The sequence below is a fragment of the Hordeum vulgare genome, chromosome 3H (genome assembly GCF_904849725.1).
Source record: "Hordeum vulgare subsp. vulgare chromosome 3H, MorexV3_pseudomolecules_assembly, whole genome shotgun sequence".
NCBI classification, from domain to species: Eukaryota; Viridiplantae; Streptophyta; class Magnoliopsida; order Poales; family Poaceae; genus Hordeum; species Hordeum vulgare.
This window is the reverse complement of record NC_058520.1, coordinates 193,117,068-193,189,156: the sequence shown is the minus strand read 5'-3', so window position 1 is coordinate 193,189,156 and position 72,089 is coordinate 193,117,068.

Here is a 72,089-nt window from a genome sequence, read left to right as displayed (position 1 = left end):
TGATTTGTTTGGAAAATATTCATCATGCAACAGCTATAACACGGAGAGATAAGTGGCTAGCTCCCGTTCGTCAATGTGATGTAGGCATGCATTCCGTGTGTCGTCATACATGCTTAGGGAAAAGAACTTGCATGACATCTATTGTCCATCCCTCCCGTGGCAGCGGGGTCCAAAAGGAAACTATGGGATATTAAGGTTCTCCTTTTAATAAAGAACCGGACCAACGCATTAGCACTTGGTGAACACATGAACTCCTCAAACTATGATCATCACCGGGAGTGGTTCCGGTTATTGTCACTTCGGAGTTGCCGGATCGTAACACATAGTAGGTAACTACAACTTGCAAGATCGGATCTAAAACACACATATATTGGTGACAACATAATAATTTCAGATCTGAAATCATGGCACTCAGGCCCTAGTGACAAGCATTAAGCATGGCAAAGTAGTAGCAACATCAAATCTCAGAACATAGTGGATACTAGGGTTCAATCCCCATCAAAACTAACTCGATTACATGATATATCTCATCCTACTCATCACCGCCCAGCAAGCCTATGAATAGATTATGCACGAACGACGAAGAGCTTCATGGAATTGGAGAGGGAAGAAGGTTGATGATGACGATGGCGACGATTTCCCCTCTCCGGAGCCCAAGACAGACTCCAGATCTGCCCTCCAGATGAAGAACAGGTGGTGGCGGCGCCTCCGTATCAAAAACCCGACGAAAACTTCTCTTTTTTATTTTTTCTGGGACGAAAGGCAACTTATAGAGCTGGAGTTGGGGGCGGCAGGTGCCTGTGGGCCCCACAAGCCTGCCCACCGCCACCAGGGGGTGGTGGCGGAGCAGGGGCTTGTGGCCCACTGGCCCACCCCCTGAGGTGGAACTTGGCGCAGATATTTTTGATATTTTCCAAAACTGCTCCCCGTAAATTTTTAGGACGTTTGGAGAACTTTGATTTCTGCACAAAAATAACACCAAGGCAATTCTGCTGAAATCAACGCCAGTCCAGGTTAGTTCCATTCAAATCATGCAAATTATAGTCCAAAACAAGGGCAAAAGAGTTTGGAAAAGTAGATACGATGGAGACGTATCACCTGTCCATTAGACTAGGGGTATGCGAGTGCAGAAACGTCAAGCCGGATATGTTCCCTTCCGCAAAACTCTTGCATTGGGCCTTTTGAAAGATTAGTACCATTATCAGTAATGATACTATGAGGATGTCCAAAGCAGAATATCAACTTTTTCAGGAATTTGACAGCCGTGTGTGCATCACAGCTACTAACCGGCTCCGCTTCAACCCACTTGGTAAACTTGTCAACCACCATCAATAGTGAGTCTTTTTGTTGGACGACATTTTGAAAGGACCAACCATGTCCAGCCCCCGACGGCAAACGACCATGTGATTGGAATCATCCGTAATTCCTGAGCGAGCACATGCATCTGACGCCCAAATTTTTGGCAACCATCACATCGGTGAACCATATCTTCAGCATCTGCATGAGCCGTCAGCCAATAAAACCCATGCCTAAAAGCTTTGGAAACCAGGGAGCGTGACCCAACATGATGACCACAGTGGCCTGCATGAATTTCATTGAGAATCGCACATCCTTCCTCGGAAGAGATGCACCTTTGAAATACTCCTCAAGTGCTTCGCTTATGCAACTCGCCGTTATGTTTGACCATGGACTTTCATCGACAAACGATTTGGCGGGCCAACAACTCGTGAGTGGGTAACTCGCTTTGTGCGAGATACGCCATGTAGGGAACTGCCCAATCCGGGGTAGCAGGGAGAGCTGCCACAAGTTGAGACTCAGGGTCTGGCACCGCCAAATCTTCCTCTGAAGGCAGCCTTACCGATGGGTTATGCAACACATCCAAAAAGACATTAGGGGGAACCGGCTTATGTTGTGAACCGAGATGTGAAAAGGCATCCGCCGCTTCATTAAGTCGACGATCAATGTGATCCACCTGATAACCATGAAAATGACCCGCCACGTCCGACACAGCTCGCCTGTAAGCCGCCATCAAGGGATCTCTAGAATCCCAAGTGCGAGAAACCTGCTATTCCACTAGATCTGAGTCGCCCAAACATCTAACTCGGGTGAGATTCATCTCTTTGGTGAGTCGCAACCCATGAAGCAGAGCTTCATATTCTGCCGCATTGTTGGTACATGGAAACATGAGTCGGAGGACATAGAAGAATTTGTCACCTTGAGGCGAAGTCAACACCACGCCAGCTCCCTTGCCTTCCAGCTGCCTAAACACGTCAAAATGGATGGTCCAGTATGTGTGATCAGGCCTGTCTTCTGGAATCTGCAACTCGGTCCAGTTGTTGATGAAATCCACTAGTGCTTGAGAGTTAATGATTGTACGAGGGGTATATCGCACATGTTGAGGTCCTAACTTGATGGCCCACTTAGCAATCCGTCCAGTCGCTTCTCGATTCTGTATAATATCACCGAGGGGGGAAACTGACCACCGTGACGGGATGCTCTTGAAAGTAGTGTTTCAACTGCCGGCTCACCATAAACACCCCAAAGACCAGCTTCTGCCAATGTGGGTAGCATTGTTTGGAGAGGGTTAGGACTTTGCTGACAAAATATACTGGTCATTGAACCACATATTCTTTTCCTTCTTATTTATGCTCAATGACAACTGCCACGCTCACCGCTTTAGAATTGGCCGCGATGTACAAGAGCATAGGCTCCTTTTCAGTCGCAGCAGCCAATACGAGCGGCTTAGCTAGTTGTTGCTTCAGGGCTTCGAAAGCTTCATTGGCTTCATCCATCCAAACAAAACGATCAGTTTTCTTGAGCAACTGATAAAGAGGGATGGCTTTCTCCCTAAGGCGACTTATAAAATGACTTAGAGTCGCGATGTGACCCGCCATGCGCTGAACCTGATTGATATTGGCCGGATCGCCTAGTGAAGTGACCGCTTCAATTTTATCCGGGTTAGCTTCAATGCCTCGCTCTGACACCAGAAAACCCAATAAATTTCCTGCGGGAACACCAAAAACAGACTTGGTAGGGTTAAGTCTCATGTGGTATACGCGTAAATTGTCAAAAGTCTCCCTGAGGTCTTCCAAAAGTGATTCCTTCTTCTGGGATCTGACTACGATATCGTCAATGTAGGCGTGAACATTGCATCCGATCTGGCTATGCAAGCAATTCTAGATGCAACGCTGATAAGTCGCCCCCGCGCTCTTGAGCCTGAACGACATGGACACGTAACAGAAGGCTCCAAAGGGGTTTATGAAGGACGTTTTCTCCTGGTCCGCTGCAGCCATCTTGATCTGGTGGTATCCTGAGTAGGCATCCAAAAAACACAAACGCTCGCAACCCGCCGTAGAGTCAATGATTTGATCAATGCAGGGAAGGGCGAAGGGATCGTTCGGACATGCCCTGTTGAGGTCGGTGTAGTCGATGCACATGCGGAAGGTGCCATTCTTCTTGAGCACTAGGACCGGATTAGCCAACCATTTAGGATGAAAATCCTCAATGATGAACCCGACGGCCAAAAGTCGGGCGACTTCCTCTCCAATTGCCTTACGCCGTTCTTCTTTAAACCGATGAAGATACTGCCGAACCGACTTTATTTTGGGGTCAATATTAAGATGGTACTCAGTGAACTCTCTCGGCACACCTGGCATGTTTGACGGTTTCCATGCGAAGATGTCCCGATTCTCAGGGATGAATTCGATGAGCGCGCTTTCCTATTTGGGATCCAGACCCGTCCCAATGGTGAACTGCTTGGTTGAGTCGCCTGGCGTGACGTCTATCACTTTTGTGTCATCCGTGGGTTTAAACTTGAGAGGCGGCTCTGAGTCGATTGTTGGTCTCTGGAGCATCGTCATATTTGCGGGGTTAACATTGGCTTGGTGAAACTTGAGCTCCTCGGCCGCACAAGCCGTCTCGGCATAAGCCGCGTCTCCTTCCTCGCATTCTTGGGCTATTTTCCTGTCCCCATAGATTGTGATAGTCCCCTAGGACCAGGCATTTTGAGCTAGAGGTAAACATAACATGGGCGGGCCATGAACCGAGCGTAATCCGGCCTTCCAAACAATGCGTGGTAAGGGCTCTTGATCTTGACTACCTCAAACATGAGAGACTCGCTCCTGTAATTAGACTCCGTGCCAAAAGCTACGTTAAGTTTGATCCGCCCAATAGGGTATGCCGACTTACCCGGAACAATACCGTGGAAAACCGTGGAAGATGGCATCACGTCCTTCTTCGAGAAATTCATCCTTCGAAAGGTATTGAAATATAAGATGTTTATGCTGCTTCCACCGTCCATGAGGACCTTGGAAGGGGTGTAACCTCTGACTTGAGGAGCCATGACCAGAGCCAAGTCGCCAGGGTTATCAACTCGGGGCGGGTGATCTTCCCTACTTCAAGTGATGGGCTGCTCAGACCAATTGAGGTACCTAGGGAGCGCCGGCTCAACCACGCTAAAAGTTCTATGTTTCACCTTTTGGTCCCGTTTGCAAGTGATGGTGGTGAACACATGATACTGCCCGTTGTTCAACTGCTTAGGATTATTCTGGAAGCCACCATTGTCATCCTGCCGCTGGGGATCTCCTTGCGGGGGTGGTTGCTGAAACACCCCCTGTGGGTTGTACCGCTGTTGATTGTGAACCTGGTACTGTCTGGCATTAGATTGTGACCCGCCCTGCGGGCCTGGGTTAGGGAACCCACCAAACGGGCTTCGGTGTGACCCGGGCGTGCCGAACTGTTCCTTTCGCCCGCCTTGGTCACCTCCTTGACCTTTCTTGAGCGCCTCAGCTCGCAACTCCTGCATAACGTAGCAATCTTCCCAAGAGTTGGTAGACGGTCCTCCGGCGGTGGTGTGCTGTGGGCAAGGGCCTTTGAGCATCTCGTGATTGTTGCGTGGTTTCTTCCCGCCGAAGCCCCTTTTCTTCTGGCATTGATTCCTGTTGCCGGTATTTGTATTAGCGCTGAAGTCTGTGGCACCTTCTTGCTGTCTCCTTTTACTTTTCCCGGTGTGGTTTTGATTGCCCCGCCCTTGGAACTGGGAGTTACCTTTTGACGACTCGCCTCTCCTGGCGGTGCTAACCTTGTCATCATGTTCCCCGGGATGTTTAGTGTCGTCTGACTCGGCATACCTGGTCAGGGTGTCCATCAACTCGCCCATGTCCTGCACCTTACGCTTGAGTCGCCCAAGCTTCAACACCAAAGGCTCGCAATGACAACTTTTCTCCAGAATTAGCACTGCCTGAGCCGCCGAGATGCCATCTGATGAATGAATGACCTCTACAACCCGCTGCGTACAATGATGGGCCGACTCATCCGATCGTTGGACGCAATGTTGTAGGTCAACGATGGTCATCGGGCGTTTGCAAGTTCCTCGGAAATTCTTGATGAAACGTTCCTTCAACTCCGCCCAAGTTTTGATGGAGTTCAGTGGCAGGTTTTTCAGCCACGTGCCCGCCCTTCCCTCAGGCATCATGGTAATATACATGGCGCAGATCGCCTCATTCACATCGAGAATATCCATTGCAAGCTCGTAAGTCTCGATCCATGACCCTGGCTCGAGATCCGGTGTGTAATTGGGTACCTTTCTCGGTCCCTTGAAATCCTTTGGCATACGCTCGTTGTGGAGAGCGGGCGTGAGACAGGGCACCCCAACGTGTCTGCCGCCTGTGTCTGTCGATGCGGGAGGGGACTGGGCGTAAGCCGGATAGCCTTGACCCGCCGCAGCTGCCGTCTCCATCAGGTGGGTGGCTTGCGCCGCATCCACAAGGTCTTGGGCTTATGTATCATGCATCCCGGGCAGGTTGGTCTATGGCAGATGTTGTTGCTCGCTGGTCACCGCAGGCAGATCATCATGGCGACTCTGGGTGTGACTCTCCTGGGGCATGGAGTGTAGCCGATCACGGCTATGTGAGTATTGCATGTGTTGGACCACTATTGTTTTCAGCATCCCGATGGCGTTTCTTGCCTCCACTTCAGACGGGGAGTTTTCGTAAATTGGGAGAGACTCCAAGTGGCGGGTTGCCGCCATCACGTTATCCATGGGATTCGAGAAGTGACCCCGTCGTGTCTGGAAGCGGGGTGTGCGGGCCTCCGTTGGCTGAGGTGGTGGCGGGTTAGGCGGCGGGCTGTCGAAGAGGCGAGTCGGATTTAGATCGACCGGGAAGCGGCCATGATATCTCCTTTGGTGGATAGCATCGGCATCACGCTGTTGTCGCTCAAGCCACCACCCTTCGGTGTTCAACCGCTCTGTCTCCGCGGTGATCTGGGCCTGCTGTGTCGCCATCCTGGCGGCTTCCGCTTCTACGTCTCGTTTAGTCTTGGCCATCTTCTCCTGCATTTTTGCCAGTTCAATATTGATTGTTTCCTGATTCTCTGCTTTTACAACGATCGCCATGAGTTTGGGTGTCTCTGCCGCCAAGTCCGTGATGACCTAAACCGGAGCTTTCGACGACCCACGAGTCTCATTATTGCCCGCCCGGTTTGGCTGAGGCGGTGCTGCTCCCGCCATGTAGATGGGGACTTGTCGATGGGGTCCTGCAAGGTCCTCGGAGTTTGTCGCCCATGGAAACCCTCCAAGCTGTCCCTCGTAGAGAGGATGAATTGAATCTGTGTCGCCCATGGATGACTTGTCGTCCGAGTTGACGAGGGTGATCTCCTAGACTACCAGCTCATCCGGTAGGTTGGCTCCCTGCATATATCCGACAAAAGCGTGGCGTCCCCTGACTTGACATGTAGTGGGGTGGGCGTACCGGGCCGGCTCGACGATGTCGTTGAAGGTGTCCGGCTCAGGTACGGGTGTCGTGAACAAGCCGATGAAGACATGGATCTTGCCGAAGGGGACCCTGTAACCAGATTCGATTGAATCGGCCTCAGGCCCCCACTACGAGTTGTCGATGTAGTATTTCCCATGGCGGCTCTTCATCACGATGCCGACCGCATAGCTTCCTGACCCTGAAAGGGCTCCCTTTGAGAACTCAACTCCACCGTGCGCTGGCCCTAGGGGGGAGCCAACTGTCGTGGTTTTGTCGCGGTAGATGTCCTCGTGAAAGGACTTAGTGAAGGAGCCATCACACCTTGGTGGCGACTCAAATGGGGTGAGCAGAAGCGAGACTTAGATTTACCCAGGTTCGACCCCTCGTGTGGAGGTAAAGACTACGTCCTGCTTTGTGTATATTGATGATGGATTCGATTACAAGGAGGGCGTAACACGCTTGACCTAGCTCTTGATGATTTCTAACCGGATCTATCTACCAAGAGGCTCGCCTTTATATACAGGTCGAGGCTCTAGGGTTTACAAAAGTCACAGCCACGTTACAGATCGTGGTCTTCCATATCTCTAAGTCACCGTGTTTACCAAGATAGGAAACCTCCTTGGTAGCTTATCTTCTTCATCAATCCTGAACCGCCATCCGGCTCATGGGCCCTGGCGGCCTTCTGAAGAACATCTCTCGATACGCCTCAGGCCTGGGCCAAGGCTCACACTAACCATGTATGAGTCGCCGCCTTTCGGACTCGACCCAATTAGGGCGGGTCACACCGCAGGTAATATTCCCAACACGTGAGGAATTTGATCTGGGGTTCTGATTTTTCACTGGTGGTGTCATGAGGACATTCACCTGCAGATTTTCCAAGCAACTTTTGGGGACCCAGATTTTCCTCACGGGTGGTCCGTTCCTGCAATTAGTTCCAACATATCGAGCAAATACTTCACCAGATTGAGTTTTGAACAGTTTATAGTTGGAGTCAAATGATTCATCTGAGGAATAGGATAATTCACATGCAAGGCCTATTAGATTGCATGGATCAACATGAGGTCCTTTAGCAGCAACCCATGAGGTTTTGGGATACTACTCAGGTTTCCAGTATGATCCATCAACATTCAGTTTCCTTTTAAAGGCAATTCCTTCTTTCCTTGGGTTCCTGTTCAAAATCTGCTTTTTGAGCACATCGCAAAGGGTTTGATGCCCTTTGAGACTTTTGTACATGCCTGTCACATACAATTCCTTTAGACCTACATTTTTGTGAGTAACATTTGTGGTTTCCTCAAGTGAGGAATTTGTTACTACCGGAGTAGTTGAAGATTTTGTAGCAATAGAAGCATTTGACGATTCTAGTGAAGAATTGGTAGTTTCACGCTCGATGCATTCGAGACATGGTGGAGTGAATTCAACCTGAGCGACGCTGATCTGTTGAGAAAGTAATGAATCGTTTTCCATTCGAAGATCATCATGAAACACCTTAAACTTCTCAAGATCAAGTTTCCTTTGAAGAAATTCATAGGAAAGATTCTCATGATCAGCCAACAGTGTGCCATGACGATCTTGAAGACTATCAAATCTGGATTGAAGACTTTTCATGTCTTCAACGAGGATTTGGGTATGATTCATTTCATCATTCAACATGTCATCGCTTCTTTCTAGCAGTTTTAAAGCTTTTCAAGGGCAGTTTGTTGTTTAGTTGCAATGTTGGCAAGTTTACAAGGACTGGGTTTTTTATAATCATCAGGTTCATAGTCACTTGAATCAGAGGAGGAAGTGTCATTCAGTACCTTTGAACCTTTTTCCATGAAGCAATAGGTTGGAGCGAAGTCATCAACATAGTCATCAGTGTAGATAGCGTTGTTGTTTTCTTCCAGATTGAAGATTGACTTGCTGACGAATGTGGTAGCGAGTGCAAGACTTGCCACACCAGACTCAGAGTCTTCTTCAGATCCTTCCTCTTCATCACATACCTCACATTCCTCCTTAGAATCCATTTCCTTGCCAATGAGTGCCCGAGACTTTCTGAAACTAGTCTTCTTGTGCAATGAGGACTTTGAGGATGAGGATTTTGAAGACTTCTTCTTTTTCTTCGAGTCATGAGAACTTTCATCCTTGTATTTCTTCTTCTTTGATTCCTTCACCCAGCGAGGACAATCGACAATGTAGTGACCAGATTTCTTGCATTTGTGGCAGGTTCTTTTCTTCTAATCCTGAGATGAAGATTCTGATTTCCGCATATCTCTTCTTAAAGATTTACCAAACTGGCCATGCCTAGTAAACTTCTGGAATTTCCTCACGAGCATTGCAAGCTCATGTACAAGTTCTTCAGGATCACCAATGCTGCAATCTGAGTCTTCTTCTTCAGATGAGGAAATTGATTTGGCCTTCAGCGCACGAGGTCTAGAGTAGCTTGGTCCATAGAGATCTCTCTTTTCTTCCTGTTGAAACTCATGAGTATTGAGTCTTTTGAGTATGTCAGCAGGATCATGCATCTTGTAGTCTGATCTTTCTTGAATCATCAGAACCAGTGTATCAAATGATGAATCCAAAGATCTTAGCAGTTTCTTCACAACTTCATGGTCAGTAATGTCTCGAGCTCCCAGTGCTTGCAGTTCATTTGAGATATCAGTGAGGCGATCAAAGGTATCTTGGCAGCTTTCATTGTCAAGCCTCTTGAAGCGATTGAAGAGGTTGAGAAGAACATCAACACAAGAGTCACGGTGGGTTGATATTCCTTCATTGATTTTGGACAGCCTATCCCAGATAAACTTCGCCGTGCCCAAAGCACTCACTCTGCCATACTGACATTTGCTCAGATGGCCACAAATGATATTCTTCGCTTGAGAGTCAAGTTGCTTGAATTTCTTCACATTAGCACAGAGACAGTAGCAGCGATGGAGGGAACACCATGGTCCACAATGTACCAGAGGTCATTGTTAATAGCTTGAAGATGCATCTACATCTTGGTCTTCTAGTAGGGAAAGTCCTTTCCTTCGAAGGTAGGACATCGTGCAGTAACTTTGATCATACCTGTAGTTGACATAACTAAATCTCCACGTGGTTAAACCAAAATCACACAGAAGAAGGGAGTACCTTGCTCTGATACCAATTGAAAGTGCGTTATATCGACTAGAGGGGGGTGAATAGGCGATTTTTAGAATTTCATCGCTTAGGAAATTCCTTTTGAGGAAATTCCTCACTGATGAATTATGTGCAGCGGAAACAATGAAGGATCAGAGGTGCAAAGACTACAACAGCAGTTGTCTTGATGAGGATTATGAAAAACAGTTTCCACAGTACACAGGCACAGAATAAGCACGTGAGGATTAATGGGTATGAAGAATTTGAGGTTGAGGAAATTGACAGAAAGTCTTAAGCAAATTCTTCAAACAGAGACAATGAAAGTGTTCAACATACAATATTGAGGAATTGAAAGAGTTGAAGAAATAGAACCTGTATCACAGTGAAGACAATTGTTGATGACCCAGTTCCAACTGCTGTCGAAATCGTACGTCTGGTTTGGAGCAGCTTGGTATTGAAACCAAAGGATAGACAGTTCCGGGACACACAGTCCTTACCGTATTCTCCTTGAGCTAAGGACACATAGTCCTCGCCCAACACTCATGGTAAGTCTTCAGGGAAGACTTCCAAACCCTCACAAACTTGGTCACCCGGCGATCCACAATTGACTGCTGGATTGCTCTAGACCATGACGCCTAACCGTCTGGAGGATGCACAATCCTCAAAGGTAAAAGGCTTCAGTTCCACACAGGAACAAATTCTTCAGTGATGCTCAATCACTTGGTTTTGGTTTGTGGTTTGGTGTTTGGGGTATTTCCTCACTGATGATTTACTCTCGAAGACTGTGAGGAATTTGTTTTCTTCTAAATGACAAGTGTGAGTTTCTCGCGGAGCAGCCAACCAGCTAGTGGTTGTGGGGGGCGACTATTTATAGCCTGGGAGCATCCTGACATGATTTGACATAAATGCCCTTAAATATTATGACCGTTGGTGTGGATAAGATCGGTGAGGTGGCGCGAATCGCGGCAACGGTCGGGACTCTCAACTGTGAGAGTCCTCATGTCTCTCATATTCCGCACTTGAGGCTTTTGTAGGATTAGGCTTGGGTTGAGCATCATGAGGAAATTCATTCCGTAGTATTACCTCGACCCCCTTTAACAGTACGGTGTTCCTATGACTCAAGAGTGAAGAAAATAAAATAGAAAGAATAAATCTTCACGCTTCAAAGTCTTCGGACAAATTTTCTTCAGGACACACCGAATTACTCATCTTCAATATCTTCATGAGGAATATCAATTTCATCGCAATTTCTTCGCGATCAAAATCTTCAGCATAAGACCAATTTCTTCAGCCGAAGATATACATTTTTAGGGGTCAATATTCATGGTATAACTCAAACTCCTCACCGACTTATAGAGCATGTGTACACTTATAAACACATTAGTGACTTAACCTATAAGTCTTCAAGCCACCAAAATCACTAAGGGCACTAGATGCACTTACAATAGTTCATCACCAAGCTCCAGTAGCTTGGTGGCAGTGGCTTTGGAGAACCATCACTATCTCATCTGGAATATTAACTCTCACTCGATTCAAGCATTGTAGTGCCCAGACAATCTGAGTACACACTCAATGCTTGAGCTATTCTCGTTCATCTTGTAGGCAAAGAACTTGTCGAAGGTCTCATACCTCTCAACGTGGGCACAAGCCTAAAATCCCTTTTTCAGCTCTTGGAACATCTCACATGTTCCGTGACGTTTCAAAAAACGTTTTGTGCCTCTATTCTAAGCCGTGAAGTATGACACACTAAACTATCATGTAGTCATCAAAGACGTGCGTGTCAGCTGTTTGCAACATACACAGTCGATGCTTGGGGTAGCACACCGAGCGGTGCATCAAAGACATAAGCCTTCTGTGCAGCAAAGAGGACAATCCTCAGTATACGGACCTAGTCCGCATAATTGCTACCATCATATTTCAACTTAGTTTCTCTAGGAACATATTAAAACAGGGGCTACATCGCGAGCTTGTGATCTATAATATCTGTAAAGACAATTTTAGACTAAGTTCGTGATAATTAAGTTCGTCTAATCAAATTATATAATGAACTCCCACTTAGATAGACATCCCTCCAATCATCCAAGTGCAACATGATTCACGCCGACTAGCCCGTGTCCGATCATTACGTGAGACAGACTAGTCATCGATGGTGAGCATCTCCATGCTGATTGTATCAACCATACGACTCATGTTCGACCTTTCAGTCTCCCGTATTCCGAGGCCATGTCTCTACATTCTAGGCTCGTTGAGTCAACCTAAGTGTTTTGCGTGTGTAAATCTGGCTTACACCCGTTGTATGCGAACATTAGAATCTATCACACTCGATCATCACGTGGTGCTTCGAGACAATGATCCTTCGCAACGGTGCATACTTAGGGGAATACATATCTTGAATTTTAATGAGGGATCATCTTATCTTTGCTACCGTCATTCTAAGAAATAAGAAGAAAACCATGATAAACATCACATGCAATCATAGAGTGACATGATATGGCCATTATCATCTTTGCTGCTTTGATCTCCATCTTCGGGGCATCGCATGATCATCATCGTCACCGGCATGACACCATGATCTCCATCATTGTGTCTCTGTAATGTTGTCACACCAACTATTACTTCTACTACAATAGCTAACCGTTAGCAATAAAGTAAAGTAATAAACACATGGTATTGCATCTCATACAAAAAATTAAGACAAATCCTATGGATCCTGCCGGTTGTCATACTCATTGACATGCAAGTCATGAATCCTTTTACAGGAACATGATCAATCTCATACATCACATATGTAACATCACATCCTTTTGGCTATATCACATCACATAACATACCCTGCAAAAACAAGTTAGACGTCCTCTAATTGTTGTTGCAAGTTTTATGTGGCTGGTTTGGTTTTTTATCAAGAACGCTTCTTACCTACATGACAGCCACAACATTGATATCCTAATGCTATTTACCCTTCATAAGGACCCTTCTCATCGAATCCAATCCGACTAAAGTGGGAGAGACAGACACCCGCTAGCCACCTTATGCAACAAGTGCATGTCTGTCGGTGGAACCTGTCTCACATAAGCGTACGTGTAAGGTCGGTCCGGGCCGCTTCACACCACAATACCGCCGAAAAAAGATAGGACTAGTAACAGCAAGCAATTGATAAAGTCAGCGTCCATAACTTTTGTGTTCTACTTGTGCATAGAATCTACGCATGGAACCTTGGCTTGGATGCCACTGGTGGGGAACGTAGTAGTTTCAAAAAAATTCCTACGCCATACAAGGATCTATCTATGGAGAAACCATCAACGAGTGATGGGGTAGATTATCTTCGTACCTTTGAAGATTGCTAAGCGTAGGCGTTACTATGAAAGCGGCTGATGGAGTCGTACTCGCAGCGATTCAGATCGTGGTGGATTCCGATCTAAGTGCCGAACAACGGCACCTCCGCATTCAACACACGTGCAGCCCAATGACGTCTCCAACGCCTTAAACTAGCAAGGATGGAGGAGAGGTTGAGGGGGAGCTCCAACAGCACGATGGCGTGGTGACGGTGGAGCTACGTGGTACTCCGGCAGAGCTTCGCTAAGCACTACGGAGGACGAGGAGGAGGAGGAGGAGTATGGCTGCATCGTTGATAGATCAATTGTGTGTCTCAAAAGGGCCAAAATCTCAAGTATATATAGGAGGAGGGAGAGGGAGGGCTGCCTTGGCCCCTCCTCCAAGGAGGAGAGGTTCGCCCGAGCTAGGGAGGAGTCCACCTCCCACAAGGGAGGTTGATCCCTTCCTTTTAAATCCTCTTTTGCCTTATCTCTTTATTGCTAGCCGCATGGGCCTTTAGGGAAGGCCTTGGACAGCCTAATAAGGGCTGGTCCACCTCCTCTAACAGCCCATGAAGTCCTTTGGTAGTCACACCCCTCCCGGAGGTCCTCCGACACCCTCCTGGCACTCCCGGTACACTACCGATGAGCCCAAAACTTTTCCGGTGACCAAATCAGGACTTCCTATATATCAATCTTTACCTCCGGACAATTTCGGAGATCGTCGAGACGTTCGTATCTAATCTGGGACTCCGAACAACCTTCGGTAACCACGTACACTATTCCCATATAACCCTAGCGTCATCGAACCTTAAGTGTGTAGACCCTATGGGTTTGGGTAGCATGCAAACATGACCGACACACCTCTCTAGTAAATAACCAACAGCGGGGTCTGGATATCCATGTTGTCTCCCACATGTTCCATGATGATCTCATCGGAAGAACCACGATGTCAAGGATTCACTTAATCCCGTATACGATTCCCTTTGTCTACCGGCATATTACTTGCCCGAGATTCGATCGTCGGTATCCCCATACCTTGTTCAATCTCATTACCGGCAAGTCTCATTACTCGTTCCATAACACATGATCCTATGATTAACTCCTTAGTTACATTGAGCTCAATCAGATGATGTATTACCGAGTGGTCCCAGAGATACCTCTCCATCATACGGAGTGACAAATCCCAGTCTCGATTCGTGGCAACCCAATAGACACTTTCGAAAATACCTGTAGTGCACCTTTATAATCACCCAGTTACGTTGTAACATTTGATACACCAAAAGCACTCCTACGGTATCCGGGAGTTGCAATCTCATTGTCTAAGGAAATGCCCAGTTATGTTGTAACATTTGATACACCAAAAGCACTCCTACGGTATCCGGGAGTTGCAATCTCATTGTCTAAGGAAACGATACTTGACATTAGAAAACTTTAGCAGACGAACAACACGATCTAGTGTTATGCTTAGGATTGGGTCTTGTCCATCACATCATTCTCCTAATGACGTGATCCCATTATCAATGACATCCAATGTCCATGATCAGGAAACCATGATCATCAATTGATCAACGAGCTAGCAAACTAGAGGCTCACTAGGGACTTGGTTTGGTCTATGTATTCACACATGTATTACCGTTTCTAGTTAATACAATTATAGCATGAATAATAAACAATTATCATGAACAAGGCAATATAATAATAACCATTTTATTATTTCCTAATGGGCATATTTCCAACATTTTGTATATATCGTGGTGCTAGTGACCTAGTTTAGCTAGGTGTAGTTGTTTTGTTCAGGTTTTGCCCCGGTTTTCCTCTAATAAACCGACCAGTTCTCGCCATCGGCGTACTTCTTCTTAATGGAATCTTGGCAGCTCTCCTACTATATGGTAAAAAATGCTAGACTCTTCCTAGAACAACTTCAACCGGGGCCGCACTTTGTCTGGGCGCGTCCGTTTGGGTCGCCGCAGACAGAAAGAGGGTCCAACGCACCGACCCAAACAGACACACAATCGTTTTTTGTCCGTCCGTGACCCATTTAGGCCTATATTTGGGCCGCAATTGATCGGCATAGACACGAAGCGGACATGCGTCTCATCGGGGTGCTCCTTCCCCGGACCCGCCCATCGGCGGCATAGTCTCTCTTTTTTATCCCCTTCCCCACCCGTCGTCGGCGAATGCACAAACCCTAGGGGGACACCCATTTTCCTGGCCACCTTGCTCTCCGCCCCTCCCTCCTCCACCCAGCAGCACATCCATCGGTGGGGGGCCTCCTTCATGTCGGTGCGGAGGGCCGAGTGGTGGATCTGCGGCAGCGACAATAAGATTTGGCGCATCCTGCCGGCGGCGGACCTCGCTTGCCATGGATTGTCCGGGTACCGGTCCACCCAGTCTGGGCAATTCCTCGGTGTCCCATGTAGGCGCTCATATATGTATCATCGTCGGTCCACCGGCAAAGCCATGGCTGGCCGTTGCCCTAATTCCGTGCTCGCCCAAAGGCTTGCTGGCTCACCATTGTTGTTCAAAAAATGCGAAGACTGCCCGCTACAGGGTATCTGACGCGTTTGTTGGACGCTGGAACATCCCGGTTGGGTGTTCGTGAAGTCCAAAAATGATGTGGTATGATTTTCGTGCGACCTTTTTCTCTACGGATCAATGCAATTTCGGTAGCTTATACTTGCTCACTTTTGTGTGTAGTCCGAATGCAACTTTTGGTTTTGGGAAGAAGAATATATCAATCTATTGATGTCACGAAATTTGCTAGATGTTTGTCCACTTCTACATAGAATTAATGTGTAGATAAGAGTAAAGAAGAGACCAAGGAGGAAGCATCGCCTACTTCTTTAGAATCAAAGAAGAAAGACGTTCCACAAATCAACAATGAAGACATAGAGAAGATATTAGTCCAATTAGTAGGAGCAGCTAGGGAAGTTGGACATCTTTTAAAATGTCTAGTTGTGGTTCTTGTTTTCTTTGGTCTTGTACCCGTAGCGAAGAATTAGTAAAAAATGTATGTATTGGAACACATTTGATGAAATAAAAATAATGTGAAAATCCCAAACAAAAATAATGTGTGAGAAAAAATGGATGACGGTCGACCACGAGCACAAGATTTGGATCCACGTGTTGAACGCACGACTGACCGATTTACAGAAGGGGGCGAACATGCTGATAACCCACAAGTATAGGGGATCGCAACACTTTTCGAGGTTAGAGTATTCAACCCAAATATGTTGATTCGACACAAGGGGAAGCCAAAGAATATTCTAAAATATTAGCACTTGAGTTGTCAATTCAACCACACCTGAAAGATTTAGTATCTGCAACAAAGTATCACTAGCAAGGTAGTGTGATACCAACAGTAGCAACAGTAACCAGTAGCAGCAAAGTAACAACAGTAGCAACAGAGTAACAGTAGCAACAGTGACAGCAGTAGCAGCAAAGTAACGTAGCAAGGACCAATAGAAAAACTAGTAGGCATTGGATCGGTGATGGATGATTATGCCGGATGCTATTCATCATGTAACAGTTATAACACAGAGAGATATGTAACTAGCTCTAGTTCGTCAATGTAATGTAGGCATGTATTCCGTATGTAGTCATACGTGCTTAGGGAAAAAACTTGCATGACATCTATTGTCCATCCCTCCCGTGGAAGCAGGGTCCTAATGGAAACTACGGGATATTAAGGTTCTTCTTTTAATAAAGAACCAGACCAATGCATTAACACTTGGTGAATACATGAACTCCTCGTACTATGGTCATCTCCGGGAGTGGTTCCGGCTAATGTCACTCCGGGGTTGTCGGGTCATAACAGATAGTAGGTGACTACAACTTGCAAGATAGGATCAAGAACACACATATATTGGGGACAACATAATAGGTTCAAACCTGAAATCATGGCACTCGGGCCCTAGTGACAAGCACTAAGCATGGCAAAGTAGTAGGAACATCAATCTCAGAACATAGTGGATACTAGGGATCAATGCCCTCCAAAACTAACTCGATTACATGATAGATCTCATCCAACTCATCACCGTCCAGGAAGCCTACAATGAGATTAGTCATGAACGGTGAACAACATCATGAAATTAGCGATGAAGGAAGGTTGGTGATGACGATGGCGACGATCTTCCCTCTCCGGAGCCCAGAACCGACTCCAGATCTGCCCTCCAGAGGAAGAACAAGAGGTGGCGCCGCCTCCGTATCATAAAACGCGATGAACTCTTCTCCCTGATTCTTTCCGGACGAAAGGGACTAAATAGAGCTTAGATTGGAGGCGGTGGAGCAACGTGGGCCCCACAAGCCTGCCAGGCGCGGCCAGGGGGGCCCGCGCCTGGTGGGCTTGTGGGCTCCACGCTCCACTTCCTCCGTTGATTCTTGCGCCAATATTTTTTATATATTCCACAAAAAATCCCGGTAAATTTCCAGGTCATTCCGAGAACTTTTATTTCTGCGCAAAAACAACACCATGGCAATTCTGCTGAAAACAACGTTAGTCCGTGTTAGTTCCATTCAAATCATGCAAATGAGAGTCCAAAACAAGGGCAAAAGAGTTTGGAAAAGTAGATACGATGGAGACATATCAACTCCCCAAGCTTAAAACCTTTCTTGTCCTCAAGCAATTTAGTTGACAAACTGAAAGAGACAAAAAAAACTTTTACGAACTCTGTTTGATCTTGTTGTTGCAACTATGTCTAACTCATAACCAGAATTTTAGCAAGATCACAAGCTAACCACATAAGCAAATGACATCTAGGTCTCACGGTAAACTCATATCAATGGCATAATCAACTAGCAAGCAAATAATAGTAAGTTTCAAACGTCAACACTTCAATCAAGACAATCATGAAGCAGTACGAACATATGGTATCTCGCTAGCTCTTTCTAAGACCACAAAACATAAATGCAGAGCACTTTCAAGGACCAAGGGCTGACTAAACATTGTAATTCATGGCAAAGAAGGTTTAGTCACAGTCATACTCAATCACAGTCAAAAGCAAAGCACAAAAATGACATAGGTGCTCTCTAATTGGTGCTTTTATAAGAAGAGGATGATTCAACATGAACATAAATAGATAGGCCCTTCGTAGAGGGAAGCATTGATTTGCAGAGGTGCCAGAGCTCAAGCTTTGAAAACAGAGATAATAATTTTGGGTGGCATGCTTTCATTGTTAATGCAATGACCAAGAGTTCTCACCATCTTCCATGCTACACATGCTATAGGCGGTTCCCAAACAAAAAAGTAAAGTTTTGACTCCCCCACCACCGATCAATCACACTCCACGACTAGCCGAATACTCGGGTGCCGTCCATACCAACATCAATCCAGGGGGAGTTTTGTTCGCAATTACCTTTTCGATTTGAGCATGGAACTGGGCATTCCAATTACCGGCCCCTTTCTCGTGAATGATAGTGAATAAACACATATCGAGGATAACACGCCTAGCATGGAAGATGCTGATAGCCCCCTGTCACCACATAAGCAGTTCGGGCATGCAAAACAGATTATGTCTTGAAGGTTTAGAGAGTGGCACATGCAAATTTACTTGGAACGGCAGGTAGATACCGCATATACGTAGGTATGGTGGACTCATATGGAACAACTTTGGGTTTATGGAAGTGGATGCACAAGCAGTATTCCCGCTTAGTACAAGTGAAGGCTAGCAAAAGACTGTGAAGCGACCAACTAGAGAGCGACAACAGTCATCAAAATGCATTGAGATTAGCCAACATTGAGTGCAAGCATGAGTAGGACATAAATAACCATGAACATGAATATCATAGAGGCTATGTTGATTTTGTTTCAACTACATGCGTGAACATGCGCCAAGTCAAGCCACTTGAATCATTCAAAGGAGGATACCATCCTATCATACTACATCATAATCATGTCAAAATTCATGTTGGCATCCAAGACAAACCATTATAAGCTCCTAGCTAATTAAGCATGGCATCAGAAACTATGATCTCTAAGTTGTCATTGCAAACATGTTTCTCTCACAACAAAGCTGAATCAGGAACGATGAGCTAGTCATATTTACAAAAAACAAAATAGATCGAGTTCATACCATCTTTTCCAGGCTGAGTCACTTCATCATATATCGTCATTATTGCCTTTCACTTGCACAACCGAATGATGTGAACAATAATAAGAGTGCTTGTGCATTGGACTAAGCTGGAATTTGCAGGAAAACACAAAGGAGAAGACAAAGTAATATGGCTCTTTGATAGATAAATAGATATGCATGCGAGAGACACTAAACATTGTAACCATGGTCTTCTACCTTGACCCAACGAAAAAGAAATCTATTTACACGGGAAAGCTCCCAACAAGCAAAAGAAGAACAAGAAAATATTTTTGGATTTTTCTCAAACTAGACAAACACACGAAAAGAAAACGAGAACAAGAAATAAACTAGCATGGATGACAGAGTGGCAAAGGGTGAACACCGACTAACAAAGTGAAAGTCTGAGCAAGAATATAAAGTTGGTGAGAAACACATACTCCCCCAAGCTTAGGCTTTTGGCCTAACTTGGTCTACTCCCAAGAAGGGAAATAACCAGCTCCAGGGTACTCCAGAGTGTACTGAGAATGCCACTGCTGTGTGAGCTCCTCTGGCTCCCACTGATAAACTAGCGTCTGGTACTTGACTGGTAGCTCAGGCATGGGTGCCTGTGGTTGGGCTATGCCCCAATATGCGTAGATGTCCGAGGGCATAATAATGTACCTGCCTAGATGAAGATTGAACAAAGAAGGAGCAAGTAAAGTAATAGTATCACGAGTACCCTGACTGAATACCAGGTTATAAATCATCCTCTTATTTATATCTCTATCAAGAAAGTCATGGAGAACCATGCTGCCATAATCTAGATATCTCTCGGGAAGAAGAATCTCTTCTTCCTCATCCAGTGTAATAGGTATCTCAAAATGTCTAGCAAGACGAGTAGCATAGATACCTCCATAAACAACGCCTTTAGAACGGTTCATGTTCAACCTTTCAGCTACTATAGAACCCAAGCTATAAGTTTTATCATTATAAAGGGCTTCGTGCAAGACCGCAAGATCTGGGGAGCTAAGGGACCCAACTTTCCCATGACCAATCAAACATTTTCCCACAAATAATGAGAAGTACCGAAGCACAGGAAAATGTATGCTAGCAGCTCTAGCGCAAGACACTCCTCTCTCCTCTCATACAACAATAGTATCTATAAAAGCCTCCAAGTCCCGTGGACGAGGTTCATGAATATCCCCAACAAAATGCTATTTGCAAACATTGCAAAAATTCTGAAGTGACATACGCTGGGGGATATCATATAATTTGAACTCAACTATAGGAGGATTCTTCCTTGGATAGAAGTTAAAGCTTTGCACGAAAATATTAGTGAGGAGGAGGTATTGTGGACACTTATCTTCAACGAAGGCAGTAAGGCTTGCGTTCTCCACCAAGTAATAAAAGTCCTCATAAAGTACGACGGCGCATAAGAACACATCGCTTGGCCACTCGCACGCTCGAACTTCTGCAACTCGGGGGACCGGATACTTGGGTTTCTTCTTGTCATTCCCATCATCCTTGGGGTCACGGCTTGAAGAGCCTCTTAAGAACCTCCTCATCTTTTCCGTTTTCTATCTCTAAAAATTTCTGAAATTTTAGTGACTCAAAGGAAAAGTGAACAAGGCCCAACAAAACTCATAGCAACTACTCCCACAAGTGCCTAGAGGTCATATTATGCATCAAAACTACTTGGGACCAGCTAAAATTAGCATGCAAAGTTCAAGAACAGGGTCACCGAGGCAGCAAAAATACGCGGTGTATAAGGCACTAGAGCAAAAAATAATTGGACCAACGGAGGAGTCACTTACCAAGGAGCAATTTCCCCAAAACATCTTGGTGAATGGTGCTTTGCACAAGGAGATCGAAAATCCTAGCAAGAAGAGCAAGAACACGGGTTTGAGCTGCAAAACGATTTTTTCTAGAGGTAGGAGAAGCAGATGGGAGATAGAATAAGTTGAGGGGGTGCACGTGGGCCCCACAAGCCTATTAGGCGCGGCCAGGGGGGTGCCCGCGCCTCTAGGGCTTGTGGCCCACTCGTGCAGCCCCCTGACTAGCTCTTCGTCTAAGTATTTTTCAAAAATTCCAGAAAAAATCATACTTGATTTTCACGGCACTCGGAGAACTTTTATTTTCGGGGTGCTTTTCTACAGGACGCTAAAACAGAAAACAGGGAAAACTAAACTAAATCTATCATTTTTTCTTCTAAGCAAGCGAAGGTGAAAGCTTGGAACAGAGGTTTGTGACTCCTTGATTCATCCATCCCATGGTCATCGGAAGAAATCCATCAATGAGGTTGATCAAGTCTCCTTGACAAACTTTTTCGAATCGCAAAAGAAAACAGAGAATTTTCGAATAGTCACTAGGTTACCTCAATGGGGATGTGCATCTCCCCAACAAGCAAATCATACTTCATCTTAACAGGAGGTATAGGGCATTTAAAGCTCCCAATAAGAATCGATGAAGTTTTTTCTATAGCATTGATGCAATGTACTCGATATTGTTTCTTCGGAAAGTGCACCGTATGCTCATTACCGTTGACATGGAAAGTGACATTGCCTTTGTTGCAATCAATAACAGCTCCTGCAGTGTTTAGAAAGGGTCTTCCAAGGATAACCGCCATGGCATCCTCCTCGGGAATGTCCAGAATAACAAAGCCTGTCAAGATAGTAACGTTCGCAACCACAATAGGCACATCCTGGCAAATGCCGATAGGGAAAGTAGTTGATTTGTCGGCCATTTGCAGAGAGATTTTGGTGGGTGTCAACTTATCCAAATCAAGTCTACGATAAAGAGAAAGAGGCATAACACTAACACCGGCTCCAAGGCCGCATAAAGCAGTTCTAATGTAGTTGCCTTTAATGGAGCAAGGTATAGTGGGCACTCCGGGATCACCTAGTTTCTTAGGAGTTCCACCCTTGAAGGTATAATTAGCGGGCATGGTGGAAATCTCAACCTCAGGTATCCTCCTCTTATTAGTCACAATATCCTTCATGTACTTAGCATACGGAGATATTTTGAGCATATCTGTCAAACGCATTTGCAGAAAGACAGGTCTAATCATTTCAACAAATATCTCAAAATCCTCATCATCCTTTTTCTTGGATGTTTTGAGAGGAAAGGGCATGGGTTTCTGAACCCATGGATCCCTTTATTTACCATGCTTCCTAGCACAAAGTCATTCTTATCGTATCTCCTATTCTTAGGCTCTGGGTTATCAAGATCAACAGGTTCTATCTCCACATCCTTATCGTTGCTAGGTTGAGCATCAACATGAACATCACTATTGATATTATCATTAGGCTCATGTTCATCACCAGATTGTGTTTCAGCATCAGAGGCAGAGACATCGTTTGGACTCTCAGGTGTAACAACATCAGGGTTGCTAGCATGCAAGTTCCTAGCATCTCTCTTCTTCTTCCTAGGATGACTAGGTGCATTAGTGCTAACTCCTTGAGAATCTTGTTCAATTCTCTTAGGATGACCCTCAGGATACAAAGGTTCCTGGGTCATTCTACCGCCTCTTGTGACGACTCTGACAGAATTGTCATTCAACTCATTGAGAAAGTCATTCTGAGCCTTAAGTGCTTGTTCTATTTGAGTAGTAACCATAGAGGCATGTTTACTCAGCAACTTAAGATCATTGGCATTTCTGTCCACACAAGCACTTAAATGACTAATCATACGAGCATTCTGTTCCAATTGTCTGCTAACATAATCATTGAAACTTTGTCGTTTGGCAACAAAGTTATCAAATTCATCTAGGCATAAGCTAGCAGGTTTATCAAAAGGAATATCACTCCCATTGAATCTACGAAGAGAATTTACCTCTACTACCTGTATCGGGTTATCAAGACCATAGATCTCTTCGATAGGTGGTAGATTTTTGACATCTTCAGATTTAATGCCTTTCTGTTTCATAGATTTCTTAGCTTCTTGCATATCTTTAGGACTGAGGAATAGAATACCTCTTTTCTTTGGAGTTGGCTTAGGAGGTGGTTCGGGAATAGTCCAAGCATTCTCATTGCACAAGATGTTATTCAATAGGATCTCAGCTTGTTCTACAGTTCGTTCCCTAAAAACACAACCATCACAACTATCTAGGTGGTCTCCGGAAGCATCGGTAAGTCCATTATAGAAGATATCAAGTATTTCATTCTCCTCAAGAGGGTGATCAGGCAAAGCATTCAGCAGCTGGACGAGCCTCCCCCAAGCTTGTGGGAGACTCTCTTCTTCAACTTGCGCAAAGTTGTATATTTCCTGCAAGGCAGCTTGCTTCTTATGGGCAAGGAAATATTTTTTAGAGAAGTAGTAGATCATATCCTGGGGGCTACACACACAACCAGGAGCAAGAGAAGTGAACCAAGTCTTAGCATCATCCTTTAGCAAGAAAGCAAACAGCTTGAGGATATAATAGTGGCGGATCTTTTCCTCACTAGTGAATAGGGTGGCTATATCATGAAGTTTGGTAAGATGGGCTGCAACCGTTTCAGACTCATAACCATGAAAAGGATCAGATTCGACCAGAGTGATTAACTCAGGGTCGACAAAGAATTCATAATCCTTATCGGTCACAAAGATAGGCGAAGTAGAAAACTTCGGGTCGTATTTCATCCTAGCGTTCAAAGATCTTTCTTTCCACTTGAGCAATAATTTCTCAACATCATAGCTATCCTTACAAGCAAGAAAGTCCTCAGCTATCTCTCCCTCCATAACATAACCCTCAGGCATATCAGGCAATTCATATCTAGGAGAGCTAGTTCTAACAGGCAAAATAGCAGGTTCTACTTCAATAGTATCAGAAGTTTCAGAAGTATCATCACATCTAGCAGCAACTCTAGCAATTTGTGCATCAAGGAATGCACCTAGTGGCAAAGAAGTATCAAGCATAGCATCATCATAAGAATCATGGTCAGCAGAAGTAGCATCATCAAGCACACTCGACATATCAAGATTTCTAACAGGAGGTGAATCAAGTGCCGAGCTAGATGGCAGTTCCTTACGTGTCCTCATAGTTGAGGGCAAGACTTTAGTTCTTGGATCTTTCAGATTGCTCATAGTGACCAGAAGACGTATATCCCAAGTGACTCAGAGAATATAGTTGTGCCTCGCCGGCAACGGCGCCAGAAAATAGTCTTGATAACCCACAAGTATAGGGGATCACAACAGTTTTCGAGGGTAGAGTATTCAACCCAAATTTTTTGTTTCGACACAAGGGGAAGCCAAAGAATATTCTCAAGTATTAGCAGCTAAGTTGTCAATTCAACCACACCTGAAAGAGTTAGTATCTGCAGCAAAGTATCAGTAGCAAGGTAGTGTGATAGCAGCAGTAGCAACAGTAACCAGTAGCAACAGAGTAACAGTAGCAGAAGTGACAGCAGTAGCAGCAAAGTAACGTAGCAAGGACCAGTAAGAAAAACTCGTAGGCATTGGATCGGTGATGGATTATTATGCCGGATGCTATTCATCATGTAACAGTTATAACACGGAGAGATATGTAACTAGCTCGAGTTCATCAATGTAATGCAGGCATGTATTCTGTATGTAGTCACACGTGCTTAGGGAAAAGAACTTGCATGACATCTATTGTCCATCCCTCCCGTGGCAGCGGGGTCCTAATGGAAACTACGGGATATTAAGGTTCTCCTTTAATAAAGAACCGGACCAACGCATTAACACTTGGTGAATACATGAACTCCTCATAGTATGGTCATCTCCGGGAGTGGTTCCGGCTATTGTCACTCCGGGGTTGCCGGGTCATAACACATAGTAGGTGACTACAACTTGCAAGATAGGATCAAGAACACACATATATTGGCGACAACATAATAGATTCAGATCTGAAATCATGGCACTCGGGCCCTAGTGACAAGCATTAAGCATGGCAAAGTAGTAGCAACATCAATCTCAGAACGTAGTGGATACTAGGGATCAATCACCGTCAAAACTAACTCGATTACATGATAGATCTCATCCAACCCATCACCACCAGCAAGCCTACGATGAGATTACTCACGAACGGTGAAGAGCATCATGGAATTGGCGATGAAGGAAGGTTGGTGATGATGATGGCGACGATCTCCCCTCTCCGGAGCCCAAAACGGACTCCAGATCTGCCCTCCAGAGGAAGAACAGGAGGTGGCGGCGGCTCCGTATCGTAAAACGCGATGAACTCTTCTCCCTAATTTTTTTCCGGACGAAAGGGACTAAATAGAGCTGAGATTGGGGGCGGTGGAGCAACGTGGGCCCCACAAGCCTGCCAGGCGAGGCCAGGGGGCCCGCGCATGGTGGGCTTGTGGGCTCCACGCTCCACTTCCTCCGTTGATTCTTGCGCGAGTATTTTTTATATAGTCCTAAAAAAATCCCCGTAAATTTCCAGGTCATTCCAAGAACTGGTATTTGTGCGCAAAACAACACCATGGCAATTCTGCTGAAAACAGCGTTAGTCCGGGTTAGTTCCATTCAAATCATGCAGATTAGAGTCCAAAACAAGGGCAAAAGAGTTTGGAAAAGTAGATACAATGGAGACGTATCACACGCCAACCGAAATGGGCGAAAGGCGGACAAAGCGCGTGTCCCTTTGGTTCACACGGTTGGAGTTGCTCTTAATGGACGTTCGTTTTGTTCGAATTTCTTTCATTTGGGTTGATAACATGGAACTTTGTCTAGTTTGGATCATCAGTTGGGCGAAGCACCCTACACGCAACCTTATTCCAAATTGTTCGTGTTGGACCAAATAAAAAAATATTGCTATTTTGAAAACACAAAAAACAATGCAAAATAACTAAAAACATAAATGTATTAAAATTATTATCTTTATGAGTTAATAGAGTTATATTCCATAAATATAGGGTTACAATTGTGGAGCAGAAGTTCCTTGATACATGATGGACCTTGGTGTAGCCATACTGAAGTTGTACGCTCTACACGACTATACATAGCCAATTGATGTGCTATCCTATTTTGGTCAAGTCTAATGTTCATAGAAATAAACTCTATATCAGCCATAATAAACTTAATCTTGGCTACCAAGTGCCCGTATGCTGAATGATCCATACTTTGGTCGGTCAAAGATGCCAAGGCCTATGAAAATTGTGATTGGACGACAACAATACCCATACTACGTTGCACCGCCAAATCCACACCTTGCGTTAATGCTTGAATTTCTGCTTCAAGCATGTCATTGCAATTGAAGAGGCATCTGTACGCCACGAAGATAACATTGAGAGCATGGTTAATAGTATAGACAACTCTTGGCTATATGATGTTTCCATGTCACATGTAGTCACCACTTATAGCCACGCATACAATAAGGTTAGATATAAGGTTGGCTATAATAGTACTACGTTTTCACCTTCTCTCTATCTCTTTCTTCATATATATTGCATTTGCCTAGGAGTACACATATTGGTAGGCTCATTCATGAGAGCCCACTCTCCTTACTTTTTCATCTTTCTCTCCTCCACATATATAAAATGCCATATAAACGGGCTATAAGTCCACTATTGTACTTCCTCTAACATTGTGTCACCAAAGAATCATATGTGCTGCCGCAGAACCGTCAACATGTGAAAAGGCACCATCGACTGATAGAGAAACCTGATCTGTCGAGGGAGGAGACCTTGTCAACAATGGTATAGCAACTCTGTTCGTAGTAGGGGGCTCCTCATAGTCTGTCATCTTCCCCTTTATGATTTCTCCTGTACTAAATCGCATTGACACTTAGGGATGACATATAGCTTTGAAGGTACTCGATCGAGATATGAGGAGATGGTACTTCCTTGGCATCTGTCAAGTCCTATCTCAGTGACCAAATGCGCCATACCAACATGATAACCCAATCCCTCTGATCCTCATTGCAATTCGCAAGCATGTCCAACAACCAATCCTTTCCAATATTAACTAGTAAGGTATTTTGTGGCAATACACAAACCGACCGCATAATATCCCATAATTTGCTTGTATGATCGCATGTAACTAGGGCGTGAAATGTAGTTTCTCCTTCCATACCGCATAAAGGACATGTATCCCTAATGGGAATGTGTGTAAATTGTTTGCACAAATTGGTTGCTAATGCTCCCGTTGTCGTCTTCCATGTGTTTTAAATATGCCCTAGAGGCAATAATAAATTGGTTATTATTACATTTCCTTATTCATGATAATTTTTTATTATCCATGCTAGAATTCCATTGATTGGAAACTCAAATACATGTGTGGATACATAGACAACACACTATCCCTAGTGAGCCTCTAAAGGACTAGCTCGTTGATCAAAGATGGTCAAGGTTTCCTCACCGTAGACATGAGTTGTCATTTGATAACAGGATCACGTGATTAGGATAATGATGTGACAGACAAGACCCAAACTATAAAATAGCATATGATCGTGTGAGTTTATTGCTATTGTTTTCTACATGTCAAGTATCTGTTCCTATGACCATGAGATCATGCAACTCCCGGACATTGGAGGAATGACTTGTGTGTATCAAACGTCATAATGTAATTGGGTGACTATAAAGGTGCTCTAGAGGTATCTCCGAGGGTGTCTGTTGGGTTGGCGTGAATCGAGACTGGGATTTGTCACTCCGTATGAGGGAGAGGTATCTCTAGAGCCCACTTGGTAATACAACACCACAATGAGCTTGCATGGAATGTGACTAAGGAGTTAGTCACGGTATCTTGTATTACGGAACGAGTAAAGAGACTTGCTAGTAATGAGGTTGAAATAAGTATGGAGATACCGACGATCGAATCTCGCGCAAGTAACATACCGATGGACAAAAGGAACTGTATACGGGATTGATTGAATCCTTGACATTGTGGTACAAATGATAAAGATATTCGTAGAATATGTAGGAGCCAATATGGGCATCCAGGTCCCTCTCTTGGTTATTGAATAGAGAGTGTCTGAGGTCATGTGTGCATAGTTCTCGAACCCGTAGGGTGTGCATGCTTAAGGTTCGGTGATGATTTGATATTAATGGGTTATATGTGGTGATAATTGAAAGTTGTTCGGAGTCCCGGATGAGATCCCGGATGTCACGAGGAGCTCCGGAATGGTCCGGAGTTTCATATTGATATATGGGAAGTTCCATGTTGGTCACCGGAAAAAGTTCGAGTGGCACCAGTAGCGTGCCGAGAGTGCCGGAAGGGTTCCGGGGGTCCACCAGAAGGTTCCACCAGCCCTGGAGGGGCCACATGGGCTATGAGGGATGTGAACCAGCCCTTGGTGGGCTGAGCACACCTTCCACCTAAGGCGCATGCGACTTGGCTGCTGGAGGGCTGATACGTCTCCAACGTATCTATAATTTTTGATGGTTCCATGATATTATCTTGTCAAACTTTGGATGTTTTGTATGCCTTTCATATATTTTTTGGGAATAACTTATTAACTCAATGCCAAGTGCCAGTTCCTGTTTTTTCCGTGTTTTTGACCCTTTTCACAGGAGAATATTAAATGGAGAACCAAGGCAGAGGCCACCAGGGGAGGCCACAAGCCCCCTAGGCGCGACCGGGGGGGGGGGGGCGCCTAGCAGGCTTGTGGGCCCCTGTGGCTCATCTGCCCTACCTCTTACGCCTATAAATTCCCGCAAGATCCCATCTGGGCACGTTCTAGTGCCCTGTCGAAGGGGGGATTCGGATATGAAGGGCTTCTTCATCAACACCATTGCCTGTCCGATGATGCGTGAGTAGTTCACCATAGACCTTCGGCTCCATAGCTAGTAGCTAGATGGCTTCTTCTCTCTCTTGGATCTTCAATACAAAGTTCTCCATGATCTTCATGGAGATCTATTCGATGTAATCTTCTTTTGCGGTGTGTTTGTCGAGATCCGATGAATAGTGGATTTATGATCAGATTATCTATGAATCTTATTTGAATTTCTTCTGATCTCTTATATGCATGATTTCATATCCTTGTAATTCTCTTCGAGTTGTGGGTTTTGTTTGGCCAACTTGATCTATGATTCTTGCAATGGGTAGGTGACCTCACCCAGTGAAAGAAGGGGTAGCGAGGCACGTATCCTGTTGTTGCCATCAAGGGTAAAAAGATGGGGTTTACATCATTGGTTTGAGTTTATCCCTCTACATCATATCATCTTGCTTAAGGCGTTACTCTATTCGTCATGAACTCAATACACTAGATGCATGCTAGATAGCGGTCGATGTGTGGAGTAATAGTAGTAGATGCAGAAAGTATTGGTCTACTTGTCTCGGACGTGATGCCTATATATATGATCATTGCCTTAGATATCGTCATGACTTTGCGCGGTTCTATCAATTGCTCGACAGTAATTTGTTCACCCACCGTAATATTTGCTATTTCGAGAGAAGCCTCTAGTGAACACTATGGCCCCCGGGTCTACTTCACATCATATTTTCAGCCTTACACTTTTACATCATTGCACTTTCCGCCTTCACATCGCACTTTGCAATCAATCTTGAAGGGATTGACAACCCGTTTATAGCGTTGGGTGCAAGCTCGTTTCTGTTTGCGCAGGTACTCTCGACACTTGGCTTGATTCTCCTACTGGATTGATACATTGGTTCTCAAAACTGAGGGAAATACTTACTGCTACTGTGCTGCATCACCCTTTCCTCTTCAAAATAAAAACCAACACAAGCTCAAGAGGTAGCAAGAAGGATTTCTGGCGCCGTTGCCGGGAGGATCAAGTCAAGAATAGTCTCCCGTCAACGTGTCAATCTCTGGCACCGGGGATTATACTAAGTGAAGCTCATCCAAGTAAGTGTCACAAACTCATCTCTCGCATATACTTTTTGCCTCTCATTTTCCTCTCCCCCACTTCTGAAAAACAAAAATTTACAAAAATATTTGCCTTTTTCATTCACCCTTTTCTCTCGCTTGCTTTCTGTTCGCTTGTGTGCTTGTTTGCTTGCTGAAGTCACCATGACTGAAAACACAAAACTTTGTGACTTCTCGAGTACTAATATTAATGATTTTATTAGTACTCCGATTGCTCCCGCCACTAGTGCGGAATCATACGAAATCAATGCTGCTTTGCTGAATCTTGTTATGAAAGAGCAATTCTCCGGCCTTCCTAGTGAAGATGCCGCATCCCATCTTAATACCTTCAATGAGCTTTGCGATATGCAAAATAATAAAGATGTGGATAATTATGTGATTAAATTGAAGCTTTTTCCGTTCTCGTTGCGAGATCGAGCAAAAACTTGGTTTTCATCTTTGCCCAAAAATAGTATTGATTCTTGGAACAAGTGCAAAGATGCTCATATATCCAAGTATTTTCCGCCGGCTAAGATTATCTCTCTCCGTAATGATATCATGGATTTTAAGCAACTTGATCATGAACATGTTGCACAATCTTGGGAGAGAATGAAATTGATGATAAGAAATTGTCCCGCTCATGGCCTCAGCCTTTGGATGATTATACAAATCTTCTACGCTGGTTTGAATTTCGCTTCTAGAAATATCTTGGACTCCACCTTAGCTGGAACGTTCATGGAAATCACATTAGGAGAACCCACAAAACTCCTAGACAAAATCATGACAAACTACTCTCAGTGACACACTGAAAGGTCACCTACTAGTAAAAAGGTACAGGCTATAGAAGAAATTAACTCGTTGAGTGCTAAGATGGATGAGTTAATGAAATTGGTTGCTAGTAAAGGTGCTCCTTTAGATCCTAATGATATGCCCTTGTCTTCCTTGATTGAGAGTAGCAACGCGAGCTTGGACGTTAATTTTGTTGGTAAGAATAATTTTGGCAACAACAATGCTTTTAGAGGAAACTATGTTCCTAGGCCTTTTCCTAGTAATCCCTCTAATAACTGTGGCAACTCCTACAACAATACTCATGGAAATTACAATAAATTACCCTCTGATCTAGAGAGTAATATCAAAGAGTTTATCAACTCGCAAAAGATTTTCAATGGGTCCATAGAGAAAAAACTAATCAAAATTGATGATTTGGCTAGGAGCGTTGATAGAATGTCTATTGATATTGATGCTTTGAAAGTTATATGTGCTCCTCCTAAGTTCAATATGGATGAAACTTTGAAAGCTATGCGTGTTTCCATGAATGAGAGCAAAGAGAGAACCGCCCAAATTCGTGCTAGACATGAATGGCTTAAAAAGGCGTGTTCTCGTGATAAGAATCACGAAGATCTTAAAGTGATTGGTGTGACTCCCATTGAATACTTGCTTTTTAGTGTCAAACCTAATGATGATGGGGCTGGATATGAATCCACTTTGGTTGAAAAATGCCCCAATGATTGGGAGTCCATCTATCTTGATGCTAAAAGCATTGAGAGTGGAGTAGAAGATATCAAAACTTTGAGTAGTAATGAAACTACTACTTTGGATTTCAAGGAATTCAATTATGATAGTTGCTCTTTGATTGAATGTATTTCCTTGATGCAATCCATGCTAAACTCTCCACACGCTTATAGCCAAAACAAGGCCTTTACCGATCATATCGTCGATGCTATGATAAAATCTCTTGAATAGAAACTTGAGTTGGAAGTTTCTATTCCTAGAAAGCTTCATGATGAGTGGGAACCTACTATCAAAATCAAAATAAAAAACTATGAATGCAATGTTTTGTGTGATTTGGGTGCTAGTGTTTCCGCGATTCCAAAGTCTTTATGTGATGTTCTAGCCTTTAATGAGATTGAGGAGTGCTATCTTAATTTGCATCTTGTGGATTCTACTGTCAGGAAACCCATGGGAAGGATCAACGATGTCCTTACTATTTCAAATAGGAACTATGTACCCGTGGATTTCATTGTGCTTGATATTGATTGCAATCCTACATGCCCAATCATTCTTGGTAGACCTTTCCTAAGGACTATTGGTGCTATCATCGATATGAAGGAAGGGAATATTAGATTTCAATTTCCTTTAAAGAAGGACATGGAGCATTTTCCTAGAAATAAAATAAGATTTCCTTATGAATCCATGATGACGGCTACTTTTGGTTTGAGTACCAAAGACGACGATACGTGATTCCATCACCTTATGCCTAGCTAAGGGCATTCAACAATAGCGCTTGTTGGGAGGCAACCCAATGAATTTATCTTTTGATTTCTGTTTTGTTGTGTCCACACCATTATAATTATGTTATGATTGTGTCTTTTGTGTTTCTTTTTGTGTTTGAGCCAAGCAAAACCTTTATGACTAGTTTTGGTGATGGTTGTTTGATCCAGCTGTAAAAAGACAGAAACTTTTCGCTCACGAAATTATTTTTCATTTTTATCCAGAAATAACTTTTGAGTTGATTATTTTTTCTGCTTGTTGATATGCCATTTTCCCAGGCTGTCGTAATTTTTCAGAATATTTGAGATAACAGAAGTATACGAAGTATACAAATTGCTACAGACTGGTCTGTTTTTGACAGATACTGTTTTTTGTTGTGTTGGTTGCTTGTTTTGATGAAACTATGGATAGTATCGGGGGGTACTAACCATGGAAAAGTGAGAATACAGTAATATAACACCAATAAAAATAGAAATAAAGTTTGCTACAGTACCTCAAGAGGTGGTAGTTTGTTTTCTTGTGCTAATGATATCATGAGTTGCTGTTTAAGTTTTGTGTTGTGAAGTTTTCAAGTTTTGGGTGATGTTCTCATGGACAAAGGGATAAAGAGTGGAAAGAGCTAAAGATTGGGGATGCCCAAAGCATCCCAATCCAAATTCAAGGACACCAAAAAGCCTAATCTTGGGGATGCCCCGGGAAGGCATCCCCTCTTTCGTCTTCAATCCATCGGTAACATTACTTGCAGCTATATTTTTTTTCACCACATGATATGTGTTTTGCTTGGAGCGTCTTGTATCGTAGGAGTCTTTTCTTTTTTTTTGTGTCACAATCATCCTTGCTGCACATGTTTTGAGAGAGACATGCACTCATCGTGAATTTGCTAGAATACTCGTTGAGCTTCACGTATATCTTTTGAGTTAGGCAATTTAGCTCACATGTGCTTCACTTATATCTTTTGAGTTAGATAATTTTCTCTTTGTGCTTCACTTAGATCTTTTAGAGCACGGCGGTGCGTAACTTGGTAGTGGGCTTGTGCTATGAAAGTAGTCCCAAAGGTGATAGGCACCCCAAGAGGATACAATAAAACTTCCATCTTCATGTGCATTGATTAGAAAGAGAAGTTTGACTCCTCTCAATTAGTTTTGAGACATGGATTTGGTAATATTAAGAGTTATGTTAGTAGGGTGTTGTGAATCTAGAAATTCTTGTGTTGAAGTTAGTGATTCCCGTAACATGCACGTATGGTGAACCGCTACATTAGGAAGTCGGAGCATATTTGATCTATTGATTGTCATCCTTTGTGTTGCGGTCGGGATCGCGCGATGGTTAACACCTACTAACACTTCCCCTAGGAGTATGCGTTTAGCACTTTGTTTCGATTACTAATAATTTTTTTCTCAATAAGTATTTGAGTTCTTCATGACTAATTTGAGTCCATGGTATAGATGCACTTTCACCTTCCACCATTGCTAGCCTCTCTAGTGCCGTGCAATTTTCGCTGGTGCACAAACCCACCATATGCCTTCCTCAAAACAGCCACGATACCTACCTACTATGGCATTTTCATAGCCATTCCGAGATATATTGCCATGCAACTCCCACCGTTCTGTCTCATGACTTGTGCCGTCACTCTCATATTGCCATTGCATAATCGTAAGATAGCTAGCGAGATGTTTCAACGTCATACGCCAAGCTAGATCGTTGCACATCCCGGTACACTGCCGGAGGCATTTCCTATAGAGTCATCATCGTTCTAAGCTTTGAGCTGTGAGTAATTAAAAGTGTGATGATCATCATTATTAGAGCTTGTCCCATGTGAGAAAAAAAGAGAGACCAAAGTTTCCCACAAAAAAAAGAGAGGTATGGAAAGAGGCCAAAGAGCGCGAACAAAAAAAAGAGAGAGAAAAAGAGAGAAGGGACAATGCTACTATTTCTTTCCACACTTGTGCTTCATAATAGCACCGTGTTCTTCATGGTTGAGAGCCTCTCGTTTTGTCGCCACCATATGTTAGTGGGAATCTTCATTATATAAGTTGGCTTGTATATTCCAATGATGGGCTTCCTCAAAATTGCCCTAGGTGTTCGTGAGCAAGCAAGTTGGATGCACACCCACTAGTTCTCCTTTTGAGCTTTCACATACTTATAGCTCTAGTGCATCCGTTGTATGGAAATCCCTACTCATTCACATTGATATCTATTAATGGGCTTCTCCATAGCCCTTTGATACGCAAAGTCGATGTGACCATCTCCTCATTTTTATCTCACAACCTCCACCACACTCTATTCCACCTATAGTGCTATATCCATGGCTCACACTCATGTATTGCGTGAGAGTTGAAAAAGGTTTGAGAAAGTAAGAGTGCGAAAAAAATTACTTGGTCAATACTGGGGTTGTGCATAATTTAAATTAGTTGTGTGGGGATGATGGGGAATAGCCAGAATATATGATTTTGTAGGGATAACTTTCTTTGGCCTTGTTATTTCGAAAGTTCATGATTACCTTGCTAGTTTGCTTGAAGTATTATTGTTTTCATGTCAATAGGAAACAATTGTTTTGAATCTTACGGATTGAACATTCATGTCACATGAAAGAAGTTACAAAAGACAACTATGCTAGGTAGAATTCCACATCAAAAATTCAGTCTTTATCACTTCCCTACTTGAGGACGAGCAGGAGTTAAGCTTGGGGATGCTTGATACGTATCCAACGTATCTATAATTTTTGATGGTTCCATGCTATTATATTGTCAAACTTTGGATGTTTTGTATGCCTTATATATATTTTTTGGGACTAACTTATTAACTCAGTGCCAAGTGCCAGTTCTTGTTTTTTCCGTGTTTTTGACCCTTTTCAGAGGAGAATATTAAACGGAGTCCAAACGGAATAAAACTTACGAAAATATTTTTTCCGGAATAGAAGATACGCACGGGACGTGAGAACCAAGGCACATGCCACCAGGGGAGGCCACAAGTCCCCTAGGCGCGGCTAGGGGGGCCCGCGCCTAGCAGGCTTGTGGTCCCCTCATACGTCTCAAACGTATCTATAATTTTTGATGGTTTCACGCTGTTATCTTGTCTTCTTTTTATGTTTTATGTACCTTTTTATATCTTTTTGGGGACTAACTTATTGATTCAGTGCCAAGTGCCAGTTCCTGTTTTTCCGTGTTTTTGACTCTTTTCAGATCTGATTCTGGAACGGAGTCCAAACGTAAGAAAAACCCCAAAGTGATTTTTTCCCGAACGGAAGAAGTCCATGGAGACTTTGGGCCAGGCCAGGTGGGCCCCACGGAGCCTACAAGGGCCCACTTCGCCACCAGGGGGAAGGCAGCGGTGGGCAAGCTTGTGGCTTCCCTGGCCGCCTCCTGACCTAGGTTTTGCACCTATATATTCCCAAATATTCCGCAAAAAATCAAGGGAGCCTCGAAAATACTTTTCCGCCGCCACAAGCTTCCGTTTCCGCAAGATCTCATCTGGAGACCCTTCCCCGCGCCCTGCCGGAGGGGACTTTGGAGGTGGAGGGCTTCTTCATCATCATCATCGCCCCTCCAATGACTCGTGAGTAGTTCACTTCAGACCTACGGGTCCGTAGTTAGTAGCTAGATGGCTTCTTCTCTCTCTTGGATCTTCAATACAAAGTTCTCCATGATCTTCATGCAGATCTATCCGATGTAATCTTCTTTGGCGGTGTGTTTGTCGAGATCCGATGTATTGGGGACTTGTGATCAGATTATCTATGATATATATTTGAGTCTTTGCTGATTTCTTATATGCATGATTTGATATCCTTGTAAGTCTCTCCGAGTCTTGGGTTTTGTTTGGCCAACTAGATCTATGATTCTTGCAATGGGAGAAGTGCTTGGTTTTGGGTTCTGCCATGTGGTGACCTTTCCCAGTGACAGAAGGGGCACCAAGGCACACATCAAGCAGTTGCCATCAAGGGTAAAAAGATGGGGTTTTTATCATTGGTTTGAGATTATCCATCTACATCATCTCATCTTGCTTAAGGCGTTACTCTGTTCTTATGGACTTAATACACTAGATGCATGCTGGATAGCGGTCGATGTGTGGAGTAATAGTAGTAGATGCAGAAAGTATCAGTCTTCTTGTTTCGGACGTGATGCCTATAGAAATAATTATTGCATAGATATCGTCACGACTCTGCACATTTCTATAAATTGCTCGGCAGTAATTTGTTCACCCACCGTCTACTTGCTTTCATGAGAGAATCCACTAGTAAACACTACGGCCCCCGGGTCTATTCACATCCATCATTTACAACTCCGCTTTTACTTTGCTTTGTTACTTTGTTACTTTCAGTTCTCACTTGGCAAACAATCTATAAGGGATTGACAACCCCTTCATAGCGTTGGGTGCAAGCTTTTGTGTTTGTGCAGGTTGGTGAGATACTCTTCCGCCGGATTGATACCTTGGTTCTCAAACTGAGGGAAATACTTACTGTCGCTCTGCTACATCACACTTTCCGCTTCGAGGGAATACCAACAAAATCACCCCACTGTGGCTTGTCCGCACTACCATGTATGGTGAACCGCTACATTAGGAAGTCGGAGCATAATTGATCTATTGATTGTCATCCTTTGTGTTGCGGTCGGGATCGCGCGATGGTTAACACCTACCAACCCTTCCCCTAGGAGTATGCGTTTAGCACTTTGTTTTGATTACTAATAAAAACTTTCGCAACAAGTATGTGAGTTCTTCATGACTAATGTGAGTCCATGGTATAGATGCACTTTCACCTTCCACCATTGCTAGCCTCTCTAGTGCCGTGCAATTTCGCGGGTGCACAAACCCACCATATGCCTTCCTCAAAACAGCCACGGTACCTACCTACTATGGCATTTTCATAGCCATTCCGAGAGATATTGCCATGCAACTTCCACCGTTCCATCTCATGACTTGTGCCGTCACTCTCATATTGCCATTGCATAATCGTAAGATAGCTAGCAAGATGTTTCAACGTCATACGCCAAGCTAGACCGTAGCACATCCCGGTACACTGTCGGAGGCATTTCCTATAGAGTCATCATCGTTCTAAGGTTTGAGCTGTGAGTAAATAAAAGTGTGATGATCATCATTATTAGAGCATTGTCCCATGTGAGAAAAAATAGAGGCCAAAGTTTCCCACAAAAAAATAGATATATGGAAAGAGGCCAAAGAGCCCAAAAAAGAGAGAAAAAGAGAGAAGGGTCAATGCTACTATTTCTTTCCACACTTGTGCTTCATAATAGCACCGTGTTCTTCATGATTGAGAGCCTCCCGTTTTGTCGCCACCATATTTTAGTGGGAATCTTGATTATATAACTTGGCTTGTATATTCCAATGATGGGCTTCCTCAAAATTGTCCTAGGTGTTCGTGAGCAAGCAAGTTGGATGCACACCCACTAGTTCTCCTTTTGAGCTTTCACATACTTATACTCTAATGCATCCATTGTATGGCAATCCCTATTCATTCACATTGATATCTATTAATGGGCATCTCCATAGCCCTTTGATACGCCGAGTCAATGTGACCATCTCCTCGTTTTTGTCTCACAACCTCCACCACACTCTATTCCACCTATAGTGCTATATCCATGGCTGACACTCATGTATTGCGTGAGAGTTGAAAAAGGTTTGAGAAAGTAAGAGTGCAAAAAAATTACTTCGTCAATACCGGGGTTGTGCATGATTTAAATTAGTTGTGTGGGGATGATGGGGCATAGCAAGACTATATGATTTTGGAGGGATAACTTTCTTTGGCCTTGTTATTTCGAAAGTTCATGATTACCTTGCTAGTTTGCTTGAAGTATTATTGTTTTCACGTGAATAGCAAACTATTGTTTTGAATCTTATGGATCTGAACATTCATGTCACATGAAAGAAGTTACAAAGGACAACTATGCTAGGTAGCATTCCATATCAAAAATTCAGTCTTTATCACTTCCCTACTCGAGGACGAGCAGGAGTTAAGCTTGGGGATGCTTCATACGTCTCCAACGTATATATAATTTTTGATGGTTCCATGATATTATCTTGTCAAACTTTGGATGTTTTGTATGCCTTTTATATCTTTTTTGGGACTAACTTGTTAACTCAGTGCCAAGTGCCAGTTCCTGTTTTTTCCGTGTTTTTGATCCTTTTCAGAGGAGAATATTAAACGGAGTCCAAACAGAATAAAACTTCTGAAAAGATTTTTTCCGGAACAGAAGATATGCACGGGACGTGAGAACCAAGGCACAGGCCACGAGGGGAGGCCACAAGCCCCCTAGGCGCGGCCAAGGGGGCTCGCGCCTAGTAGGCTTGTGGCCCCCCCGTGGCTCGTCTGCCCTACCTACTCCGCTTATAAATTACCGAAAAATCCAAAACTACGTGAGTGATCCATGAATGTAGTTTACCACCACCGGAAGCTTCTGTCTCCGCAAGATCCCATCTGGGACATGTTCTGGTGCCCTGCCGGAGGGGGGATTCGGATACGGAGGGCTTCTCCATCAACACCAATGTCTCTCCGATGATGCGTGAGTAGTTCACCATAGACCTTCGGGTCCATAGCTAGTACCTAGATGGCTTCTTCTCTCCTTTGGATCTTCAATACAAAGTTCTCCATGATCTTCATGGAGATCTATCCGATGTAATCTTCTTTGCGGTGTGTTTGTCGAGATCCGATGAATCTTATTTGAGTTTCTTCTGATCTCTCTTATGCATGATTTCATATCCTTGTAATTCTCTTCGAGTTGTGGGTTTTGTTTGGCCAACTTGATCTATGATTCTTGCAATGGGAGAAGTGCTTGGTTTTGGGTTCATACCGTGCGGTGACCTCACCCAGCGACAGAAGAGGTAGCGAGGCACGCATCGTGTTGTTGCCGTCAAGGGTAAAAAGATGGGGTTTACATCATTGGTTTGAGTTTATCCCCCTACATCATGTCATCTTGCTTAAGGCGTTACTCTGTTCGTCATGAACTCAATACACTAGATGCATGCTGATAGCGGTCGATGTGTGCAGTAATAGTAGTAGATGCAGAAAGTATCGGTCTACTTGTGTCGGACGTGATGCCTATATGTATGATCATTGCCTTAGATATAGTCATGACTTTGCGCGGTTCAATCAATTGCTCGACAATAATTTGTTCACCCACCGTAATATTTGCTATTTTGAGAGAAGCCTCTAGTGAAGACTATGGCCCACGAGTCTACTTCACATCATATTTTCAACCTTACACTTTTACTTTGTTGCACTTTCCTCCTTCAGATCTCACTTTGCAATCAATCTTGAAGGGATTGACAACCCCTTTATAGCGTTGGGTGCAAGCTCGCTTGTGTTTGCGCTGGTACTCTGGACACTTGGCTTGATTCTCCTACTGGATTGATACCTTGGTTCTCAAAATTGAGGGAAATACTTACTGCTACTGTTCTGCATCACCCTTTCCTATTCAAGGGAAAAACCAATGAAAGCTCAAGAGGTAGCAAGGGCCAAGCCTAGGTGGTGGCGCCACCCTAACTTGGGTGGAAAGCCACCCCTAGGGCAGCCGCCCCACCTCTCCTTTGGCTGCTGCCTCCCTAGCGTAAAACCCAAGGGCGCAAACCCTCTTCCCTTCCCCCTATATAAAGTGGAGAGGGGAGAGGGCTGCAGCAACCCAACACAACGACACAACCCTGTCTCTCCCGTAGATCAGTCTTCTCCACTAGATCGGTTTCGGTATTGCTTGGTGAAGCCATGCCGTAACAACTCAACCACCACCACCGCCATGCTGTCGTGCCATCGGAGAACTCATCTACCTCTCCACCGTCACTTGCTAGATCAATGGGGTGGAAAATGTCATCGAGAGGTACTTGTATTGAACGTGGAGGTGTCATATGTTCGGCACTAGACCGGTACGGATCGTGATGGGATCGCGAGACGGATCGCAATGAGACCGCGAGACGAATCATGATTGGACCACAAATACATTTGACTACATCAAATGCATTATATACACTTCCGCTTAGCGATCTACAAGGGTATGTAGATGCACTCCCCCTTCTTGTAGATGTTAGTCTCCATAGATTGATCTTGGTGAGAATAGGACAATTTTTGTTTCCCATGTGACGTTCACCAAGAGTGGTATCAGAACTAGATATATGCGTAGATGACATCACGAGTAGAACACAACGGAGTATGTGGGTGTTGATATTCATATTGCTTCCCTCCTTAGTATTTTCTTGATTCAGCAGTATTGTGGGATGAAGCGGCCCGAGCCAACTTTAATCGTCCACGTACGAGAGACCGGTTCCATCGACTGACATGCAACTTGTTAAATAAAGATTGGTGACGGGTCTTTGTCTCTCCCACCTTAGTTGAACCGGATTCAACAAAGTCGGTCCTTTTAGAAGGTCAAATATAAACTTGCATATCACCGTTGTGTTTTTGCGTAGGTAAGAAGCGTTCTTACTAGATACCCATAGCAGCCTGGTAAAACATGCAACAACAAATTAGAGGACGTCTAACTTGTTTTTGCAGGGTATGTTGTGATATGATATGGCCAAAGACATGATGATATATATTTGATGTATGAGATGATCATGTTGTAATTTTTATTATCGATTTGCATGTCGATGCTACGTCAACCTGCACGAGCCATAGGATTGTCTTTAATTATTATATGACCCCGCGTGTCAATAATTAAGCACTATTTAATGCTTTACTTTATTGCTAAACGGTAGCAATAGTAGTAAAAACATGGTTGGCACGACAACCTTGATGGAAACACGATGATGGAGATCGTGGTGTTGTGCCGGTGACGATGGGGATCATGCCGATGCTTTGAAGACGGCGATCAAAAAGCACAAGTTCATGGCCATATCATGTCACTTATGATTTGCATGTGATGTTAATCCTTTTTATGCACCTTGTTTTGCTTAGGACGATGGTAGAATTATAAGGTGACCACTCACTAAAATTTCAAGAAAAAATTGTGTTCTCCCCGAGTGTGCACCATTGAGAAAGTTCGTCATTTCGGGACACCACATGATGATCGGGTGTGATAGACTCTACGTTCACATACAACGGGTGCAGACAGTTTTGCACATGCAGAACACTCAGGTTAAACATGACGAGCCTAGCATGTACAAACATGGGATCGAAACAGAGGAGACCGAAAGGTCGAACATGAGAAATATAGTAGATATGATCGACATGGAGATGTTCACCATTGAAACCACCTCATCTCACATGATGATCAGACATGGGTTGGTGGATTTGGATCATGTCACACTCGAACAACCTGAGGGATGTTGAGTTGGGTGAGAGTTCTTAATTAATATTATTAATTGTACTCATTATCATGAACATAGTCAAACTGTCTTTGCAAAATATATTGTAGATCAATAGATTGCGTTGTAGCTCCCATGTATTTTCAATACGTTCCTAGAGAAAACTGAGTTGCAAGATGATAGTAGCAATTATGTGGACTTGGTTTGTAAACTGAGGATTGTCCTCATTGCTGCACACATGGCTCATGTCCTTAATTCACCACTCTGTATGCTACCCCCAAGCATCGACTATGGATGATACGAACATATAACATACATGTTTTGATGACTACGTGATAGTTCAGTGTGTCATGCTTTACGACTTATAACTGAGGCTCCCAAAATGTTTTGAACGCTACAGAACATATGAGATGTTCCAAGATCTGAAATTACGATTTCAGGCTCATGCCCGTGCTGAGAGGTATGAGACCTCCGAGAAAACTCTTTTCCTGCAAAATGAAGGATAAAAGCTTAATCGTTAAGCATGTGCTCAGATTGTCTGGGTGCTACAATCACTTGAATCAAATGAGTGTTGATCTTCCAGATGAGATAGTGATTGACATAGTTCTCCGAAGTCACTGCCACCAAGCTGTTGAGCTTCGTGATGAACTATAGCATACCAGGGATGGCGAATATGATCCCTGAGCTATTCACGATATTTGACACAGCGAAGGTAGAAATGAAGAAGGACCATCAAGTGTTGATGGTTAGTAAAACCACTAGTTTCAAGAAGGGAAAAGGGAATGAAGGGAAACTTCGAGAATGACAAGTCAGTTGTCACTCCAATGAAGAAACCCAGGGTTGAAACCAAACCCGAGATTAAGTGCTTCTATGATGAGGGGAATGGTCACTGAGGTGGGACTGCCCTAGATACTTGGTAGATAAGAAGTTTGGCTAAATCAACAGAAGTATATTAGATATACGTGTTATTGATGTGTACATTACTAGTACTCCTAGTAGAAATAGGGTATTTGATACCAGTTTAGTTGCTAAATGTTGGTAACTCGAAGTAAAAGCTACAGAATAAACGGAGATTAGCTAAAGGCGAGGTGACGATGCGTGTTGGAAGTGTTTCCAAGGTTGATGTGATCACCATCGCACGCTCCCTTTAGCTTGGGATTAGTGTTGAACCTAAATAAATGTTATTTGGTGCTTGTGTTGACCATGAACATGATTAGGTCATGTTTATTTCAATATGGTTATTCATTTAAGTCATAGAATAATGGTTATTCTCTTTACAAGAATAATACCTTCAATGGTCATGCACCTAATGTGAATGGTTTATTGCATCTCGATCGTAGTAATACATATGTTCATGATATTAATGCCAAAAGATATAAAGTAGTAATGATAGTACCACTTACTTGTAGCACTGCCGCTTAAGTCATATTGGTATAAAACACATGAAGAAACTCCATGCGGATGGATCTTTGGACTCACTCGTTTTTGAATCGTTTGAGACATGTGAACCATGCCTATTGGTGTATACGCATGAAGAAACTCTATTCTGATGGATCTTTGGACTCATTCGATTTTTAATCGTTTGAGACATGTGAACCATGCCTGTTGGTGTAAACGCATGAAGAAACTCCATACAGATGGATCTTTTGGACTCACTTCATTTTGAATCACTTGAGACATACGAACCATGCCACATGGGCAAGATGACTGAAGGCCTCGTTTTCCAGTGAGATGGAACGAGAAAGTAACTTACTGGAAATCATACATTTTGATGTGTGCAATCCAATGGGTGCTAAAGCATACCGTGGATATCGTTATGCTCTTACTTCACATATGATTTGAGTTGATATACGTGTATTTACTTGATGAATCACAAGTCTGAAATATTGAAAAGTTCAAGCAATTTCAGAGTGAAGTTGAAGATCGTCGTGACAAGAGGCTATGTCTATGATATGATCGTAGAGGTGAATATCTGAGTTGCGAGTTTGGCATACATTTAATACAATGTAGAAATTGTTTCACAACTTATGCCCCTGGAACACCATAGTGTGATGGTGTGTCCGAACATCGTAGATGTGCCCTATTAGATATGGTGTGTACTATGACATGTCTTATCGATTTGCCACTATCGTTTTAGGGTTATGCATTAGATACAACCACATTCACTTTATATAGGGCACCATCTAATTCCATTGAGATGACACCTTATGAACTATGGTTTGGAGAAATCTATGTTGTCATTTCTTACAGTTTCGCACTACGATGCTTATGTCAAAAGGCTTCAGCCTGGTAAGCTCGAACCCAAAGCGGATAAATGCATTTTCATAGGATACCCAAAATAGTTGGGTATACCTCCTGATACGTCCATTTTGCATCATGCTTTCATGTTGATATTTATCGCTTTATGGACTGTTATTATACTTTGTGGTACCATACTCATGCCTTTTATCTCTTATTTTGCAAGGTTTATTTGAAGAGGGAGAATACCGGTAGCTGGAATTCTGGACTAGAAAAGAAGCAAGTCTGAGTCCTCTATTCTACGCAACTCCAAATGCCCTGAAAATCAACGTGGAATTTTTTGGGAATATATAAAAAATATTGGGCGAAAGAAGTGCCACAGGGGAGCTGCCAGGGCTTGTTGGCACCTCGTGTGCCTCCCGGGCTCCGTTTTCTTGTGGAGCACTCTTTTTGGTCCAGAAAAAATCATTATATTTACGCCCTAGGGTTTTGATCTCCGTATCGCGCAGTTTTCCTCTGTTTTCGTTTCGAGCCTGTTTCTGCCGCAGATCTAGGTCAAGATGTCTTCTCAGGATTCAGAGGGGGAGAGCTATGTGGCTGATTACCTTGCTAACCCCAGGGTCTATGGGGACTTGGAACCATATGGTTGGACCACTGACGAGGAAGAGGACTATGATCCAAGGAGAAGGAACAAACGAGTTCCGATGAAGAGGAGGCTCCTCTACCTCAACCTGGACGCACTCATGTGGAGTTCAAGAAGTCAAGCCTCCCTGACCAAAGGAAGAAGCCTAAGACCTTGTTTATCCGTTCTCGTTTCTTGCAGGAGAGTAAGCAGGAACTTTTCCATAGAGTGTTGAAGCTCGAGGAGGAAAATGACGATCTGAGGGAGCAGAACTTTATGCTCAAGTGGAAATTAGACAAGCTCAAGACTGCTTCAACAACTCCACCACCATCACCACCAAAGGAAGACAACTAAGCATTGGTATGGGAAACTCCCTTGGCTTTTGCCAAGCTTGGGGGAGTTGCCCTGGTATCGTATCACCTTTATATCTTTTGCTTTTACCTTTTTTTTAGTTTTTTGCTTTTCAGTTTTTATTTCTTCTCTTAGTGGAATAAGTCTTTAGTGTTTAGTTTGAGTCTTTTGCCTTGTATCTCCCCCGATGTATTTGAGCTTGCGAGCTATATAATAAAGAGTATCTTAGTCAAGGGCTTTGCTTTGTGTCGTGATCAAAAGTATGAAAAGAACGATAGCATGAAAGACCATGAGATGATCTTATGGAAAGTGATAGCTTCACATATAACAAGTATGTTGATTGAAACTTGTTGAGAATAGACCGACATAGACCCCAGTTATTGTTGCAATTAATAAGAAGTAATAAGGAAAGAGAGGTTCACATATAAATAAATCATCTCTGACACCATCTATGATTGTGGACACTCACCAAACTGTTACATGCCTATAAGTAGATGTTGGACAAGGAAGACAACATAATGAATTGAGTTTACTTGGCTCTCAACAGTGTTATATGATTAGAAATCCCTTAGCATGTGACGATTACTTCCACCTCATATTAGCCAAAACTCCCGCACCAAGTAGAGATACTACTTGTGCATCCATAAACCTTCAACCCAGTTTTGCCATGAGTGTCCACCATACCTACATATGGATTGAATAAGATCCTTCAAGTAAGTTGTCATCGGTGCAAGACATAAAAATTGCTCTCTAATATGTATGATCTATTAGTGTGTGGAAAATAAGCTTTATACGAACCTGTGATGAGGAAGACATAAAAGTGACAGACTGCATAATAAAGTTCTTTATCACAGGAGGCAATATAAAGTGACATTCCTCCGCACTAAGAGGACAAGCATCCAAACCTCAAAAGCACATGACAACCTCTTCTTCCTTCTGCGAAGGGCCTATCTTGTACCTTTACTTTTGTCCTGGTGAAAGTCATGGTGATCTTCACCAATTCCCTCTTTTGCCTTCGTCTTGGCTACCGTCATATGCTTGGGAAAGATCTATATTCATATATCAACTTGGAGATGAGTAATTATGTTTTATTATTGTTGACTTTACCCTTGAGGTAAATGGTTGGGAGGCAAAATTATAAGCCCCTATGTTTCTCTGTGTCCAACAGAAACGTTGATACCATGAGTACCACGTCAGTTGTAAAAATTGTGGAAAACAAAAGAGATGATTGAGTATGTGGATTTGCCTTACAAGCTCTTATTTGACTCTTTCTGATGATATGATAAATTGCAATCGCTTCAATCACTATGGACTGTTGTTGGCTACTTCTCAGTAAGGTTTTTGTTTCATACTTTGCTTTGTGAAAGAATTGTTACTTTCCCATAAGAATCTTTATGATGTATTAGTGTTCTATGTGTGATCATGATGCCCTCATGTCCGTATTATATTTTATCGACACCTTCATCCCTAAACTTGTGGACATGTTTATGGATCTTGGTTTTCGCTTGAGGACAAGCGAGGTATAAGCTTGGGGAGTTGATACGTCCATTTTGCATCATGCTTTCATGTTGATATTTATCGCTTTATGGACTATTATTATACTTTGTGGTACCATACTTATGCCTTTTCTCTCTTATTTTGCAAGGTTTATTTGAAGAGGGAGAATACCGGCAGCTGGAATTCAGGATTCGAAAAGGAGCAAGTTTGAGTCCTCTATTCTGCGCAACTCCAAATGCCCTGAAAATCGACGTGGAATTTTTTGGGAATATATAAAAAATATAGGGTGAAAGAAATGCCAAAGGGGAGCTGCCAGGGGCCCACAAGTTTGGTTGCCGCGGCCTACCCCCCTGGCCACGACAACAGGGCTTGTGGGCACCCTGGTGGCCCACTGGCCTCCCTCTTTTGCTATATGAAGGGTTTTGTCCGAGAAAAAAAATCAGGGTGGAGCTTTTTCGTGCATCCTCCGCCACCACGAGGCGGAACTTGAGCAGAACCAATCTAGAGCTCGGGCAGGACGATCCTGCCGGGGAAACTTCCCTCCCGGAGGGGGAAATCGTCGCCATTGTCATCACCAACACTCCTCTCATCGGAGGGGAGTCATCTCCATCAACATCTTCATCAACACCATCTCCTCTCCAAACCCTAGTTCATCTCTTGTAACCAATCTCCGTCTCACGACTTCGATTGGTACTTGTAAGGTTGCTAGTAGTGTTGATTACTCTTTGTAGTTGATGCTAGTTGGATTACTTGGTGGAAGAGCTTATGTTCAGATCCTTGATGCTACTCATTACACCTCTGATCATGATTATGACTATGCTTTGTGAGTAGTTAATTTTGTTCCTGAGGACAAGGGATAAGTCATGCGAATAATAGTCATGTGAATTTGGTATTCGTTCGGTATTTTGATATGTTGTATGTTCTTTTTCCTCTAGTGGTGTTATGTGAACGTCGAGTACATAACACTTCACCATATTTGGGCCTAGAGGAAGGCATTGGGGAGTAGTAAGTAGATGATGGGTTGCTAGAGTGACAGAAGCTTAAACCCCAGTCTATGCGTTGCTTCGTAAGGGGCTGATTTGGATCCACTAGTTTAATGCTATGGTTAGACGTTGTCTTAATTCTTCTTTTGTAGTTGCGGAGGCTTGCGAAAGGGGTTAATCATAAGTGGGATGCTTGTCCAAGTAAGGGCAGTACCCAAGTCCCGGTCCACCCACATATCAAACTACCAAAGTAACGAACGCAAATCATATGAACATGTTGAAACTAGCATGACAGAAATTCCCGTGTGTCCTTGGGAGCGCTTTACTTCCTATAAGACTTTGTTCAGGCTTGTCCCTTGCTACAAAAGGGATTGGGCCACTTTGCTGCACAGTTGCTACTACTTGTTACTTGTTACTTTCCACCTGCTACGTTTCACCTCACTGCACCATTACTTGTTACCGCTACTTTGAGTGCTTGCAGTTATTACCTTGCTGAAAACCGTTTATCAGAGCCTTCTGCTCCTCGTTGGGTTCGACACTCTTACTTATCGAAAGAACTACGACTGATCCCCTATACTTGTGGGTCATCACCTCCTATCTCAGATCCGAAAGAAAAGTGTTTGTTGCTGAAAATGGGTCCTTTCTCGAGAAAGAGTTTCTCTCGAAAGAATTTAGTGGGAGGATGGTGGAACTTGATGAGGTTTTTGAATCATCACTTCAACTAGATAGTAGAAGGGCGCATGAAGTTGTTCCCGTGGCGCCTACACCAGTTGAAGTGGAAGCTAATGATGGTGATCATGAAGCTTCGGATAGAGTTACTACCAAACCTCGTAGGTCGACAAGGACACGTACTGCTCCAGAGTGATACGGTAATCCTGTCTTGGAGGTCATGTTGTTGGACAATGATGAACCTGGAAGCTATGGAGAAGCGATGGTGAGCCCGATTTCTGATGAATGGCTGGAGGCCATGAAATCCGAGATAGGATCCATGTATGAAAACAAAGGTGTGGACTTTGGAAGAACTGCTTGATGGTCGTAAGGCTATTAAGTACAAATAGATCTTTAAAAGAAAGACACACGATAATGGTGAATGTCACCATTTAGAAAGCTCGACTTGTTGCAAAGAGGTTACTGACAAGTTCAAGGAGTTGACTACGATGATACTTTCTCACCCGTATAGATGCTAAAGTGTGTTGGAATTATGTTAGCACTTGCTGCATTTTTCGATTATGAAATGTTGGAATTATGTTAGCAGATGGATGTCAAAACATTGTTTCCTTGACTGTTTTCTTGAGGAAAGGTTGTATATGATACAACGAGAATGTTTTGTCGATCCTAAGGATGCTAACAAGTATGCAAGATCCAGCAGCCCTTTTATGGACCGGAGCAAGCATCTTGGAGATGGAATATATACTTTGATATGGTGATAAAAGCTTTTGGGATTTATACAAAGATTATGAGAAACTTGTATTTACAAGAAAATGAGTTGGAACACTATAGAATTTCTTAGAAGTATATTTGGTCGACATATTGTTGATCGGAAATGATGTAGAATTTTTGGAAAGCATATATGGTTGGTTGAAAGGTGTTTTTCAAAGGAAAACCTTTATTAAGTTACTTGAACATTGATCATCAAGATCTATATAGATAGATCAAGACGCTCGATAAAACTTTCAATGAATACATACCTTGACAAGATTTTGAAAGAATTCCAAATGGACTGGTCAAAGAAGGAGTTCTTGACTGTATTGTAAGGTGTGAATTTGAGTAATACTCAAAGCTCGACCATGGTATAAGAAAGAGAAAGGATGAAGGTTGTCCCCTATGCCTTAGCCGTAGGCTCTATAGTATGCCATGCTGTGTACCACACCTGATGTCTTATTTGCCATGAGTTTGTCAAGGGGTACAAGGGTGATCCAGGAATGGATCACTAGACAACGGTCAAAATTATCCTTAGTAACTAAAGGACTAAGGAACTTTTTCTCAGTTATGGAGGTGATAAAAGAGTTCGTCGTAAAGGGTTACGTCGGTGCAAGGTTTGACACTAATCTGGATGACTCTGAGTAGCAAACCGGGATTCTTATAATGGAGCAGTCATTTCGAATAGTTCCAAATGGAGCATGGTAGCAGCATCTATCGTATGACATAGAGATTTCTAAAGCACACACGGATCTGAAAAGGTTCAGACCCGTTGACTAAAACCTCTCTCACAAGGAAAACATGATCAAACCCCAGAACTCATTGGGTGTGAATCAGAGACTGTTGGAAATATGCCCTAGAGGTAATAATAAATTGGCTATTATTATATTTCCTTGTTCATGATAATCGTTCATTAACCATTCTAGAATTGCATTGACTGGAAACCCAAATACATGTGTGGATACATACACAACCCACTGTCCCTAGTGAGCCTCTAAAGGTCTAGCTCAATTATCAAAGATGGTCAAGTTTCCTGACCATACATTTGAGTTGTCATTTGATAACGAGATCGCATCATTAGGAGAATCATGTGATGGACAAGACCCAAACTATAAAACAGCATATGATCGTGTTAGTTTATTGCTACTGTTTTCTAGATGTCAAGTATCTGTTCCTATGACCATAAGATCATGGAGCTCCCGGACACCAGAGGAATGCCTTATGTGTATCAAACGTCAAAACGTAACTGGGTGACTATAAAGGAGCTCTACAGGTATCTACGAGGGAGTCTATTGGGTTGGCGTGAATCGAGACTGGGATTTCTGACTCCGTATGACGGAGAGGCATCTCTAGGGCCCACTCGGTATTACAATATCACAATGAGCTTTCAAGCAATGTGAGTAAGGAGTTAGTCATGAGATCTCGTATTACAGAGCGAGTAAAGAGGCTTGCCTATAATGTGATTGAACTAGGTATGGAGATACCGATGACCAAATCTCGGGCAAGTAACATACCGATGGACAAAGGGAACAATATATAGGATCGATTGAATCCTTGACATCGTGGTTCGACCGATAAAGATCTTCGTAGAATATCTAGGAGACAATATGGTCATCTAGGTCCCACTATTGGTTATTGACCAGAGAGTGTATGAGGTCATGTCTGCATAGTTCTCGAACCCGCATGGTCTGCACAGTTAAGGTTCAATGACGATTTGGTATTAATGAGTTATATGTGGTGATAACCGAAAGTTGTTTGGAGTCTCGGATGAGGTCGTGTACGTTACGAGGAGCACTAGAATGGTCCGGAGGTAAAGATTGATATATGGTAAGTTTCGTGTTGGTCACCGGAAAAAGTTCGAGCGTCACTAGTAGCGTACCGGGAGTGCCGGAAGGGTTCCGGGGGTCCACCGGAAGGGGCCACCAGCCCTAGAGGGGCCACAAGGGCTGTGAGGGATGTGCACCAGCCCCTGGTGAGCTGGGCACACCTCCCACCTAAGGCCCATGCAGTTGGGCTAGTGGAGGAACAAGCCTAGGCGGTGGCGCCACCATAACTTGGGTGGCAAGCCACCCATAGCGTAGCCGCCCCACCTCTCCTTTGGCCGCCGCCCCCTACAAAAAAAACTTAGGGCACAGACCCTATTCCCTCCCCCTATATATAGTTGAGAGGGGTGTCGGTGAATACTCACAACATATGCCATAGGTAGGCTAAAGTCGGTGAGAACCGAAGGGACAAAGGTGGACGCTGGGAACGAGGTTGGTACACGCATGGGATGCACGATGTACCCAGGTTCAGGGCTCTCCATAGAGATAATACCATAGTCCTGCCGGAGTGTTTGATGTGTATGAACATAGTACAGAGTTGCTCCTAGAGCTGTGTTGGGAGGAGGAAGAGGGGAGCAGTCGGCTCGTCTCTGCCTCTCTCGGTGGTTGGTGAGTGTAGGGTGTTGTTCGACTGTGGAATGATCGCCCCCCTGCATGGAGGGCGACCGGGGGGTTTTATAGACGAACCCGCTGGTTTACAATATGGATAAAGGGTACAAGTGTGGGACCCGGCTGGCAGCCTCGCCAGCTCGACAGGGGCCCACTAAAGTCTTGTCTTGTCGCTTGAGGGGCCCGCCGGCTGCATGGTCTCGATTGGCAGTGGGACCCGCCGGCTGGCCAATGAAGCTCACGCGTAAGGTTGACACCGAGCACAGCTGTACGTCAACGTCGTCCAGCGAGATTCGTCATGGGCAGGAGGTACGGCCGCCTCCACTGTTCCCCACGCCGAGTGCAGTAATGGAGTGGGAGTGCGACGGTCCGACACTATGCTAGGTGATGGATCAGAGTCGGGTACGTCAGCGGCGTGGCCGCCGACGCTCGTACCTGCCGGGCACCCCGACCGAGTACCTTTGCTCACGCGTAGCTACCTTTAATCGTAAGGTCTCATCCTGTCCTACGATCTGATGTGACTTGTGATCTTCGGCTGGCTAGCCTGCTTGGGTGCGGCCGCCTCACTCCTAGCCAGGTTGGCTAGACTAGGTCGGCTCAGAATAGGTAGCCGCCTCGACTCTAGCCGGAAGGGGTTGCCTGGCCGGCCAGAGGGATGGCCGCCTCGTCCTCTAGCCGGTAGGCACTGCCTAGCCGGCCGGAAGACTTGGGCCTTGGGGATCTGTATATGTTCATGTACTTTGGGCCGGAAATGAAGGAGTAGGCTTGATGAGCCTACCCCGGGGTTATCCCCCTGACAGTAGTCCCCGAAGCTGGCGAGGCCTGCCGCCTGCGGGCGGGCGGCCTCACCGGCTTGATGATTTGCCATTATTCGTGACAAGGGGTGTCGGCTTTGAAACCGACTGGCTTCGAAACGACGCCTTGGCTTCATCGCAAGCCGCATGGAGAACGCCACGTGCCAGGCCCCGCCTGGCATAATGATGGTGATTACTGATGATGGCACCGGGCCTGGGCCCTGGGTCCCGCCACGACGCCCACTCGGCCTCCGCGCGAGAGATCCTCTATGGATTTAGTCCGCGGCGGTTTGGCTTAGGGAAGCGTTACCGCCCGTAATACACGGGGTCAGTGGGGGTCCAGTGTGCACCGGATCTCCTCCCCACGACGCTTTGTGGGGGTTTAAATGGGATGCATGGGTTCTGAGGAGGCCATTCACCCCCCTTCTGGTCCCGCAACCGCGCCCTCTTCGTCCCTACGCCCACAGAGAAAGAGCTCGCATTATTCGTCTTCCTCGTCTTCATCGCCGCGAAGTCGCCAACCCCTTCGGGTTTCCGTCACCCGCAGCCATGGCCGGTGGTTCTTCCTCGAAAAGGCCCTCGGTGCCGAAGGCGTCGTCGCAGGGAGCCTGGCTGGACAGCGGCGTCGGGGAGGAGCACATCGAGGCGCTCTGTCACCACCGAATGCTGCCCCCGGCCTCCCAAGTGCTAGTGCGACTCCCTGACACCGAGAAAGCTCCCACACCCGCCGTGGGAGAGGTCGTGGTCTTCACTGAGCATTTCTACCGGGGCTTCGGGATTTCGGCCAGCGCCTTATTTGCCGAATGGCTCCGCTTCTTTGGCCTGCAGCCGCATCACCTGGCGCCAAACGCCATTCTGCAGCTGTCAGCCTTCGTGGTCCTGTGCGAGGGCTTCGTGGGGATCGAGCCGCGTGTCGACCTGTGTCGCAGCTTGTTCTTCTTCAAGCAGCAATCTATCGTCATGGAGAAATCCAAGGTGGAGAAGCTCCAGGGGCCGCGCCCGATGACGCCGTGCGGGGCCGCGTTGGTGCACCACCGCTCGAAGTCGGGCTTCCCCCAGATGCCCCTGCAAGAATCCATCAAGCATTGGAAGAAGGGTTTCTTCTATGTGAAGAACACCGACCCCGCCCTGGATGTCCTCAACATGCCCCCATTCGACATCGACCCGCCGACGAGGTTGAACTGGGCGGCGAAGACCCCCAATCCGATTTCCGAGGTGATGCTGATCTGTGCCCACCTCGACATTTTGGAGAAGGGCGGCCTCCTTGGGCGCGACCTGCTCACCACCACGGTGGCCCGCCGGATCCTGCCCTTGCAGAGGCGGCCGCATCTAGTCTGCCAGATGAGCGGCCGACATGATCCATGCCGACTATCCACTAAGAGGTTCAATCCCAGCGCTGTAGCACGAAGGGTGAATCTGATCTCCACCGCCCGCATGGATGAGGGAAGGGAATGGACGTGGGGGATGACCCCCTTCAACAGGTCCCAGCCGCCTGTGATGGTAGGTGGCCTCTTTATACTTTGTTGTTTGCCTGGTAACCGGTCGTGTTGCTGAGCCGACGATCGAATCCCTTTTCGCAGCTGTACGAGAATCTGAAGGGGTCCCTCCGTCCGCCCACTCCCGACATGGATGTGTCCGACGCCTCAGATATTCAGGACGAGGGCATGATTGAATCACGCTCGAACTCCTCCACCGGCTCGGAGAATCCCCTGGAGTCGGAAGGGATAGAGCCGTCTGGTGAGTACGCACGGCCCTCCAGAGACGTTAAGACGATGCCGACTCCCAGTCCTGTCTGCATGTTCAAGCCATCGAAGTGCATCCGCCAATGCATGGAGTCTGGAGGCGGTGGCTCAAACTGGGTCTCGGCCCAGTCGACTGAGAAATCGGCCACCACCTGAGATTTTATGGAGGTACGGGGCTCGTACCGGATATCGTGATCCACCATAGCGATGGACCATTTGGCAATCCTGCTAGTGGCATCACGGTTGCCCGTGATCTTTGAAAGTGGAGCAGTGCTTACCACGGTGATGGCATGCTCTTGGAAGTATTGCTTCAACTTCTTTGCAGCAAGGTAAACACCATAACACATTTTTTGTTAATGCGGATAGTTCTGCTTAGAGGCGGACAAGACCTCGCTAAGGTAATAGACAGGGCGCTGCACTGGCAGTGCCTTGCCCTCCTCTTTACGCTGAACTACCAACACTACGCTAACCACGCGAGTGGTCGCCGCAATGTATATGAGTATGGGTTCCCTTTAAGACGGTGCTACCAAGATTGGCAGGCTCGAGATTACCCGCTTGAGGTCGCGGAAGGCTTCGTCCTCCTGGTCGTTCCACTCGAACTACGTTGTCTTCTTCATGAGCTGGTAGAGTCGAAGGGCCTTCTCGCCAAGCCGGCTGACGAACCGTCTAAGGGACGCCAAGCAGCCGGCGAACTTCTGGACGTCAAGGATTCGAGCCGGCCGCACCATCCGCTCGATGGTGCCGATCTTCTCGGGGTTCGCTTCGATACCGCGGGCGGACACGAAGAACCCCAAGAGTTTGCCGCCTGGAACCCCGAAGACGCACTTTTCTGGGTTGAGGCGGATCTTGTACTCGCGCAGGTTGGCAAACGTCTCCTGCAAGTCGTCGAGGAGGTTGAAGTGCTGCTTCGTCTTGACGATGATGTCATCCACATAGACGTGGATGTTTCTGCCAATCTGTGGCACTAGGCACTTCTGCATGCAGCGTTGGGACGTCGCACCTGCGTTCTTCAGACCGAACATCATGGTGGTGTAGCAGTAGGCCCTGAAGGGCGTGATGAAGGAGGTCTTCAGGCGATCAGCTGGATCCAGCTTGATTTGATGGTAGCCCGAATAAGCATCCAGAAACAATAGTAGTTCGCAGCATGAAGTGGACTCGATCACTTGATCTATCCTAGGCAACGCGAAAGGGTCTTTCGAACATGCCTTATTCAGGCTAGTGTAGTCAATACACATAGCCGGCTGCAAGGATCCGATCGTGCGTCCCTTCCCCTCGGCGAAGCGGCGCAAGGGTTGTTTCACCGGCTTTGCATCCGGTCGTACGTGAAGTTTGTGCTCGGCGTACTTCCTCGGAACACCCGGCATGTCCTTGGGGGACCATGCAAAGATGTCCCAATTCTCACGGAGGAAGTCGACGAGCTCGCCTTCCTATTTGGGGCTGAGGCCAGCCCCGATGGTGACACACTGCTTTGGGTTGGCAGGGTCGAGTGGGACCTGCTTGGTCTCTTTAGCCGGCTTGAAAGAGCCCTTGCCGGCCGACTGGGATGGAGGAGAAGGAATCGCTGGCTGCTCAGTAGCCTGGGACACGAGCCGGTCGATCTGGCGCTTCTCCTCAGCAATCACCAAGGCGTCGGCGAGGCGGCTGCCATTTTGGGCACACTCGAGCAACTTCTTGTAGTCGTCGACAACAGTGATGATGCCCTTGGGACCTGGCATCTTCATCTTTAGGTAGGCGTAGTGCGGAATAGCCATAAACATGGCCAGAGCCGGTCTTCCCAGCAGCGCGTGATATGGGCTGCTGAGATCCACTACCTCAAACCATATGGACTCTCGGCGGAAGTGGGCTTTGTCGCCGAAGAGGACGTCCAGCTTGATTTTATCAATGGGCGAGCAGGACTGCCCACGCACGATGCCGTGGAAGACGGTACTGGTCGGTAGGACGTCTGTTTCCTTGATTCCGAGCTTGAGGAGAGTGTCGAGGTAGAGGATGTTGATGCTGCTGCCGCCGTCGACCAACACCCGGGAGAATCGGCAGGTGAGCCTCTTGGAGGCAAAGGTGGGGTCCAGGACGAGTGCGTACGATCTCGGGTTGGGCATCATCGCAGGATGGTTCACCCGGCTCCATGTGATTGGTTTGTCGGACCAATGCATGTACTGGGGAACCGGGGGGACCATGGCGTTCACCTCGCGCCGCCTCTGGCGCAGGCTGTGCTTGCCGTCGCTTTCGCTGGTGAAGACGACGAATGCTCCGTCTTAATGAGGGTAGTCGTCGTCAGGCAGCGGCGGTGGAGCCGGAGCGTGTACGGGAGCCGGTGCACGAGGTGTCGCCTGCGCACCTGGAGGAGCCGGGTGGACCATCCTGCGGTGATGCCCATAACACTAACACCGGCTCCAAGGCTGCATAAAGCAGTTCTAATGTAGTTGCCTTTAATGGAGCAAGGTATAGTGGGCACTCCGGGATCACCTAGTTTCTTCGGAGTTCCACCCTTGAAGGTATAATTAGCGAGCATGGTGGAAATCTCAACCTCAGGTATCCTCCTCTTATTGGTCACAATATCCTTCATGTACTTAGCATACAGAGATATTTTGAGCATATCTGTCAAACGCATTTGCAGAAAGATAGGTCTAATCATTTCAACAAATCGCTCAAAATCCTCATCATCCTTTTTCTTGGATGTTTTGAGAGGAAAGGGCATGGGGTTTCTGAACCCATGGATCCCTTTCTTTACCATGCTTCCTAGCAGCAAAGTCATTCTTATCGTATCTCCTATTCTTAGGTTGTGGGTTATCAAGATCAACAGGTTCTATCTCCACATCCTTATCGTTGCTAGGTTGAGCATCAACATGAACATCACTATTGATATTATCATTAGGCTCATGTTCATCACCAGATTGTGTTTCGGCATCAGAGGCAGAGACATCGTTTGGACTCTCAGGTGTAACAACATCAGGGTTGCTAGCATGCAAGTTCCTAGCATCTCTCTTCTTCTTCCTAGGATGACTAGGTGCATTAGTGCCAACTCCTTGAGAATCTTGTTCAATTCTCTTAGGATGACCCTCAGGATACAAAGGTTCCTGGGTCATTCTACCGCCTCTTGTGACGACTCTGACAGAATTGTCATTCAACTCATTGAGCAAGTCATTCTGAGCCTTAAGTGCTTGTTCTACTTGAGTAGTAACCATAGAGGCATGTTTACTCAGCAGCTTAAGATCATTGACATTTCTGTCCACACAAGCACTTAAATTACTAATCATACGAGCATTCTGTTCCAATTGTCTGCTAACATAATCATTGAAACTTTGTCGTTTGGCAACAGAGTTATCAAATTCATCTAGGCATAAGCTAGCAGGTTTATCAAAAGGAATATCACTCCCATTGAATCTACGAAGAGAATTTACCTCTACTACCTGTATCGGGTTATCAAGACCATAGATCTCTTCGATAGGTGGTCGATTTTTGACATCTTCAGATTTAATGCCTTTCTCCTTCATAGATTTCTTAGCTTCTTGCATATCTTCAGGACTGAGGAATAGAATACCTCTTTTCTTCGGAGTTGGCTTAGGAGGTGGTTCGGGAATAGTCCAAGCATTCTCATTGCACAAGATGTTATTCAATAGGATCTCAGCTTGTTCTACAGTTCGTTCCCTAAAAACACAACCAGCACAACTATCTGGGTGGTCTCTGGAAGCATCGGTAAGTCCATTATAGAAGATATCAAGTATTTCATTCTTCTCAAGAGGGTAATCAGGCAAAGCATTCAACAGCTGGACGAGCCTCCCCCAAGCTTGTGGGAGACTCTCTTCTTCAAGTTGCGCAAAGTTGTATATTTCCTGCAAGCAGCTTGCTTCTTATGGGCAGGGAAATATTTGTTAGAGAAGTAGTAGATCATATCCTGGGGGCTACACACACAACCAGGAGCAAGAGAAGTGAACCAAGTCTTAGCATCATCCTTTAGCGAGAAAGGAAACAACTTGAGGATATAATAGTGGCAGATCTTTTCCTCACTAGTGAATAGGGTGGCTATATCATGCAGTTTGGTAAGATGGGCTGGAACCGTTTCAGACTCATAACCATGAAAAGGATCAGATTCGACAGAGTGATTAACTCAGGGTTGACAGAGAATTCATAATCCTTATCGGTCACAAAGATAGGCGAAGTAGAAAACTTCGGGTCGTATTTCATCCTAGCGTTCAAAGATCTTTCTTTCCACTTGAGCAATAATTTCCCAACATCATAGCTATCCTTACAAGCAAGAAAGTCCTCAGCTATCTCTCCCTCCATAACATAACCCTCAGGCATATCAGGCAATTCATATCTAGGAGAGCTTGTTCTAACAGGAAAAATAGCAGGTTCTACTTCAGTAGTATCAGAAGTTTCAGAAGTATCATCACATCTAGCAGCAACTCTAGCAATTTGTGCATCAAGGAATGCACCTAGTGGCAAAGCAGTATCAAGCATAGCATCATGGTCAGCAGAAGTAGCATCATCAAGCACACTTGACATATCAAGATTTCTAACATGAGGTGGTGTCGCAAACTTACTCATAACTGAAGGTGAATCAAGTGCAGACCTAGATGGCAGTTCTTTACCTGTCCTCATAGTTGAGGGCAAGACTCTAGTTCTTTGATCTTTCAGATTCCTCATAGTGACCAGCAGACGTAAATCCCAAGTGACTCAGAGAATATAGTTGTGCCTCCCCGACAACGGCGCTAGAAAATAGTCTTGATAACCCACAAGTATAGGGGATCACAACAGTTTTGGAGGGTAGAGTATTCAACCCAAATTTTTTGATTCGACACAAGGTGAAGCCAAACAATATTCTCAAGTATTAGCAGTTGAGTTGTCAATTCAACCACACCTGAAATATTTAGTATCTGCAGCAAAGTATCAGTAGCAAGGTAGTGTGATAGCAGCAGTAGCAATAGTAACCAGTAGCAACAGAGTAATAGTAGCAGCAGTGACAGTAGTAGCAGTAAAGTAACATAGCTAGAACCAGTAGGAAAAACTCGTAGGCATTGGATCGGTGATGGATGATTATGCCGGATGCTATTCATCATGTAACACTTATAACACGGAGAGATATGTAACTAGCTCCAGTTCGTCAATGTAATGTAGGCATGTATTCTGTATGTAGTCATACGGGCTTAGGGAAAAGAACTTGCATGACATCTATTGTCCATCCCTCCCGTGGCAGCGGGGTCCTAATGGAAACTACGGGATATTAAGGTTCTCCTTTAATAAATAACCGGACCAACGCATTAACACTTGGTGAATACATGAACTCCTCATACTATGGTCATCTCCAGGAGTGGTTCCGGCTATTGTCACTCCGGGGTTGCCGGGTCATAACACATAGTAGGTGACTACAACTTGCAAGATAGGATCAAGAACACACATATATTGGCGACAACATAATAGGTTCAGATCTGAAATCATGGCACTCGGGCCCTAGTGACAAGCATTAAGGATGGCAAAGTAGTAGCAACATCAATCTCAGAACATAGTGGATACTAGGGATCAATCCCCGTCAAAACTAACTCGATTACATGATAGATCTCATCCAACCCATCACCGTCCAGCAAGCATACGATGAGATTACTCACGAACGGTGAAGAGCATCATGGAATTGGCGATGAAGGAAGGTTAGTGATGACGATGGCGACGATCTCCCCTCTCCGGAGCCCAGAACGGACTCCAGATCTGCCCTTCAGAGGAAGAACAGGAGGTGGCGGCGCCTCCTTATCGTAAAACGCAATGAACTCTTCTCCCTGATTTTTTTCCGGACGTAAGGGACTAAATAGAGTTGAGATTGGGGGCGGTGGAGCAACGTGGGCCCCACTAGCCTACCATGCGAGGCCAGGGGGCCCGCGCATGGTGGGATTGTGGGCTCCATGCTCCACTTCCTCCGTTGATTCTTGCGCCAGTATTTTTTATATATTCCACAAAAAATCCCCGTAAATTTCCAGGTCATTCCGAGAACTTTTATTTCTGCGCAAAAACAACACCATGGCAATTCTGCTGAAAACAGTGTTAGTCTGGGTTAGTTCCATTCAAATCATGCAAATTAGAGTCCAAAACAAGGGCAAAAGAGTTTGGAAAAGTAGATACAATGGAGACGTATCACACGCCGACCCAAATGGGCGAAAGGCGGACAAAGTGGGTGTTCCTTCGGTTCACACGGTTGGAGTTGCTCTTAATGGACGTTCGTTTTGTTCGAATTTCTTTCATTTGGGTTGATAACATGGAACTTTGTCTAGTTTGGATCGTCCGTTGGGAGAAGCACCCTACACGCAACCTTATTCCAAATTGTTCGTGTTGGACCAAATAAAAAACATTGCTATTTTAAAAACATAAAAAACAATGCAAAATAACTAAAAACATAAATGTATTAAAAATTATTATCTTTATGAGTTAATAGAGTTATATTCCATAAATATAGGGTTATAGTTGTGGAGCAGAAGTTCCTTGATACATGATGGACCTTGGTGTAGCCATACTGTAGTTGTACGCTCTACACGACTATAAGTAGCCAATTGATGTGCTATCCTATTTTGGTCAAGTCTAATGTTCATAGAAATAAACTCTATATCAGCCATAATAAACTTAAATTTGGCTACCATGTGCCCATATGCTGAATGATCCATACTTTGGTCGGTCAAAGATGCCAAGGCCTATGAAGATTGTGATTAGACGACAACAATACCCATACTACGTTGCACCGCCAAAGCCATACCTTGCATTAATGCTTGAATTTCTGCTTCAAGCGTGTCATTGCAATTGAAGAGGCTTCTGTACGCCACGAAGATAGCATTGAGAGCATGGTTAATAGTATAGCCAACTCTTGGCTATATGATGTTTCCATGTCACATGTAGTCACCACTTATAGCCACGCATACAATAAGGTTAGATATAAGGTTGGCTATAATAGTACTACGTTTTCACCTTCTCTCTATCTCTTTCTTCATATATATTGCATTTGCCTAGGAGTACACATATTGGTAGGCTCATTCATGAGAGCCCACTCTCCTTACTTTTTCATCTTTCTCTCTTCCACACATATAAAAATGCCATATAAACGGGCTATAAGTCCACTATTGTACTTACTCTAACATTGTGTCACCAAAGAATCATATGTGCTGCCGCAGAACCGTCAACATGTGAAAAGGCACCGTCGACTGATAGAGAAACCCGATCTGTCGAGGGAGGAGACCTTGTCAACACTGGTATAGAACCTCTGGTCGTAGTAGGGGCTCCTCATAGTCTGTCATCTTCCCCTTTATGATTTCTCCTGTACTAAATCACATTGACACTTAGGGATGACATATAGCTTTGAAGGTACTCGATTGAGATATGAGAAGATGGTACTTCCTTGCCATCTGTCAAGTCCTATCTCAGTGACCAAATGCGCCATACCAACATGATAACCCAATCCCTCTGATCCTCATTGCAATTCGCAAGCATGTCCAACAACCAATCCTTTCCAATATTAACTAGTAAGGTATTTTGTGGCAATACACAAACTGACCGCGTAATCTCCCATAATTTGCTTGTATGATCGCATGTAACTAGGGCGTGAAATGTAGTTTCTGCTTCCATACCGCATACAGGACATGTATCCCTAATGGGAATGTGTGTAAATTGTTTGCAGAAATTGGTTGCTAATGCTCCCGTTGTCGTCTTCCATGTGTTGTAAATATGCCCTAGAGGCAATAATAAATTGGTTATTATTACATTTCCTTGTTCATGATAATTTTTTATTATCCATGCTAGAATTCAATTGATTGGAAACTCAAATACATGTGTGGATACATAGACAACACACTATCCCTTGTGAGCCTCTAAAGGACTAGCTCGTTGAGCAATGATGGTCAAGGTTTCCTCACCGTAGACATGAGTTGTCATTTGATAATAGGATCACGTGATTTGATATTAATGGGTTATATGTGGTGATAACTGAAAGTTGTTTGGAGTCCCGGATGAGATCCCGGATGTCACGAGGAGCTCCGAAATGGTCCGAAGTTTCATATTGATATATGCGAAGTTCCGTGTTGGTCACCGGAAAAAGTTCGAGTGGCACCAGTAGCGTACCGAGAGTGCCAGAAGGGTTCCGGGGGTCCACCAGAAGGTTCCACCAGCCCTGGAGGGGCCACATGGGCTATGAGGGATGTGAACCAGCCCTTGGTGGGCTGAGCACACCTTCCACCTAAGGCGCATGCGACTTGGCTGGTGGAGGGCTGATACGTCTCCAACGTATCTATAATTTTTGATGGTTCCATGATATTATCTTGTCAAACTTTGGATGTTTTGTATTCCTTTTATATATTTTTTGGGATTAACTTATTAACTCAATGCCAAGTGCCAGTTCCTGTTTTTTCCGTGTTTTTGACCCTTTTCAGAGGAGTATTAAACGGAGAACCAAGGCGGAGGCCACCAGGGGAGGCCACAAGCCCCCTAGGCGCGGTCGGGGGGGGCGCCTAGCAGGCTTGTGGGCCCCTGTGGCTCGTCTACCCTAACTCTTCCGCCTATAAATTCCCGCAAGATCCCATCTGGGGCACGTTCTGGTGCCCTGCCGGAGGGGGGATTCGGATATGGAGGGCTTCTTCATCAACACCATTGCCTCTGCGAAGATGTGTGAGTAGTTCACCATAGACCTTCGGGTCCATAGCTAGTAGCTAGATGGCTTCTGCTCTCTCTTGGATCTTCAATACAAAGTTCTCCATGATCTTCATGGAGATCTATCCGATGTAATATTCTTTGCGGTGTGTTTGTCGAGATCCGATGAATTGTGGATTTATGATCAGATTATCTACGAATCTTATTTGAGGTTATTCTGATATCACTTATGCATGATTTCATATCCTTGTAATTCTCTTCGAGTTGTGGGTTTTGTTTGGCCTACTTGATCTTTGATTCTTGCAATGGGAGAAGTGCTTGGTTTTGGGTTCATACCGTGCGGTGACCTCACCCAGTGATAGAAGGGGTAGCGAGGCACGCATCGTGTTGTTTCCATCAAGGGTAAAAAGATGGGGTTTACATCATTGGTTTGAGTTTATCCCTCTACATCATGTCATCTTGCTTAAGGCGTTACTGTATTCGTCATGAACTCAATACACTAGATGCATGCTAGATAGCGGTCGATGTGTGGAGTAATAGTAGTAGATGCAGAAAGTATTGGTCAACTTGTCTCGGACGTGATGCCTATATGTATGATCATTGCCTTAGATATCGTCATGACTTTGTGCGGTTCTATCAATTGCTCGACAGTAATTTGTTCACCCACCGTTATATTTGCTATTTTGAGAGAAGCCTCTAGTGAACACTATGGCCCCCGGGTCTACTTCACATCATATTTTCAGCCTTACACTTTTACATCATTGAACTTTTCGCCTTCAGATCTCACTTTGCAATCAATATTGAAGGGATTGACAACCCCTTTATAGCGTTGGGTGCAAGCTCGTTTGTGTTTGCGCAGGTACTCTAGACACTTGGCTTGATTCTCCTACTGGATTGATACCTTGGTTCTCAAAACTGAGTGAAATACTTACTGCTACTATGCTCCATCACCCTTTCCTATTCAAAAGAAAAACCAACGCAAGCTCAAGAGGTAGCAAGAAGGATTTCTGGCGCCGTTGCCGGGGAGGATCAAGTCAAGAATAGTCTCCCGTCAACGTGTCAATCTCTGGCACCGGGAATTATACTAAGTGAAGCTCATCCAAGTAAGTGTCGCAAACTCATCTCTTGCATATACTTTTTTCCTCTCATTTTCCTCCCCCCCACTTCTGAAAAACAAAAATTTACAAAAATATTTGCCTTTTTCATTCGCCCTTTTCTCTTGCTTGCTTTCTGTTCGCTTGTGTGCTTGTTTGCTTGCTGAAGTCACCATGACTGAAAACACCAAACTTTGTGACTACTCGAGTACTAATATTAATGATTTTATTAGTACTCCGATTGCTCCCGCCACTAGTGCGGAATCATATGAAATCAATGCTGCTTTGTTGAATCTTGTTATGAAAGAGCAATTCTCCGGCTTTCCTAGTGAAGATGCCGCATCCCATCTTAATACCTTCAATGAGCTTTGCGATATGCAAAATAAGAAAGATGTGGATAATGATGTGATTAAATTTAAGCTTTTTCCGTTCTCGTTGCGAGATCGAGCAAAAACTTGGTTTTCATCTTTGCCCAAAAATAGTATTGATTCTTGGAACAAGTGCAAAGATGCTTATATATCCAAGTATTTTCCACCGGCTAAGATTATCTCTCTCCGTAATGATATCATGGATTTTAAGCAACTTGATCATGAACATGTTGCACAATCTTGGGAGAGAATGAAATTTATGATTAGAAATTGTCCCGCTCATGGCCTCAGCCTTTGGATGATTATACAAATATTCTACGCTGGACTGAATATCGCTTCTGGAAATATCTTGGACTCCGCCTTAGGTGGAACATTCATGGAAATCACATTAGGAGAAGCCAGAAAACTCCTAGACAATATCATGACAAACTACTCTCAGTGGCACACTGAAAGGTCACCTACTAGTAAAAAGGTACGCACTATAGAAGAAATTAACTCGTTGAGTGCTAAGATGGATGAGTTAATGAAATTGGTTGGTAGTAAAGGTGCTCCTTTAGATCCTAATGATATGCCCTTGTCTTCGTTGATTGAGAGTAGCAACACGAGCTTGGACGTTAATTTTGTTGGTAGGAATAATTTTGGCAACAACAATGCTTTTAGAGGAAACTATGTTCCTAGGCCTTTTCCTAGTAATCCCTCTAATAACTTTGGCAACTCCTACAACAATACTCATGGAAATTACAATAAATTACCCTCTGATCTAGAGAGTAATATCAAAGAGTTTATCAACTCGCAAAAGATTTTCAATGCGTCCATAGAGAAAAAACTACTCAAAATTGATGATTTGGCTAGGAGCGTTGATAGAATGTCTATTGATATTGATGCTTTGAAAGTTATATGTCCTCCTCCTAAGTTCAATATGGATGAAAATTTGAAAGCTATGCGTGTTTCCATGAGTGAGAGCAAAGAAAGAACCGCCCAAATTTGTGCTAGACATGAATGGCTTAAAAAGGCGTGTTCTCGTGATAAGAATCACGAAGATCTTAAAGTACTTTGTGTGACTCCCATTGAATACTTGTTTTCCAGTGTCAAACCTAATGATGATAGGGCTGGATATGAGTCCACTTTGGTTGAAAAACGCCTCAATGATTCGGAGTCCATCTATCTTGATGCTAAAAGCATTGAAAGTGGAGTAGAAGATATCAAATCTTTGAGTAGTAATGAAACTACTACTTTGGATTTCAAGGAATTCAAATATGATAGTTGCTCTTTGATGTAATTTATTTTCTTGATGCAATCCATGATAAACTCTCCACACGCTTATAGCCAAAACAAGGCCTTTACCGATCATATCGTCGATGCTATGATAAAATATCTTGAAGAGAAACTTGAGTTGGAAGTTTCTATTCCTAGAAAGCTTCATGATTAGTGGGAACCTACTATCAAAATCAAAATGAAAAACTATGAATCCAATGCTTTGTGTGATTTGGGTGCTAGTGTTTCCGCGATTCCAAAGTCTTTATGTGATGTTCTAGGCTTTAATGAGATTGAGGAGTGCTCTCTTAATTTGCATCTTGTGGATTCTACTGTCAAGAAACCCATGGGAAAGATCAATGATGTCCTTATTATTTCAAATAGGAACTATTGTTGGAATTATGCCCTAGAGGCAATAATAAATATAGTTATTATTATAATTCATGTATCAAGATAATCGTTTATTATCCATGCTATAACTGTATTGAATGAAGACTCATTTACATGTGTGGATACATAGACAAAACACCGTCCCTAGCAAGCCTCTAGTTGGCTAGCCAGTTGATCAAAGATAGTCAGTGTCTTCTGATTATGAACAAAGTGTTGTTGCTTGATAATTGGATCACGTCATTAGGAGAATCACGTGGTGGACTAGACCCAAACTAATAGACGTAGCATGTTGATCGTGTCATTTTGTTGCTACTGTTTTCTGCGTGTCAAGTATTTATTCCTATGACCATGAGATCATATAACTCACTGACACCGGAGGAATGCTTTGTGTGTATCAAACGTCGCAACGTAACTGGGTGACTATAAAGATGCTCTACATGTATCTCCGAAGGTGTTAGTTGAGTTAGTATGGATCAAGACTGGGATTTGTCACTCCGTGTGACGGAGAGGTATCTCGGGGCCCACTCGGTAATACAACATCACACACAAGCCTTGCAAGCAATGTAACTTAGTGTAAGTTGCGGGATCTTGTATTACGGAACGAGTAAAGAGACTTGCCGGTGAACGAGATTGAAATAGGTATGCGGATACTGACGATCGAATCTCGGGCAAGTAACATACCGAAGGACAAAGGGAATGACATACGAGATTATATGAATCCTTGGCACTGAGGTTCAAACGACAAGATCTTCGTAGAATATGTAGGATCCAATATGGGCATCCAGGTCCCGCTATTGGATATTGACCGAGGAGTCTCCCGGGTCATGTCTACATAGTTCTTGAACCCGCAGGGTCTGCACACTTAAGGTTCGACGTTGTTTTATGCGTATTTGAGTTATATGGTTGGTTACCGAATGTTGTTCGGAGTCCCGGATGAGATCACGGACGTCATGAGGGTTTCCAGAATGGTCCGGAAACGAAGATTGATATATAGGATGACCTCATTTGATTACCGGAAGGTTTTCGGAGTTACCGGGAATGTACCGGGAATGACGAATGGGTTCCGGGAGTTCACCGGGGGGGGGGGGGCAACCCACCCAGGGGAAGCCCATAGGCCATGAGGGTGGCGCATCAGCCCTTAGTGGGCTGGTGGGACAGCCCAAAAGGGCCCTATGCGCCATAGAAAGAAAAATCAAAGAGAAAGAAAAAAAAAAGGGAGGTGGGAAGGGAAGGAAGGACTCCCACTCACCAAACCAAGTCCAACTCGGTTTGGGGGGGGGAGCCTTCCCCCTTGGACTCGGCCGACCCCCTTGGGGCTCCTTGAGCGCCAAGGCCAGGTCCCCTCCCTCCCACCTATATATACGGAGGTTTTAGGGCTGATTTGAGACGACTTTTCGACGGCAGCCCGACCACATACCTCCACGGTTTTTCCTCTAGATCGCGTTTCTGCGAGCTCGGGCGGAGCCCTGCTGAGACAAGGTCATTACCAACCTCCGGAGCGCCGTCACGCTGCCGGAGAACTATTCTACCTCTCCGTATCTCTTACTGGATCAAGAAGGCCGAGATCATCGTCGAGTTGTACGTGTGCTGAACGCGGAGGTGTCGTCCGTTCGGTACTAGATCGTGGGACTGATCGCGGGATTGTTCGCGGGGCTGATCGAGTGACGTGAGGATGTTCCACTACATCAACCGCGTTCACTAACGCTTCTTCTGTACGATCTACAAGGGTACGTAGATCACTCATCCCCTCTCGTAGATGGACATCACCATGATAGGTCTTCGTGCGAGTAGGAAAATTTTTGTTTCCCATGCGACGTTCCCGAACAGTGGCATCATGAGCTAGGTTCATGCGTAGATGTCTTCCCGAGTAGAACACAAAAGTTTTTGTGGGCGGTGATGTGCGTTTTGTTGCCCTCCTTAGTCTTTTCTTGATTCCGCGGTATTGTTGGATTGAAGCGGCTTGGACCGACATTACTTGTACGCTTACGAGAACCTGGTTTCATCGCTACGAGTAACCCCGTTGCTCAAAGATGACTGGCAAGTGTCGGTTTCTCCAACTTTAGTTGAATCGGATTTGACCGAGGAGGTCCTTGGATGAGGTTAAATAGCAACTCATATATCTCCGTTGTGGTGTTTGCGTAAGTAAGATGCGATCCTACTAGATACCCATGGTCACCACGTAAAACATGCAACAACAAAATTAGAGGACGTCTAACTTGTTTTTGCAGGGTATGCTTGTGATGTGATATGGCCAACGATGTGATGTGATATATTGGATGTATGAGATGATCATGTTGTAATAGTAAATATCGACTTGCACGTCGATGGTACGGCAACCGGCAGGAGCCATAGGGTTGTCTTTATACTAACGTTTGTGCTTGCAGATGCGTTTACTATTTTGCTAGGATGTAGCTTTAGTAGTAATAGCATGAGTAGCACGACAACCCCGATGGCAACACGTTGATGGAGATCATGGTGTGGCGCCGGTGACAAGAAGATCGTGCCGGTGCTTTGGTGATGGAGATCAAGAAGCACGTGATGAAGGCCATATCATGTCACTTATAAATTGCATGTGATGTTAATCCTTTTTTTTGCACCTTATTTTGCTTAGAACGACGGTAGCATTATGAGGTGATCTCTCACTAAAATTTCAAGACAAAATTGTGTTCTCCCCAACTATGCACCGTTGCTACAGTTCGTCGTTTCGAGACACCACGTGATGATAGGGTGTGATAGACTCAACGTTCACATACAACGGGTGCAAAAAAGTTGCGCACGCGGAACACTCGGGTTAAGCTTGACGAGCCTAGCATGTGCAGACATGGCCTCGGAACACATGAGACCGAAAGGTCGATCATGAATCATATAGATGATATGATTAGCATAGGGATGCTTACCACTGAAACTATACTCAACTCACGTGATGATCGGACTTGAGCTAGTATAAGTGGATCATGAACCACTCAAATGACTAGAGAGATGTACTTTTTGAGTGGGAGTTTAGCGAATAATTTGATTAAGTTGAACTCTAATTATCTTGAACATAGTCTAAGTCCACTTTGAATATATTTGTGTTGTAGATCATGGCTCACGCTACAGTCATCCTGAATTTTAATACGTTCCTAGAGAAAGCTAAGTTGAAAGATGATGGAAGAAACTTTGTAGACTCGGCTCGTAATCATAAGCTAATCTTACAAGCTGGGAAGAAGGATTATGTCCTTAATGCTGCGCTAGGAGATGAACCACCCGCTACGGCTGATCAGGATGTGAAGAACGCTTGGTTAGCACGTAAGGAGGACTACTCAATAGTTCAATGTGCAGTCTTGTATGGCTTAGAACCGGGACTTCAACGTCGCTTTGAGCGTCATGGAGCATTTGAGTTGTTCCAGGAGTTGAAGTTTATCTTTCAGAAGAACGCCCGGATCGAGAGGTATGAGACCTCCGATAAATTCTATGCTTGCAAGATGGAGGAAAACTCGTCTGTCAGTGAACATGTGCTCAAAATGTATGGGTACTCAAACCGTCTAGCTGAGCTGGGGATTGAACTCCCCAAGAGGCTATCACTGATAGAATCCTTCAATCACTGCCGCCAAGCTATAAAGGCTTTGTGTTGAACTACAACATGCAAGGGATGAACAAGTCTCCCGGCGAGTTGTTTGCGATGCTGAAAGTCGCAGAGTCTGAACTCCGTAAAGAGCATCAAGTGTTGATGGTGAATAAGACCACTAGTTTCAAGAGAAACGACAAAGGCAAGAAGGGTAATTCGAAGAAGAGCGGCAAGCCTGTTGCCAATCCGACGAAGAAACCCAAAGCTGGACCTAAGCCTGAAACGGAGTGTTACTATTGCAAGGGTATGGGTCACTGGAAGCGCAAGTGCCCCAAGTATCTGGCAGATAAGAAGGCGGCCAAAGAAAAATCACGTATATTTGATATACATGTTATTGATGTGTACTTAACCGGCTCTCGTAGTAGTGCCTGGGTATTCGATACCGGTTCTGTTGCTCATATTTGCAACTCGAAACAGGAACTGCGGAATAGACGAAGGCTGGCGAAAGATGAAGTGACGATGCGCGTAGGAAATGGTTCCAAGGTTGATGCAATCGCCGTCGGCACAGTTTCACTTCAGTTACCATCAGGATTAGTGATGAACTTAAATCATTGTTATTTAGTGCCTGCGTTGAGCATGAACAATATATCTCGATCTTGTTTATTGCGAGACGGTTACTCTTTTAAGTCAGAGAATAATGGTTGTTCTATTTCTATGAGTAACATCTTTTATGGTCATGCACCTAATGTGAGAGGATTGTTCATATTGAATCTTGATAGCGATACGCATATACATAACATTGAGACCAAAAGAGTTAGAGTTAACAATGATAGCGCGATATTTTTGTGGCACTGCCGCTTAGGTCATATTGGTGTAAAGCGCATGAAGAAACTCCATGCTGATGGACTTTTGGAGTCACTTGACTTTGATTCACTTGACACGTGCGAACCATGCCTCATGGGCAAGATGACAAAAACTCCGTTCTCCGGAACAATGGAGCGTGCAAGTGACTTGTTGGAAATCATACATACCGATGTGTGTGGTCCGATGAGCGTGGAGGCACGCGGCGGATATCGTTATTTTCTCACCTTCACTGACGATTTGAGTAGATATGGTTATGTCTACTTGATGAAGAACAAGTCTGAAACATTTGAAAAGTTCAAGTAATTTCAGAGTGAAGTGGAAAATCATCGTAACAAGAAGATCAAGTTCCTACGGTCTGATCGTGGGGGTGAATATCTGAGTTTCGAGTTTGGTACTCACTTAAAACAATGTGGAATTGTTTCATAGTTAACACCGCCTGGAACACCACAGCGTAATGGTGTGTCCGAACATCGTAATCGTACTCTATTAGAGATGGTGCGATCTATGATGTCTCTTACTGATTTGCCGTTATCGTTTTGGGGTTATGCATTAGAAACAGCTGCATTCACTTTAAATAGGGCACCATCAAAATCCGTTGAGACGACACCATACAAACAGTGGTATGGCAAAAGACCAAAGTTGTCCTTTCTTAAAGTTTGGGGATCTGATGCTTATGTCAAAAAGCTTCAGCCCGAAAAGCTGGAACCCAAAGCGGAAAAGTGCGTCTTCATAGGTTACCCAAAAGAGACAGTTGGGTACACCTTCTATCTCAAATCCGAGGGCAAAGTGTTTGCTGCTAAAAACGGAGCTTTTCTCGAGAAGGAGTTTCTCTCGAGAGAATTGAGTGGGAGGAAGATAGAACTTGACGAGGTTGTCGAACCTCTCATCCCTCTGGATGGTGGCGCAGGGCAAGGGGAAACCTGTGTCGTTGCGACGCCGGTTGAGGAGGAAGTTAATGATGATGATCATGAAACTCCAGTTCAAGTTTCTGTCGAACCACGCAGGTCGACGAGACCACGTGCTGCTCCAGAGTGGTATGGTAATCCCGTCTTATCAATCATGTTGTTAGACAACAATGAACCTGCAAATTATGAAGAAGCAATGGTGGGCCCAGATTCCAACAAATGGCTAGAAGCCATGAAGTCCTAGATAGGATCCATGTATGAGAACAAAGTGTGGACTTTGGAGGTACTACCTGAGGGCCGCAAGGCTATTCAGAACAAATGGATCTTTAAGAGGAACACGGACGCTGATGGCAATGTGACCGTTTATAAAGCTCGACTTGTGGCAAAGGGTTTTTCACAAGTTCAAGGAGTTGACTACGATGAGGCATTCTCACCCATAGCGATGCTTAAGTCCGTCAGAATCATGTTAGCAGTAGCTGCATTTTTCGATTATGAAATCTGGCAGATGGATGTCAAAACGGCGTTCCTTAACGGTTTCCTTAAGGAAGAGTTGTATATGATACAACGCGAAGGTTTTGTCGATCCTAAGAATTCTAACAAGGTGTGCAAGCTCCAGCGATCCATTTATGGACTGGTGCAAGCATCTCGGAGTTGGAACAAATGCTTTGATGAGGTGATCAAAGCATTTGGGTTTATACAAGTGGTTGGAGAATCTTGTATTTACAAGAAAGTGAGTGGGAGCTCTGTGGCGTTTCTAATATTATATGTGGATGACATATTACTGATTGGAAACAACGTAGAGTTTTTGGAGAGCATAAAGGATTACTTGAATAAAAGTTTCTCTATGAAGGACCTAGGAGAAGCTGCTTACATTCTAGGCATTAAGATCTATAGGGATAGATAAAAACGCCTGATAGGACTTTCACAATGCACGTACCTTGATAAAATTTTGAAGAGGTTAAAAATGGAACAGTCCAAGAAAGGGTTCTTGCGAGTTTTACAAGGTACGAGATTGAGTAAGACTCAGTGCCCAGCAACCGATGAAGATAGAGAGCATATGCGCTCCGTCCCCTATGCTTCGGCCATAGGTTCTATCATGTATGCAATGCTGCGCACTAGACCGGATGTTAGCCTGGCCATAAGTATGGCAGGTAGGTTCCAGAGTAATCCACGAGTGGATCACTGGACAGCGGTCAAGAATATCCTGAAGTACCTGAAAAGGACTAAGGAGATGTTTCTCGTGTATGGAGGTGACGAAGAGCTCGCCGTAAAAGGTTACGTCGATGCAAGCTTTGACACAGATCCGGACGACTCTAAGTCGCAAACCGGATATGTATTTATTCTTAATGGGGGTGCGGTAAGCTAGTGCAGTTCCAAGCAAAGCGTCGTAGCAGATTCTACATGTGAAGCGGAGTACATGGCTACCTCGGAGGCGGCTAAGGAGGGTGTCTGGATGAAGCAGTTCATGACGGATCTTGGAGTGGTGCCAAGCGCACTGAATCCAATAACCTT